This window comes from Coffea arabica, chromosome 4e (genome assembly GCF_036785885.1).
Source record: "Coffea arabica cultivar ET-39 chromosome 4e, Coffea Arabica ET-39 HiFi, whole genome shotgun sequence".
Taxonomy (NCBI): domain Eukaryota; kingdom Viridiplantae; phylum Streptophyta; class Magnoliopsida; order Gentianales; family Rubiaceae; genus Coffea; species Coffea arabica.
The window spans coordinates 46,457,926-46,524,340 of NC_092317.1; the positions used below are offsets into that span (position 1 = coordinate 46,457,926).

The 66,415-nt window shown below is 35.0% G+C and overlaps 5 protein-coding genes across 6 annotated transcripts; 2 read left to right on the forward strand and 3 right to left on the reverse strand.

Annotated features, from left to right (window-relative positions):
- Window positions 1-7,164: 7,164 nt before the first annotated feature.
- LOC113742063 (GDSL esterase/lipase At1g74460) lies at window positions 7,165-10,268 on the reverse strand. Its single transcript, XM_027269766.2, has 5 exons — window positions 9,680-10,268; window positions 9,370-9,500; window positions 8,940-9,182; window positions 8,385-8,634; window positions 7,165-7,511 (listed from the first exon to the last, which is right to left on the reverse strand). The coding sequence occupies exons 1-5, from the start codon at window positions 9,915-9,917 to the stop codon at window positions 7,285-7,287; spliced, it is 1,089 nt and encodes a 362-aa protein (XP_027125567.1). The 5' UTR covers window positions 9,918-10,268; the 3' UTR covers window positions 7,165-7,284.
- Window positions 10,269-16,790: 6,522 nt separating this feature from the next.
- On the forward strand, window positions 16,791-18,422 carry LOC140006133 (geranylgeranyl diphosphate reductase, chloroplastic-like). The gene has a single exon (XM_072047974.1). It carries the CDS (start codon window positions 16,871-16,873, stop codon window positions 18,275-18,277), a length of 1,407 nt encoding a protein of 468 aa, XP_071904075.1. The 5' UTR covers window positions 16,791-16,870; the 3' UTR covers window positions 18,278-18,422.
- Window positions 18,423-38,355: 19,933 nt separating this feature from the next.
- LOC140006134 (malate dehydrogenase, chloroplastic-like) lies at window positions 38,356-41,652 on the forward strand. Of its 2 annotated transcripts, none has more exons than XM_072047976.1 (2): window positions 38,356-38,609; window positions 40,135-41,652. In XM_072047976.1, the coding sequence occupies exon 2, from the start codon at window positions 40,143-40,145 to the stop codon at window positions 41,379-41,381; it is 1,239 nt and encodes a 412-aa protein (XP_071904077.1). In that variant the 5' UTR covers window positions 38,356-38,609; window positions 40,135-40,142; the 3' UTR covers window positions 41,382-41,652. The 2 variants fall into 2 exon arrangements, with proteins under 2 accessions (XP_071904077.1, XP_071904076.1); XM_072047975.1 differs by having other exon boundaries at window positions 38,357-38,568.
- Window positions 41,653-41,867: 215 nt separating this feature from the next.
- On the reverse strand, window positions 41,868-44,670 carry LOC113740303 (pentatricopeptide repeat-containing protein At3g47530-like). The gene has a single exon (XM_027267885.2). It carries the CDS (start codon window positions 44,578-44,580, stop codon window positions 42,679-42,681), a length of 1,902 nt encoding a protein of 633 aa, XP_027123686.2. The 5' UTR covers window positions 44,581-44,670; the 3' UTR covers window positions 41,868-42,678.
- A 3,743-nt stretch (window positions 44,671-48,413) lies between these two features.
- LOC113739301 (uncharacterized) lies at window positions 48,414-50,057 on the reverse strand. The gene is made up of 4 exons (XM_027266530.2): window positions 49,951-50,057; window positions 49,681-49,832; window positions 49,213-49,577; window positions 48,414-48,755 (listed from the first exon to the last, which is right to left on the reverse strand). Exons 1-4 carry the CDS (start codon window positions 50,055-50,057, stop codon window positions 48,414-48,416), a joined length of 966 nt encoding a protein of 321 aa, XP_027122331.2.
- Between the last annotated feature and the right edge of the window lie 16,358 nt (window positions 50,058-66,415).

Below are 66,415 nucleotides of genomic sequence, written 5' to 3' on the forward strand. Positions count from 1 at the left end.
TGTGGATTTCTTGATGCTTCCAAGGGGGATCAAAGTTGCCATGAGTTGACGCTTTGCCTTTCTTTCAAACCTATACATTGAGAACTCTCCCTTTCTTATTCTTAATTTTCCAAAATATTTCCTTCATGTACCTAGCTAGGGAAAAAGCAAAACACCAATTATTCCTCAAAAAATTTTAAAAACAACACTAAAAAGTTGCTCAATAAGAAGCATCTCAATCATCTTTTTATGTAGATTTAAGTTTAAGATTTTTTTTTCCAATCATCTTGAGGGTAATACATGTATCCAAAGCACAGAAAATTCACTACTACCTGTCGAATCTAAAAGCAATCTGTGATTATCTCAAAATTTAGAATACTTTAGTGACAACAAAGCATTATATACTTCTCCAGAAGACTAGAGAAAATTAGAGATCTCCAAGGTTGCTTTCTTTTTATTAACTCAATCTCCTACAGATGTCCCAAGCGTTCAATCTCCCAAAATTATTTTTCCACCATTCGGTAGCTCCCCTTGGAATAATAATTTTGAAATGCTAAAATTTGTGTGAATAAAACACTTTTCGCTTTTACCATTCCTTGAAAATGCATGATTCTTCAATCGCTTAACACTAGGAACATAAATTTGTGGGATAAGAAGAATTACTTGGTAGTTGTAATATTGGATCAAATATGGTTTTGTCCTCGAAATTAATTCAAGACTCTACTCTTTTTTTTTTTTTTTGTTTTGGATAATTTAGAACTGTAGCCTTACGAACCAAAAACATGCAGTAGAATATTTTATCTGTAAAATGAAGTAAATCTAATCAATATGATGACAAGAAGACCAAGAAAATGCAATATATAGTTGAATCTACGAATCAAACAACTCAGTAGACAAAGAATCCTGAAATTGCACTGAAATTAACCACCTGAAAACTACATTACAAGGTGCCACACTAGATAGACTATAATGAAGCATTTGAAAGTAGCTTTTGATGAGTTACCCTGCAATTGCAGTAGTCCAATTTCCACCATCGCACTAACTTCTGTTCAAGCTTTAATTGCTTTCTCAACCAACAACTTTTGGAATTTTAATTGTTGTTATAATTTGACAAAATAGTGCTTGATTTTTGGAAGTTGACTATAACGATTACACCATAAAGTTGTTTGCTCCACAATGGACATAATAATGACAATCAAAAGTTCTGTGGCCACATTTGGTACTTAGAGTACCTATCTTGTAATTGACCACACAAAGGCAAGCCATTAACGTGGAAAAGGATTGTTCGCCCTCCGCAATGTCCTGGAAAAGAGGGGTCAAGTTCCTATGAAGCTAATGATTATGATCAGGGAAAATATGGACGCTTAGATTGTTTCAGCAGCGGAAGAGCCACATGACTCAACTCTTGTGGCTTCGCATATTATTATATGTGACTCCTCTAATAATTTAAAATATCTACGTAATATTTCTGTGATTTTATGTAAAGTAGATATTCAACGAAAAATAGCCTTTATAAAGTGCTAAATAGATCAAAGTTCTAATCAGTTTGTATAAATACAAAATAACAAGGAGGTTAAATGGTTATTTATACAAAATTACAGGGAATTACGAGGATATTATAATTTCATCACACTCATTTTTGGAGCGCATTCAAGTCAATCGCTGTAACCGGAGGTACTTTCTGTGCGTTTTGTCCTTTATATAAAATTATGATAAAGTTATGTGGATATTTTAAAATTTTAGAATGATCATGTGGTAATAAACAAAACTACCGGGGGTGCTTATAGTAATTTATCCTAAAATCGAAGGTAGTACTTTAACATAGGTAGTATCAAACGAAAAAATAATTTAACTAAAGACTAAGAAGTTTAAACATGACATAAAAATAAGAAAGTTTAAACAAGACATTTCAGAGGTTTCTTGGTTGCCCGTTCCTATTGCATACCATAGAATACTATATTTATTGAGATTGCGAAACTAATTGGAGTACTAATTCTGGAAAACTCTCGCACTTTTGCTGTAACTCCTTTCCAAACCCCACTTGTTTTGACTGTAATTTACTTATCTGCCTTTACTTAGGAACTGTAATCCACTTGTGTTGCCTTATACTTTTGTTTAACGTTGACTTGAGTTGAACAGCCGACCACAAAGTAAAAACCACATCCACATCAGAAACAACACTACGTACCACTACAATGTCTAGAGACTTCCGTTCGTTTCACTTTATAGATCATTAAAATTGTCGGAACATTTGCCATTATATGCCGTTGATTAAGCGGAGTTAAAAACTCAGGTGTACAATATTAGGTATACCATGAATGCCACGTGACGATGCATTAGTATCAATAATAAGTCACCAAATATTATGGGGGATTATTCTTTGTCTGATTTCTACTAAACTAAAAATAACTCGCTATTATTATTTGACGATGCGTAATTGATACTAGCACGTCACATGACATGTGATGTAGTCTACGTGGCATACTCAATACATTCTCAATTCAGACTACGAAAATCACGTTAAATTTCGGTCTGAATCGATATCAAGAATCGAAAGGTCTATGAGAAAATCAACTTTCATACCAAGATTTATTTAATTTTAGAAGCATCTAAATGTGATTGCAAATGGAGCGCTCGAAAAGTAAATAATTAATCAAAGTGGCAAAAATATTTGTAATTTATTACGTACTAACAAATTTGCATTGTAAATTGTAAATCTTGCACAAAAACTAAACACAGAAATGAGCAGAAGCAGCCGTTTAATAAATAAAACAATGCGCTCTTTAGGATTCTGTGTGCCCCTGTTTCAACAAATTTCCCACATCGTTGATGTAACTACATGGTCCTTCTTCTCAGGATCCATCTAGATTGCATCCAGAAGAAGTTTAAGAAAAATAATACTATAACACTTTCCTAGTAAGTGCAGTCGCTTGGAAATCTTTGTGAAGAAACTTTAAATCATACCAAACCATAACAACCCTAGATTCTTTGGTCTTTTGGTTGGTAGATTTTTGTCCTTTTTAATTCGAAATGAACTGAACGTTTACGTACCAAACTGAGAATGGACCATCATAGAATTTTAGTCCGGTTACATCTCTATATGGTAGGATGGTTTTTGGATTCATGAAGCGTCGTATCCACCATTACAATATGAGAGAATGGCAAAAAGAGTTATTAAGCTATGCACAATTTGGTGATTTGATCACTAAACTTTTTATTTAACCATAATTGCCATTCAACTAATCAAATAGTGCATTTTTTTGGTCACTTAACTAATAAAAACTTATACTTTTAATCACTTGACTAAATAAAAATATACATTCTTTTATCACGAGAAGTATGTTTTAATTAATTGAATGATCATTTTAGCTAAATAAAAAGTTTAGTAGCTAAAACAGAACTATAAATAGTATAGTGAAAATTTGTGTCATTTGCTCTTACAATATTAAACCCAACATTCAATTGCGTCACAATTTGAACACTACATTGCCGTGTAATTTCTGTATTGAATATATTCATGAACCCTCGTGAACGATAAGTTCCACTAGGCCTTGTGAAAATTTGGTGCCAATTCTTCTGTGGATGAGAATTTCATCATTCTTTTGTCACCCTCCACTTGCACAGTGTGCTCAGCAGCACATCAACAAGCCATTTTTGTTACCCATTTTGACTTAATATAATTGTCATCATGCCCTCCACTTAAAGTCAAAAAGCCCAATTTCCCTCACACAACAGTTGTTCAAATCTTCACATGCAAAAAGGAAAAGGAAAAGATATGTGAAGATCATCAAAACCGCGTTGTGCAAATATAAGCCCTCCACAAGATTTTTGTGTTTGTTGCTATTACACCTTTTTGACTTGTGTTGATTTGATTGCCTCAACCAAACATCACCATACAAAACACCCACACCACCATCGTATATATTGCTCATTTGTCCACAATCAGAATGTATAAAATGAAGCACCACTAAGCTTTATTATTACCCCAACCAAGAAAACATACAGAACAATTGGGATAAAGGAAAGAGTTTTGTCTGGAAATGGCAGGCAGTTTTCTTCTTCGCTTACTAGTGCTTCTTCTTTGTGTTTCTCAGCTCATCTGCTTCATGAATGCTGTACCAGTTACTAGTAAGTAATCGTACTTGTTTTTCTTAACTTGTTTCTGGCTTTAAAATCATTCAGTTTTGCTCTTTCTCCTCATTATACAGCTAAAACTCAGCTACACAAAATTGTTGATTTCAGGAATAACGAGTTTGCAGCATAAATTTCAAGGTTTTGATCAAGTCTCAGAATATAACAACATGGTAACTTTATTTTCATGCTTTTTCAATCTGTTGATAATTTGTAAGAAAAGTATGATCGTATGTGCAAAAGCATCTACTATCTTATTGGACTCCCTGTCTTAGAGTCCACCTTTTTCCTATACCATACGAGCCAAAACCTAAATAAAATACCTGAACTAAATACAGTGAAGTTTACTTGTGTTGCATACTTGGGTTCTTTTCTTTTTCTGCTTTTTTTTTTTTTTTATATCATATACTCGGCATTTATGAAGCCTAGAGAAAAAGATTTGGGAAGTTTATTTGCATTCATTCTTTTGTTTTTTGTTTTTTGTTTTTTTTTTTTGGATGTTCTAGATAGTACTCTGGGATTGACACAGTTTTTCTCTTGAATTACTCAGGAAATTGTAGAAAAGAACAGTTTGAATTTGGAGACGATCGGCAGGAGTAGAATGGATCTTGAGCTGAATGATTATCCTGGATCTGGGGCCAATAATCGCCATACACCGAGGCCACAAAATTAGGGAGATGCTCCAAGATTTCTATTAGAAAAAGTTGGCATCATTGAAGAGTCCGTGGGCAATCCCTTTCTAGGCAACCAGAACCAGTGAAAGCAGAGTGAACAGCTCTGATTGCTAGATATATATTCTCGTTATCATTAGTGTTTAGCAAAGTTGTGACCTGTAGTATGATTTTCTCCCCAGCTATGGTAACAGCACATAATCGTAGGCAGATTAGGATATGTTCTTTTTACTCAAAACTAGGAAATGAGGGGTGATGTTAGAATTTAGAAGTGTGAATTTTGAGTGTATCAAGGTGGGAATAAAAAGCAGGAGAATAATGGGAGTCAAATTTAGATATATGTCTTATGTTTAGTCTAATGATATTAATACTTGACAACTTTACTTCTTGACTCTTTCTCATGTTTCATAGTGTACATACCATACTTTTGGGCTTTTATATTTCCTTTTGGCCAGGCAGAATGGAGGAGTCAGTGTTTGATTAATCCATCCCCACTGCATAGGCCTTAAAACAGAGTTGAAGTTGCATTTTGTTCATCTAATGTAACATAATTTCGTTTGAATTCTGGAGTTTCTCATTATTAAAGTATTCTTATTCTAGAATTTTCAAACACTTTTTACAATTGCCTTTTTATCTCATAAGAATATTTATATTAAAAAAAAAAAGTGCTGCAATATATTTTTTTAAAAGCACCCCAAGAACAACTGGCCAAATAAAACTATTTAAAAAAAAAGTGGAAATAGATATGGTATACTCCACTTTAATAGTTTTGGATCTTTAATTTTGATTTTGCTAATGGCATGGGCCGCCAAACACTTGATTAATAGATGTACACTTGTTCATCTTCCATATGCATTAACCCTTTTTTCACCATCCAAGAAGTACAAGCATCACTAGCAGCCTTTTTGGTGAAATTTTTAATTGAGGAGTTGGTGTTAGACAGCCAAAAAGTTGTTAATCTATATGGTTGTTTAAGGTATGCATATAAAGTTAGGTAAACCACTGCTTTAAGTAGAAGGTCTAGTAGAAGTAAATATCTAGATCAAACTGGAGATTAGTTTATCTTCAGTGGAGACAGTGGAGTTTGAAGAAGTAGACATCCACTTATTTCTATGGCTTTCATTTGTTAGATGCATTCTTGTATGGTCCAAGAAAATGGAAGGAATAGAATTTATCAGCTAAGGACTCGTGAGACCACACAATATGCCCTTGGATGTTGTAAAACAAGATACCATGTCAAGCCATTAATCATTTTTTAAAAATCCTGCAATTATATGCATAAAATATCTAAAATTCAATTTTGTCCCTTGTGTGGACTGGAGGTTAGGCCTTGATATAAACTAGTTGCAATATGTTATAAGAAAATTTTATGCTATTAGGATGTTTCATGCTCTTGAGTATACATTTTTAATGCCAATTTCTCTTTGCACCCTCACAAAGTACATGCAACAATCAATGCTTTGCGATCAGACAAAATACTACATCCTAATTCATTAGCAAACCTAGTAACATTGAGCAAGATTAACTTCGTGATTTTTCCTAACAAAGTTGTGGTATCAAGAATTAGCTTTTTTGCTGGTCAGGAATAAAGAACTTGATGATTATGGTCCAGAATATGGTGTCTATATCTTGTAATTTGCATAATATCTGATTAAGACTTTAATTAATAAATAACATCTTCAAGGTTTCATGACCATACAATTATATTATTGCATGTACATGTAATGATTAGAATGTCGTGCATATGTTGTGGACAATTTCATACATCTCGATAAACCTATGAACAGCTACCACACATTGGGGTTAAAAGTACCATGTTGTGCTCTGAGAAAATGCTTTACAAGAGATAGTTAGAAAATGCACCCAAAAATCTTGCACGCATCTTTTTGACATAAAGCTATGGATTAATTGCAAATTTTGTAACCTATATTGTGTTCCCACAAATTTTCTTCGAGTCCAAAATCTGCTATGAGAAAATTAAAGTTGTTTAATGATCAACGGTCTCTACTGCTCATTTTTGTATCCTCATTTAGATTCTAAAAGTTCTTATTGTCCTTTTGCCTTAATAAAAATTGAATTTACCTACAAAAACAACTGTAAAATCATGAGATATGTTTAAACGATAGATACAAAAATATGGATTTCTAAAATTAAGGAGGCGCGTTATTATTTAATTCGTATTTGCTGTATAAGTTGTAAACCGTTTAGAATAGAATTTTTTGTAAAAATTAACACGAAGCAAATGCGTCCTTGTTCGTGCAGGTATTCATTTTTTTTCTTCTTATAACATGTACGAAAAAGTTAAAAGGAACCTATTCACAAGCTCCTTTAGTGCTTACTAAGTTTCAAAAAAAAAATGTTGAACAATCATTATTTACACTGAACTTCTTAGTCACACGTAAAATTTTCAACAATTATGTATAGAGTCATGTAAATGTTCGCAGTACTAGATTTAACAAAAAAAAAAAAAAAATTAGAGGAGAAGAAGTGCAAAAATGTATTCCTAGCGTGATGAGGATGGTGGCATGGCTGGTGATGAAGCTTGAGTCAAGAATGGGAGCTTTTTGAGGAGCTCATTGGCGATCAGCTCATTAGCGGCGTCTGAGGGGTGGTACTCATCCCAGAACACGTACTTGCTCCGGTCCTTGCACAATGATGATACCGGAATACATGTTAGAGCTGGTCGGATTTTCCCAAATGAGCAGCATGGCGAGTCAGCGTTCGAAAACCCTGCAAATTGATTGAATATTAGCACTACTAATTGAGTTTAAGTCATTTTAAAGTAAAAGGGATGAGTTGTTTTTGAATCACATTACACTATGATGACCTTGTTTACAATATACCTCATGCTTAGGGACAGACAAGATCATGATGGAGTATTACTACTACTTTTATTACATTATCATTCAAGAATTGTGTGTGTGTGTGTGTGTTTTTCTTTTAATATTGCTCAATGCAAATGATGCATTTGGCTTTCACTGCATAGGTGTAAAGTGGTTACTTCTAGATTAGCTCGAATTGAAGTTTGAATTAGTGTAGGAATCATCAATTGTAAGCATAACTGTTTACATCTTGCAATCTAGGATATGGAGTTCATTCATTTTGGCTTTTGATTTCATGAATGTATATATAGGAGTATTTGTTTTTGACAACACTGGTTGATATGCTAAATTCTTTTCATATTATAAGACACGAATTATTGGAAGACACACACAAGCTATATTGATTTTGTTGGCTTATTTCCTACACATCATTTGAGTGTAAGTAAGAAGAATTTCCTACATATACATGCTAGTAATAAATTTGTAGAAATCAAACTACACCATTTGTTGCTGTGCACAAAAATTGAAGAGCTAAACCGAATCAACGCTCAAAAGTTTCATATTAAATTTACCGTCAAAAAGATAATGTGCTACGCATGTAGACCCGTAGTTATATATATTGACAGTGTAAGAAAAATTAATCCTTATTCTTATTTAAAAAAGAAAAAGACCAGATTTTAACATAAGAACAAAAGCATAAACATGATGTGATCATGTGATATTCCCTTTTTACCTGTTCAATATTTCCCAAACATAAGCTAAATTTAACAAGTTAACTTACCATTTTTAGATGGATTACTTATGACTTCGTTGACAACATCATAAGCATCTCCAAAATGATAGGTCGCATTTGGAAGGCTGTTGGACAAATCTGCAACAAGCTTGCCTGCTTGTTGGTTGAAGCTTTGGGCCAATTTGTTTGTCCTGTCCTGGCATTCACCAGACGAACTCAAAACCCTTTGGAGTGGGATGCAACCCATTGGTCCCAGTCCAAACACCATCACTTTCCTTGCCCCTAAGCCGTGCAGAAGCTACAATTTGACAAAAGGAAAAATACATTAAAAAAAAAAAGATCAACAAAATTGTACAACTGCTTGAATGATCAATAATGGAGCTGCTGGAACTTGGAGCTATATATGCAATTTATGCTTGTGTAACATATACATATGAAGTATGGTATATGTATTAGCTATTTTTATTGATTAAACGCTTTAAAAACGTAAACCTCTCTTTGAACTAAAACAGATCTGAATGCATACCACATATATAAAAGAATAATTTAGTAGGAATACTATCGTGTTAACTTCTTATAATTGAGGAGTTATCGATGAATTACCGTAAGTTGATCTCGAAATGTACGCATCAAATACTGAACAAAAGTTTTGTCATTGTAAGTAGAAGCATCGTTGTAAATTATTGGCATCAAGTAGTTGTTGATGAAGTCATTGCTTCCCAAAGCTACCACATAAACAGCATCCTGGAAAAACTTTTCAGCTGCAGTGTCGCCAAGTTTGGCCCTTATCAGTTCTTGTGTTCCTTGAAACAACTCGATTTGTTTGTAGAAGCAAATTCTCTGGATCTGAATTTTGTGATTGTCCAATATATTTTAGTTTAGTAGGTACTACTTACAAGATACAAAGAGACAAACAAAAATGACCGAGAAAGCAATACCAAGAAAAAAAAAAGGAGGTGGATTATTTTTATTAGATAGAGTTGTGTGTCAGAAAAAAAAAAAGTATCATTTTACTCAATTTTTTTGAACTTACAAACAAAGAACCCGTCTCATTCAGAATCCCACCACCTCCAGAGGCATAATTCACTCCACTGTCTAAGATAACATCTTCAGTTAATGATTGATCCATGAATGCAGGAGGCCTTGGAAGTCCCATCTTATCGCCTGAAATTCACAAAACCATCCTCAAGACTCCAAACCAAATCATAGTAAACATCCAAAACAAAAGCACAAAATTGTTCATTCCAGCTCAGGACAAGGGCTAAAACGGCTGATTATCGCTAATCTTACCACAATAACGTTAAAACATTGAATAAAAAGGAGTTAGAACTTCGAAGTTTTACCTACTATATCTGCAACCGTTCTGCCATTAGAGAACCTCCCATTAGGCAGCCCGCTGTCCATATCAATACCATACCAGGGAAGGTTTGCCTTAGCAAGGCTCTTGGATAGAAAGTTGTTGTTGCCCACATCCGAAAGGGAGTCCCCAAAGATGAATTGCACAGCTTTGCAGTCATATCCTTTGAAAAAGACAACTTGAAGAAGAATTAGAGATGCCAGAAATGCTACGTACAACTTCATATTGTTGCATGAACTTTTTGGTTTTTTAAGGCCGAGCAAGAGAAATGCTGCGTACAACTTCGCAATTAAAAGTAGTGGAAATTATAGTCAACAAAAAAGAGGGTTCAACTGGGAAAGTGGTGAGGATCAATATTTGGTGGAAAGGGAATGTTTAGAGGGCAAGAATGGGAGATGGGTAGAGATAGTTTGCTGAACCAACACAAGAGGTTAAAGATTCCAACCTAAATTCATCTACCTGCCTTCTGTTACAACGGCGGGAATCTAACGGGCCTGAATTTCAACAGTTGCAGTACTAGAATTCCTGGGCCGTTAGATTATATATGCAGTTGCAACTCCCAAGTATTAGTAGTTAATTGCTATTTTGAAGATAAGAGTTTTTGAAGGCCGTTGCGTAAGTTCACCTAATATTAGATTGTCATTTTCGATACATTGTGGACTCTTCTATCCTCTTCTTCGAAGTTTGGACTTTGGACTGTTCTTATAAGCAAAAAACTTAAGAAAAAAAATAGTCATTTTCAATCAGTTCGGGTATGAAAATGTTGAATATAGGCCAACTAGATTTTAACGCAGTAAACGGAAGGCAGATTTAGAAATTAAATTAATCTAGCTTTGCTGAATTTTAGATCTAAAAGGAAATCTAATGCAACTACGAAGTTTGTCACTCTTGGCAACAAATTTTTCCTTTATAAATTAGTCTTACCCTTGCTCACATTTTGAAACGAAAGAGAGGCACAAGTTTTTGTGGGATAGATTTGTTATTCGAGTTAGCTACTTCATGTGTATCCCAACAAGAAAACTGTATCAAATTTGGCCAAGCATAGGCACATTTTCTTTTTCAACTTCGTACGGTATTTGAATTGATTAATGTTTTTTACACTGATAGTACAAATAATTCTTACACAAGCAGGTCTAAATGTATTTCAGTGTGTGAAAAGGAGATTATAGATGTAACCAAAATATATGTGTAACAAATTTAAACCTATGTATGTTTAAAAAAATCTATACTATATATAAAATGGAAGAGTGTCCATTTGGTATAAACAGTTCATGTCGCTTAATGTTTTACCAAAAATGTCCTTTAAAATTAATTTTCAAATTACTCAGATTTCCTATTTTTCTCTACCATGATGTTAAGTAACGTCTACTCATATCACTTCTTTTTCTCTACCATGATTTTAAATACAACAACTTCCTAATAAACAAAAAAAAAAAATAGTACTCTAATGTTATATTAAAAAAATGCCTTTTAAAAAAGCACATATATCATCTAACATGATTCTATATATAATAGTTGATTATAAAAAAATAATTAATTATATAATTTTGAAATAAGCACACACACTTAGGAATGACACTAATATGATGTAGGAAGAATCAGAACTTTGTACATGTTAAAAATTTGTGGGTCACGACTCTAAACTTTTTATGTTAAAGGATTCTTTCACCAACCGTGCAGAAATCTATAGCAAATTGGGTCAAGTCTTTGGGCCTCCCACAGATATACTAACTGACGAAGAGAAAAACAGCGATCAAAACTATTGTTGGATCTCTTGGGCCAGTGCACAATTATTTGACTTCTGCTAAATCTGTGGCCCTTGGATTTGGTATGCACTTAAAGAGTTCCAATTTCTGGTTACTTTTGTTTCTAATGAGTCCAAAGAACTGTCAATTTACGATCATGAGAGCCCAAATGCATTTGCATGGCGATCAATTCTACTAGGGTGGGGTAATTCCTAATTTTAATCCTTCATCTCTACGGAATTCTTACTTTGGCCTCTAAACCTCAAAGTATGACATTTTAGTTCTTAAAGTTTAAAATTTGTTCCACTTAAATAAAATCTAAAATTTTATTGATAGATTTTATTTAAGTGGGACAAGTTTGATACTTTAAAAACTTAAATGTCCAATTTTAAACTATAAGGACCAAAGTGAGAAGGGTATAATTGAAAAGTGCAAAGTAGAACTAACCAGTTTCTTTTGTAAACCAAAAAATATTAGGTTATTATTTCAGGGATGGATTAATTTCACTTTGTACCTCCATACTTATATCACTTTCCTAATTTGTAACCCAAACTCTTAATTTTGGACACTTTGCACCCTAATTCTCAAGTTTATCAAATTTAAATCCAATCAATGACTACATTCACAAATTAATGAGATAAAAAGCGGTGAAATCAATGACAATGTACCGTTTTGTTCTAATTGCAATCCTTAACTTTTGGACCACTTTTAGTACATTTTTATTGATTTATAAGGTTTCAATTACTAATATTATTAGTAAAGTTAACGAGATAAAAAGATGGTGCAAATTAATGATAATGCATGATTTCAATTTTGTTTGATATCTTGGCATCTTTTGATTACTTTTGACACATTATCATTGATTTACAGAATCCTCTATGTCATTAATTTTGCTAAAATTATCATTGATTGGATTTAAATAGGACAAATTTAAGAGTTTGAAATACAAAATATCCAAAATTAAGAATTTAGGGTATAAAATCTCCGAAGTTGAAGTTAAAAGTATAAAGTGAAAAGGTGATATAAGTTAGAGGTTGCAAAGTGGAGTTTGTCCTTTCAGGGATATAATTTGATCAGGCACTGTCATCAATGTCAAAGGAGATTTGAGCTTTGGCATGAACTCCATTTTTCCAACAGCTATCCATACATGAAGGAACAACTTCATTCATTAAAAAAAAAAAATTAATTCTACCAATTGCATGCCATGTCAACCATATTCATGAAGTAGTAGTTGAAATCCAGAAGGTCCTTCTGGTTTGGTGCTTTCCTTAAATCACTCGGGCATTGATCTTGTTAAAGAAGTAACAAATGAGCATGTACATTTTTATCTAATTTGGAAAATTAAAGAACTATCTGCACTTTGAGTCACTAATCGCGACATAGACACTAAACTAGATTTCATTTGCAGCTAAATATTACTTCTACCGTTATTAGGCGGAAGTTGTAATACTCCCTCCGTCCCACTTTGATAGTCCGGTTTCTTTTTTCATACAGTTTAAGAAAAAGTAGTTAACTTTGTTGGAAAAGTAAATTTAGATTGCTATTTTCCTAAAATACCCTCACATTAAATAGAGTACAACTTTATGGGAACTTGAATTGATGGTAAAAAAAGAATCAACTCTCATTAAATGGGGTAGGTTTATAGTAACAATAACTTACATTGAATAAGGGCATTTTAGGAAAATTAAAATACAACTACATTCTTCAATTGAAAAGTAGACTATAATTTGGGACAGACGAAAAAGGAAAACATGACTATCAAAGTGGAACGGAGGGAGTATCATTTTTGACCATGGGAGTTACTCTTAATAAAGAGTCTAGCAATGTAATTGACCTGAGAAAGTCTCCTTTCTAACCAGACAAAGTGATAATTGAATGATAATTATTTTAAGCCCTCTTTCTCTTTCATGAATTAATTAGGTTAGACATGATAAATGACGTCAATTCCCTAAAATGAGTTAAATGGAGGAAAAAAATATGTAATATTCCCTGCAAATTTTTTTTTGGTAGATATGTCGCATTTCCTCGTTTCAACAAAACTCATTGGGTTATCATTGTGAATTGAGAAAGGTAGATTTTTATGATTGTTCTACAATCGTAAATTACTTTATTGGAATACTGATTTTTTTTTTATCCATCCCTCTCTACACTCTTTTCACTTCCAATTTTGAGGCACAGAATTCGAATTCAAATTCTAAATCTGATAAATGCGTAGAGAGCTAAGAGTTTTTCTATGACCACTGGACCAACCCCAGTAATTATTGGAATACTAGTTGTCACAGGCTCACAGCGAATATGTTCTCGCTTTAAATGACTTGAAAGTTTTAGGAGAAGGTCCAACCTCCTGACTTTACACCACTGTGCTGCAAAACAAAAAAAAAGGAATAAAAACTTTACATCACTATGGTTTCTTGTCATCGTCCTGTTCAGTAGTGACAAAAAGTAAGCCAAGTTATTAGCTAAATTTAGGCTTTCTGAATTTGTTCATCAACTATTAAAATTTAATGTCAACAAGATATATGGTAACATGTGTACCACATCACATTCCCTAAAAGTTGAAGGAAAAAAGAAGATTTTAATATAAACTTTTCCTTCTAATCGAAGTGTGTTTGCATAAGTGATTATTTAAAATATTATTTGAAATAATGATAATAATTTTTTTTTAAATATAATGTATGTGAAATTAAAATGAACTAAAAAAATAAAAAATTAATTAAGAACTATATTTATGATACAAGTAGATATTCTTTAGAATAATTTGTCTATCCAAATTGTGGATGCTTGCGTAGGAGGCTATTACAATTTTTGGTTCAACTCGAATAATAGTCACAAAGTAGTAGAGTTTAAAGATGAACCAAATTAATTAATACTCGAATCGAGTTCGATTTAATAAAAACTCGTTCGAGTTTGATTCGCCAATTAATCAAATTAAACTTAAACAGGGTAGGTTGTCCCCTTCGCGCTTTAAGTGTTACGAGGCCTTATTTTCGATAACATTCAAAGTTAATAAAAAAAACTTATTCAAACTCGATTCAACAAATAAATAAACCAAATTCGAACAAAATCTCAAATTTATTAAAATAATCAAACAAATTTAAACATTAGATGATCGATTTGATTTGACTCGTTTACACTCCTATATATTAGTGGAATGTAGTATTTTCAAATTCTTAATTAAAGAGATCAAGCTGTTCTCCGGTCTTAACTTGCATCCTGGTGCTCAACTAATAATTTAGAAAAAAAAAAAAAAAACCAAATTTGTGAAGCAAAGTTAAAGACTTGAAGTACCATGCAAGCTCCCTACGTGGAAATAGATTGAAGATTGTGGTACCACACCACACATGGCAATATCCTATTTGCAGGTGCCAACATTTGGACCCCAAAACTCAACCATAATAAAGTACTCCGAAAACCGAGCACTCGGCCATTAATAGAGCTTTATAGCACGATTTGGACGTAGGCTAATATCTAGGGCTTTTTTGAAAAATCGGCAGTAATTCGTTGGATTCCTTTTGATCTCTTTATGTTCCCATCCCTCTGATGTAAAGTAAGAGTAAATATAGAATAAAATCCATCGTACCAAGCAAAAAAAAAAAAAGTACTCGGCTTTGAAATTGCGTGGCACAATTGAAGCCACTTCGTCTGCCATTTTCTGGTCCTATATATTAACGTTCATTTTTATGTAAGTAGCACAGAAATAGACAGTTACCAAAATATTGACTTTGGATTCCGTTAATAATTGAGTTATTTTCATAGTTAAGAGATGAAGCTAATATACGTAGCACAGAAATAGACTATAACCAAAATAGTGACTTTGATTCCTTAATAATTAAAAGTTAGAAATTCAGTTATTCTCATAATTAAAAGATGGAGCTAATGTACATTGTTCCTAATTTCTTAATTGTCACCTGCTTATTTTTAGGGGTGTCAATTGAGTTTTTTTAGCCGAGTTTAGTAAGTCCAAACTAGTCTCATAAATTATTTGTATTTTTTAATTTCAGGTTTTCGGGCTTCCAGCTCATATTAAAAAACTTAAACTCAACTCACACGATTATATAAGTTTCGGCCTCAAATTGGGTTTGAACAAAATTCATAATTATATATAATATATATTTTATAATTGACCTTAAAAAGTCTCCTTCCTCACCAAACAAAATGATAATTGAATAATAATTATTTTAAGCTCTCTTTCTTTTTATGAATGAATTAGGTTAGACGTGACAAATGAAGTCTGTTCCCCAAAATGAGTTAAATGGAGAAAAAAATATGTAGGAAAATATATACAATACGACTACGACTAAGGGTGGGTTTGAAAAAATTAAAATCTAAAAATTGAAATATGAAATCTGAAGTTTGAATCCAATAAGTTATTGAATTGATAAATATTAAATCAGATATATTTGAGTGTGTATCACATTCAGTGATAAGTGAATAACTCAAAAAATACATCTCAAATATTTTAAAAAATAAAAAAAAATTTCCCTCTTTTTTCTTCCACGTGCTATGTACCATCACCACACCACCCATTACATTCCACTAACACCGTCACCACCCCCACACCCACAACCCCTTCCTCTCTCTCTCTCCACCTCCCAATCCCCCCTCCCCCCTCCCCCTCTACTAACCACAATCTTCCTGATCGTGGCCAGATTTGATCGCAACTAGAAAGGTCTCGACCAAGGAGGTCGCGACTAGAGTGGTGACCGGAATCGTAGCCATTACCTACGAGTGGGAGAAGTGTTTGGGGCTGGGGGAGAGGAGGAGAGGAGGGAGGAGGGAGAGGAAAGAGGGAGGGGTAGGAAAGAGCGGGGAGGAGAGGGAGAGAGAGGGGGGTGTGGTAGCAGTAGGTAGTGGTAACGGATGATGTAACATTTTTTAAAAAATTCAAAAAAGTGATAAATTGTAAAAAATCTCAAAATATATTTTAGAAACCCCTAAAAATACTCTTAAAAACACTTTCAAAAACATCTATAATAAAAATTTTTTATATATACATTTCTAGTAAAATAAAAGCTAATCTAAATGGTTATGGTATAATCAAATAAATTTATACAAATAATAAATCTGAAACTGCGTGGCACAATTGAAGCCACTTCTTCTGCCACATGCAAAACCAGTACAATCACTCCCCTTCTGGCCAGAAAAGAAAAGTTCACTCGTACTCCATACTCCTATTAGAAAATGCCCCCAAAAAAAATCCTAAAAAGAAAGAAAGAAAGAAAGAAAACAAATCCAAAATCTATCCTCATTATCCTCAATAAATCCTACCCCTCCATCCCCACCCATCCAACGGTCCCTATCCCAAACCATATCCATAAAAATCATCGAAAAATTCCACAAATCTTTTTTATCTTTCTAAGTTGCTGCTGGACTTCTCTTGCTCTTGGCTGGTTCTCACTTCTTTCTCAGTAAGTAAACTAACCAAAAGAAATATGGCTTCAATTGCCCTGAACCTGAAGACCTTCGTTGGACTCCGGCAAGCGTCGCCGGAGAACAACCCCATAACCGCCCTCGCAAAACCCAGCTCCACCACCACTGCCGCCCGCAAACAGCTCCGCATAAATGCCGCCAAAACCAGCCCAAAAGTCACTGGCCGCAACCTCAGGGTCGCAGTGGTAGGTGGAGGCCCTGCTGGTGGCTCCGCCGCTGAGACTCTCGCAAAAGGTGGCATCGAAACCTTCCTCATCGAGCGCAAGCTCGACAACTGCAAGCCCTGCGGCGGCGCCATCCCGCTGTGCATGGTGGGCGAATTCGACCTCCCGCTAGACATCATAGACCGCCGGGTCACCAAGATGAAGATGATTTCCCCCTCCAACGTCGCCGTAGACATCGGCCAAACCCTCAAGCCCCACGAGTACATCGGAATGGTCCGCCGTGAGGTCCTCGACGCCTTCCTCCGCGACCGCGCCGCCACCGCCGGAGCTACCCTGATAAACGGACTATTCCTGAAAATGGAAATGCCTAGCTCCAAAACAGCCCCTTACCGCCTCCACTACACCGATTACAACGCGAAAACCGGCGTCTCCGGCGGGAAAAAGACTCTGGAAGTCGACGCCGTAATCGGAGCCGACGGTGCCAACTCCCGGATCGCAAAGTCCATCAATGCCGGAGACTACGAATACGCCATAGCCTTCCAAGAACGCGTAAAAATCCCAGACGAAAAGATGAAATACTACGAGGATCTCGCCGAAATGTACGTCGGAGACGACGTCTCACCGGACTTTTACGGGTGGGTTTTCCCCAAATGTGACCACGTGGCGGTCGGCACCGGCACTGTCACCCACAAACCCGACATCAAGAAATTCCAGCTCGCCACAAGGCTAAGAGCCAGAGACAAGATTGCAGGGGGGAAGATCATAAGAGTGGAGGCTCATCCCATCCCGGAGCATCCCCGGCCGAGGAGACTGCTGGACAGAGCCGCATTGGTGGGGGACGCGGCCGGATACGTGACGAAATGCTCCGGCGAGGGGATTTATTTCGCGGCGAAAAGCGGGAGAATGTGTGCAGAGGCAATAGTTGAGGGATCAGAGAATGGGAAGAGAATGGTGGAAGAAGGGGATTTGAGGAAGTATTTGGAGAAGTGGGACAAGACATATTGGCCGACTTACAAGGTTCTTGATGTTCTGCAGAAGCTGTTTTACAGGTCGAATCCGGCAAGGGAAGCATTTGTGGAAATGTGTGCTGATGAATACGTGCAGAAGATGACTTTTGATAGCTATCTGTACAAGAAGGTTGCTCCTGGGAATCCCATCGAGGATTTGAAGCTGGCTGTGAATACAATTGGGAGTTTGGTGAGGGCTAATGCTTTGAGGAGGGAGATGGATAAGCTCAGTGTATGACGGATTGATTAATTGTTAGTATTTGATACATTTTGTGTAATTTTTTTTTTGAATGTGGATTGAGGAATAGTACAGTGATTCTAATTTGTGCATCCATAGTTCAATTTCATATATGATAAATCTTTATGAGGAAGGTTGTATGCCAGCTTGTAATACTGTAGTAGTAATTTGTGCTTTTCCGATCTCAAAGTGTGCCAAGCTTGAAGGATCTCAAAGTTTTGTGTCCAACAATCACTTTGGCCTCTATGGGATAAAAGATGTGGATTCCTTTTTTTTTTTCTTTTGGGACAATGACGTTCACATTAATGTATTGATGTACTTATTCTTTTTTTTTTTTGGTTAAAAATTGATGTACTTATTCGAGCGAGCAAATCTTATATAATTTAACAGTGTATATATACTATTTACGTAAGATGATTATATATTATTAGTGTTAGATAAATTAGCGTAAGATAATTATATATTATTAGCGTTAGATGAATGATAATCGTGCGAAATTTGAACTTCATAACTATGCAAAAGTTAAATTTTTGTATAAATTTTTTATTTGTATAAAAAATGTGGATTCAGTTTTTAAAAGTTAAAAAAAAAAATTTGTTTAATGGGGAAAGATATGTAAGATTTCCAACAGGGCCAATGCCTGTTTTGTGCCAATCAAATTCAAATGGACTATGAAACGTTGAAGTCTTTAAATGCTCAATTTTAGTATTGGAGGCCCAAGCTTTCAAGACGGATACTCTTCAACAGAAATCTACACTTTTTTTTCCCTTCAAAGAAAAAAAGAAATCTACACTTTCCGTACATTTATCATTTGTACCTTTTTTCAACTCCAGTAAATGACTTTTTGTTGAAATAATTAAACCTAATCTCAGATTAACCTCCAAAAGCCGGCAACTCTTGAAGGCAACCTAGGGATTTAACTACCCAACCCAAACCCCCCAAGAACCGATGTGGGACTACTAAACTAGACTGTAGAGCACCTGCTGCTAAGTGTGTACTAAATTGTACGGTTAAGTGCATATAAATTGGAGAGAATGGAATTAACACTTTACCTTCTCAACTGTTTTCTGCCATGATATGCGAATTATGCATACATGTCCAACTAAGTTCTTTTAATCTGATATAAGAGACTGATTACTGATGCCTACTAGTTCAGACATCAATGTGTTTTTTTATTTCTGGACGAGCAAATCTTTGGAATATATCATTGTAAATGCAAGAAGAATAATTGGAAGCAAATTTGGTTTGTTTAGTTAAATTGGTTTAATTTGCAAAATATGGCAAACTTGGTATAGAAAGGTGGCATACTCAAAATTTACCACAAATTGCAAAGCTTTATGGTCGATTGTGTCTAAAATGATCTTCTATCTCACTTCTTATATTATTTTTTGTCTCAATATTTATTAGATCGTTGTATCCTTCAAAAACATCTCATCTTAATTCGTTTCATGTCCCTTTAGGTTCCAACAATTATTTATAGGGTAGAATACAAAAAATAAAAAACTAAATAACAATACATAACAGAAAACGAAAAATCAGAAAATTTATTAAAAACCCATTTTTAGTTCAATTTTATCTTTCAAGTATGTGATCTTTTATATTCTGCTCTATTATTAGTATTAGAATTTAAAGGGATAAAAAAAGAATTAAAATAGGATGATCATGAAAGATATATGGCAATTTAATAAATGTTGAGGTAGAAAATAGTAAAAAAAGTAGGGCAGAAAATGTTTTGCGCAATTGTATATGGCCGATTGTATGGCCAAGAGGAAGAACGCGTTATGAAAACTTCTTCTCCTTACTAAACTACTAATTTTCTTCAAATTTGGTTCTACGTCGCTTAATTGCATTGCCTACAAGAGAGATTCAAAATCCATGTCTAGTCTTATAGCTAAGTTTTATTGAATTGCACGAACAGTTAAGAGGCCATCTTACATATTATTGTTCATTTTCATGCAAGTAGCACAGAAATAGACTATTACCAAAATGTTGACTTTGGATTCCCTTAATAATTAAAAGTTGGAAATTGAGTTATTTTCATACTCCCTCCATCCCATTGAAAGTATCATATTTTTTTATTTTAAGGTTCCACAAAATATTTGTTACGTTAAGAAAATCAAAACCCTTTTTAGTTTCTTCTTCCAATATAGTCCCTCTGTTTAATCATATGTATGTTACAATTCAAATTCAAATTTTAAACTTGTGGGGGTAAGATTGAAAATGAAAGTATAAACATCACAATCAAACCACTATTGTTAAAAAGTTGGATTCTTGAAACACGATAAAATAATTGGAACAGAGGGAATAATTAAAGGATGGAGCTAATATACGTAGCACAGAAATAGACTATGGCCAAAATATTGACTTTGGATTCCTTAATAATTAAAAGTTGGAAATTGAGTTATTTTCATAGTTAAAAGATGGAGCTAATATAAATCTTTCTTAATTTCCTAATTGTCACCTACTCATTTTCAGTCTGGCTAATGGATGTATATGACGGCCTTATGGACGTACAATAAATTAATGCCTAAAGTGTAGATTTGGGCACATAGTTTGCTCCCTGGCCTTTTGATTTCTGTTCATAGCTAACCAATTAATTAAGAGGCTTATTCTAGATTGAATAAAAACGAAATAATTCATTCTCCTGAAATTTTTACACTTGCCGCAAGGAAGACTAACAAAACAAAACCTTGAGGCATAGTTTAGGAGTTTAGGATACAAAAGCAAGGAGGAAAAGCCTTGGTCATTATATTTATAATTTTTTGGAGAGAAAATTTCACCAAGTAAAAAGTCTTTTAAAAAATAACCCCAAAATTTCTTTACTTCTACAGTTCTTTCATTACAGACCATCCAAACTAGTTGTCACTCCACATTATCTTTGGACTTCCAAAAAAAAAAAGGAAAAGTATTTGTTACTTTTGGTACAAAGGGTGCTAAATTTACTTTGGCTTTTCTAAATTTACACTTTAAATATATAGATTTTTTTTTTTAAAGTAGGACATCTTGACTTTAAATATATAGATGACTATTGACTTGTACGGTAAATATTACCATTTTTTTAAAGTATGCATTAAAAATAAATGACTGAATTTAGCATTTCCCTTATATAATCCACGAGTTATGTTTCTTAATGAGTTTTTGGGCTGAATACGTTCTCGTCTAAAGTTGGCTTATCGACGAACATGAAACTTTGAGAATGAACTTGATCATGAAGTAAAAATCTGAAGAGAACCATCTGTTTTCGAGTACAAATGCTATTTGTTTGGCAAACGATATTGACAGAGCAATTATTTTCTTGCCAAAGCAAAATTTTGCAAATATCAAGATTACCCTCAATCAATCAACTTTATATACGCTCATTGATTTTTCTATACACTAATCACTGCTCTTTTTTCTCTCTAATTAAGTATTTTATGTTATGGTCTCTCACTCTCCCCTCGGCCCCCCTATTATTCTTCTCTCTCTCTCTTGCACTCACATTGATTGATCAATTATTTTTTATAATTATATAACTTAGTTTTGTGATAATCTTTATAGAAATTTTTTTTGCTTCAACAAGCTCTTGTTATTCAAATCTAACACTTTTATTCAACTTTTTTAAAACATGATTCAACACCAACAAATTTCGGTTTAAAATGATTTCTATTATGATGCCATTGTAACTCAATGCTTTAGTATATTTTAAAAAAAATTTTGACATGCAACATGTATTTTTCCTTTAAATTTTGCTTGTTTATCGTACCTTTGAACAACTAATACTATTAAATTTTTACTACATTTTCCACTTTTATACTAGACATGTAAATCTTGGCTTCTATTAAGTACTCATATTTGTCATGTAAGCTTCGGTTTCTATCAAGTAGTCATATTCTCTTATAATTAGATAAAAGTAAGTTTACATTACATTACGTCGTATATTCCACCCCTCCTCACTTCTTAAATCCCAATATTTCCTTGCTAAAAAAATCCTTTTATATTCCTTAAAGATTGAAGGAAAAGTAAAGCTATTTATTTTTGGGTTATTTTCATTTTTAGACTATTGTTTGAGTTAAATATATAGATGACTATTGACTTGTATTGTAAATATTAACATTTTTATAAAGTATGGATAAAGAACAGATGACCGGATTTAGCATTTCCCTCATATAATCCAGGAGTTATGTTTCTCAATGAGTTTTTGGGCTGAATACATTCTTTGTTGCAAAAATGAAACTTTAAGAATGGACTTGATTTTGACATAAAAATTTAAAGAGAACTGTCTGTTTTTTGAAGTAAAAATGCCATCTGTTTTGATACCCATTTTGTTGCAAAAATTTTTCACTCGCACAGTAAACACGTCTTCAATCATCTTTTCATTTTTTAAATTATATTTTTGTCTCACATATATCGTGTCACAAAAAAATAAAATATTATAGTATTATTCTAAAAAGTTTTTCCAAATAATCTTCGATTCAAGTCATGGAAAACTTTTGAGATAGCAACATGCGCAAAAACAGATTTACCAGAAAATATTGCAAGATTATAAGATTGAGAACAAAAAAAAAAAACCTTTATGAGAACTTCTCCTACGCAATTTTTTTTTTTTTTTTTGTCAAAGGTCAACTTCTCCTACGCAATTGATTTACCTGATTTCCTTCATTTCTTTTTGGGCCCACTAGGGTATAGGTGACAATCCATTTAATTAAATTTATCCATACCCGTCCATGAATAGATAGGTATGGATATTTTAAATTTTTATACACGGGTATAAATGGGTTACTGTCAGGGACACCAGATAATTCGACTATCTAGTGTGGAGATTAGAGGGAAGAATTAGAGAAGAGAGGCAGAAGATAGAAGATTGAGAAAGAATGGAAATTGTTATTTTTTTTAAAAATGTCGTTATTACAATTAATGGTGGTCCCACCTTTATGACAACTTGATTCTGGTAGTTAATCCTAACCGACTCAATACTCACCACTAAACTACATCGTTTTGATTGCAATTAATCCAAGCCTGACCGTTGCGGTTACCCATCGTTGAAGAGGAGGAATTTTGGATTCCTTAGTGCTATTGTGCACTGGTTCTATAGTGTTTATCGAGTCTTTGCTTGATTTTATAAAGTTTAAGTTAATCTATAAAATCACTTATCGTTTCGGAAAAAAAATATATAAATTGGTTACCTAATAATACCCATTTAATAAATGGGTATTATTAGGTAACCCATCAAACTTAATTAACCCATTTAGAATTATCTTCCCCCAAATTTCTTCTCTTCCCCCACCCTTTTTTTTTTCAGATTTTTCATTTTGTTATGATGTTAACTACTTTTGTTTCATTATTATTATTATTTGTTGGTTTTATCTTGTCATTTTATTTTCTTTTAGTTTGTTAACCTGCTGATTTTTCAGCATTACCAATTTATGATAAGTTTTAGCCACTTTTCCTACCTTTCCAAAATGAAATTTTAAATTTACACATAAAAAAATGTTAGGGGTTCAAAATTTTTGGATTAAGTTTTTATGTTAACTTTTATAGTACGTAGTTCAAATTTTTATATTCTTATTATTCAATTATTAAATAGTATGTAATTTTGCGACATAGAGTAGGGATAGGAAAAAAATTGGTAATTTGGCATATTGAATATTATAAGTAAATATTTAAAACTAATGATGGGTGCAAAGGTGGTATAAATTGATAATTTAGTTTACAAAAATGAATTTAAATGAGTTTACAAAAAGTTAAAATAAATGGGTTATAAATGGGTAATTGGGTTACCCAATTCATTTTTTGACTTATCCATTTATACCCATCTAATTAAATGGATATAAATGGGTTGACTCACTTATACCCATTACCCATTTTATCCAACCCACACCATTTTATCCAACTGTCACGAACTAAGGACTAATTCTGGAATGGTAGAATTTAGATTGAAGGTTTGGTGAGGATCAGTGGAATTGGGGAAGAACAAGAGTGAAGCGGAAGAGAAGAATTAGAGAGAGAAAGAATCAGAAGTAGGAAATGAATTCAACATGCATTTTCTGTTACATTCATCCAATGGGACCCACCCTTTTAACCAACTCTAACAATCTGACAACTAACTAACTAACTACCTGAAATACAAATTGGAACGACACCGTTTTTGTTAATTCTGATGAACTAACTGACTAATGCCCAAAATGGGCCTTTATTCGTTTGAAGGCCTGATTAGCAGCCTGACAATCCCTTCCCCTTAAGAACAGACTTGTCCTCAAGTCTGAAATGCAGGAAACTGGCTCTCGATGAAGGATTTATCTTCCCAAGAAGCTTCTTCAGGTTCCAGTTGCTCCCACTTAATCAAGAATTGAATGACAGTTTGTCCATTACGTAAAATGACTCTTCTGCTCAAAACTGCTTCTGGCTGTAAGGGACATTGATCCTGTGCGTCCAATTCTGGTAGCTTGGTGGAGCTTCCTTGCATTGGCCTGACCTTCTTCTTAAGTAACGAAACATGAAACACAGGGTGTACTTTGGAGCCTGCTGGCAACTTCAGTCTATAAGCTACTGAACCAACTTTTTCCTCCACCTGGAAAGGACCAAAATATTTGACAGATAGTTTGAGGCATTTTCTTACTGCCACTGTTTGTTGTCTATAAGGTTGAAGTTTCAGAAATACCCAATCTCCAACGGCAAATTCTCTCTCAGACCTGTGCTGATCAGCAAAGTACTTCATCCTTTGTTGAGCCTTGATCAAGTTATCCCTTATGCAGATAGAAATCCTGTTTCTCTCCTGGAGTATATTAGTTGTTGCCGGCACTACAGAGTCTAGATAAGGCCCTAATGGCAATGGTACTGGTTTATAACCAAACAGTGCTTCAAATGGTGTCATGTTGAGGCTGGAGTGATAGGTAGAATTGTACCACCACTCAGCCATTGGCAACCATCTGCTCCACTGGGAGGGCATTTCTCCTGTCATGCACCTCAAGTAGCTTTCCACACACTGGTTGAGCCTTTCACTTTGCCCATCAGATTGAGGATGGTAAGAGGAGGTGTAGTGTAGTTCTGTTCCCATTACCCGAAATAGTTCCTTCCAAAAGCCACTGGTGAAGGTCTTATCTCTGTCAGTGATGATGGACTCAGGTAATCCATGCATCCTGTATATATTGTCCAAGAAAACTTGTGCAACCACCTTGGCAGTGAAGGGGTGCATGAGCCTAATAAAATGTCCAAACTTAGTGAACCTATCAATTACCATCAGGATAGTATCAAAACCTTGTGACTTAGGCAGTTTTTCTATGAAATCCATGGAAATGTGAGTCCAAGCCTATGTAGGAATTGGAATTGGTTGTAGCAGACCAGGATAAGGCACATTCTCAGATTTGTTCCTTTGACAAGTGTCACAGTTCCTTACAAAGGTGATCACCTCCTGTTTCATCCCTGGCCAGTAGAACAGTGATCTGGCCTTCTGCCAACAGCCATGCTGTCCTGAATGCCCTCCTATCGCTGAGGCATGAAGCACTTGAAGAATCTGATTTCTGATGTTACCTGCACTTCCCACATAAATTTTCCCTTGGTACCTCAGCACTCCATCTACCAGTGTGTAGTCAGGATGAGTAGTGGAATCCAAAAGTAATTGGGCGATGAGGTTTTGACACTGTTCATCTGCTTCATAACTCTTCTGCAGTTCTTCTATCCATCCTGGTCTCACAGCAGTAATAGCTAGGCAGGAGTTGAGTGGAAGGTCTGAAACAGCCATATATCTTCTAGACAAGGCATCTGCAACTTGATTCTCAGCTCCTTTTTTGTATTGAATCTCATAATCCAGTCCCATGAGCTTTGTCATCCATTTATGCTGGAGAGCAGTGTTCAGTTTTTGATCCAGCAAATATTTTAAGGATTGGTGATCAGTTCGAATAACAAAGTGGTTCCCCACCAGATAATGTCTCCATTTTGTGACTGCCATTACCAAGGCAAGGAGTTCCTTCTCATAAACTGACAGGCCTAAGTTCCTGGAAGACAGTGCCTTACTCAGGAAAGCAATGGGGTGTCCTTCCTGCATCAAAATTGCCCCAATTCCTCCTCCACTGGCGTCTGTTTCAACAACAAATTCCTTCTTAAAGTCTGGTAATCCCAGAACTGGAGCTGAACACATCAACTTCTTCAAGTGCTCAAAAGATCCTTGTGCTTTTGTGTTCCATCCAAAGCTATCCTTTCTGAGCAATTCAGTCAGAGGCTTGCACACCTGTCCATAGTACTTAACAAACCTCCTGTAGTAGCCAGTTAACCCCAGAAATCCCCTCAACTCTTTGACAGTTTGTGGCACAGGCCATTGCAAGATACTACTCACCTTGGATTCATCCATGGTAACTCCCTTGTCAGTAATGGTATGCCCCAAGTAGTCTACTCTCTTCTGAGCAAAGGTACATTTGGATTTCTTCACATAGAGTTGGTTATCCCTCAATATATTCATCACAATTCGTAAATGTTGGATGTGTTCCTCCAGTGTGGGGCTATACACTAAGATGTCATCAAAGAAAACTAGAACAAATTTCCTCAGGTAAGGTCGGAATACCTGGTTCATCAATGACTGGAAGGTTGCAGGAGCATTGGTGAGGTCAAAGGGCATTACCAGAAATTCAAAGTGACCACAGTGGGTTTGGAAGGCTGTTTTGTAAGTGTCCTGTGGCTTGACCTTGATCGGATGGTAACCTGCAGTCAAATCCAGTTTAGTTTTGAACACAGATCCTGCTAATTCATCCAGCAACTCATCTACATTGGGTATTGGTAATCTGTCCTTGACAGTGAGTTCGTTCAGCTTTCTGTAGTCCACACAGAATCTCCAGGTGCCTTCCTTTTTCTTGACCAGCAACACAGGAGAAGCAAATGGACTGTTGTTGTGCTTGACAATGCCCTTCTGTAGCATATCAGTCACCTGCCTCTCTATTTCTTCCTTGTGACAATGAGGATATCTGTAAGGTTTGAGTTTGAATGGTTGAGCATCTGGTTTAAGAGGTATCTCATGATCCACATTTCTGCTTGGAGGTAATGAGTGGGGTGTCTGAAATATATCTTCATAATCCTGCAACAGTTCTTGTACTGCCAGTGGTATAGACTCTGTTCTGTTCTCTTCACTCTGTTGAGAGCTCATGGCCATGCACATCTGTCTTTTGTATTCAATGAAGGTTCTCAAGTCCTTGCCCCTGATCAGGTCCAAATCACAGTTATCTGCCTGTCCATGTAGATGAATTTCCCCTCCCTCATGGTGCAAGGAGATCCTAAGCTGTTGGAAGTCAAATGTGATGGGACTGAAGTGTGTCATCTAATCCACACCTAGTATGATATCCCATCCTCCCAATTCCATTGCCTTCAGATCGAACCTGAATTGGTGTTGGTTGATACCCCACTTCACCCCAGGACACACAGCATTGCTGGTGACACTGGTTCCATTTCCCATGATAACAGAGAAAGGTTGATCCACCCACTGGTATTTGATATCCATCCCAATAACCAACTCACTGCTAATAAAACTGTCAGAACTCCCAGTATCAACTAGGATAAGTACCTCTTCTCCATTCAGAACCCCTGTGAGTGTTATGGTTTTCCTCTTTAAGGCCTCAGATAAGGCATGTAAGGACATATCCATGGTCTGACCAGGATTTCCAGTATGTTCATCCTGTTCTCCCACAGCATCTTCAAATGTGGATTCGTCCTCTTCTTCTAGTATCATGCAGTTCGCATGGCCAGTCTTACACTGGTGTCCTACCCCATATTTTTCTCCACATTTGAAACACAATCCATTATTTCTCCTAAACTGCAGTTCCTGTGCAGAAAGTCTCCTAGTATCCCTAGTACCTTCCTGCAAATTCCCTGTCCTGGGAGATTTGTGGCTGTTGTAGAATGATACCTTATAGGCAGCAGTTCCTTGAGTGTTTGCAGTGCTCCTTGTCAGTCCTAGCCTGTTTTCTCCCAGAGGCTTGACATTGTCCTTATAGCTCTTGTGCTGCAATTTCAATGAGTACTCCTGCCACTGAGACAATTCAAATGCTTCAGTCAGGGTGACAAGTTTTAACATCTTGATCATAGGCTTGATTTCCTCCTTCAGACCACTAATGAAGCTAGAAATGAAGTAATTCTCATCCAAGTTTCGATTCTTTATCAGCATCAAGGCCTTCAACTCTTCGAACTTCTCCTGATAATCTTCCATATTCCCTAACTGCTGCAACTTATTAAATTCTTCCACTATATCCTTACAAGACCTGTCATTAAACCTGCAACAGAGTAGTTCCTCAAATTCTTCCCAACTAAGCTTAATTTTTTTCATTTTGACTCCTTGAAACCATCTGTCAGCCCTGCCTTCTAAGTACATCTCAATTACGTCTACCTTGTGTTCATCAGGAACTTGGTAATTGAGAAAGTATTTGTTACATTTTCTTAACCATTCCCTAGGATTTTCTCCAGTAAACATTTGCAAATCAATCTTAGGAGGATTTGGAATCTGAAACTTACTCCAATCCTTCCTGAAGATCCTCTGAGACTCATGATCTACTGGCAGCCTCTGATGAGCTGGTGGAGTTGGAAGAAGTGGTATCTGATCTACCATCCGGCTACCTCCTTCAGTTGCCTTCTCCTTCCCAGAGTTCATCATAAGTAGCAGCTCACTGAATTTCTGCTCCAGGACCTGGTTGAGATTCTGCTCCATTCCTGCGAACAGATTTTCCATCCGCCTGTTGCTTTCTTCAAGCTCCATCTTCAATTCTTTCTTGATTTGCTGTTGCTCAGAATTAGATTCCTGCAATGATTCCATGAGTTCCTGGAGCTTAGCTTCTTGTTTCCTCACATGTTCTTCGATGGTGCGGAACCTGGTACTTTCGGCCATTGAGCGTGGTATAGATTCCAAGGACCAACTGCTCTGATGCCAATTGTCACGAACTAAGGACTGATTCTGGAATGGTAGAATTTAGATTGAAGGTTTGGTGAGGATCAGTGGAATTGGGGAAGAACAAGAGTGAAGCGAAAGAGAAGAATTAGAGAGAGAAAGAATCAGAAGTAGGAAATGAATTCAACATGCGTTTTCTGTTACATTCATCCAATGGGACCCACCCTTTTAACCAACTCTAACAATCTGACAACTAACTAACTAACTACCTGAAATACAAATTGGAATGACACCGTTTTTGTTAATTTTGATGAACTAACTGACTAATGCCCAAAATGGGCCTTTATTCGTTTGAAGGCCTGATTAGCAGCCTGACATTCATTATTATTATTATTTGTTGGTTTTATCTTGTCATTTTATTTTCTTTTAGTTTGTTAACCTGCTGATTTTTCAGCATTACCAATTTATGATAAGTTTTAGCCACTTTTCCTACCTTTCCAAAATGAAATTTTAAATTTACACATAAAAAAATGTTAGGGGTTCAAAATTTTTGGATTAAGTTTTTATGTTAACTTTTATAGTACGTAGTTCAAATTTTTATATTCTTATTATTCAATTATTAAATAGTATGTAATTTTGCGACATAGAGTAGGGATAGGAAAAAAATTGGTAATTTGGCTTATTGAATATTATAAGTAAATATTTAAAACTAATGATGGGTGCAAAGGTGGTATAAATTGATAATTTAGTTTGCAAAAATGAATTTAAATGAGTTTACAAAAAGTTAAAATAAATGGGTTATAAATGGGTAATTGGGTTACCCAATTCATTTTTTGACTATCCATTTATACCCATCTAATTAAATGGATATAAATGGGTTGACTCACTTATACCCATTACCCATTTTATCCAACCCACACCTATTTTATCCAACCCACACCCATTTTGACACCTCTGCGCTAGGGAAGGGGGGCATGGCGAGTAAACAATATTTTGCACTAGTTGTTGTGGTACTAACTCGCTTTTCAAGTTCAAGATAGTGTTTATTTGCAAGAAAAAATATCGAAAAGCAAAAGAAAGTTAGTTATTTTTTTCTTTCATGCATGTTTTGGTTAGCGAAAAAAAGACGAAAAATTTTCTTGCACTTTCTTTCACCTTCCCGCATTTTGTGTACTGCAAAATTTGTAGGATTTTGAAGGAAAAATTTTTAACGGCTATCACTAACTATCATCAACTTCCCATTTTTCCTCAAATTTTTTCTTGGTAACCAAACATAAACTGGAGAATAACTTTCATTTTTCCTTACCTCACTTCGTTGCACTTTACTTTCTCACGCAATTTTCGTTCTAATCAAACGGAGTGCAGGCGGTTTTAATTTTCCTTTGAGTCCAGTGGAGGCCTGTTTAAAGTTCAAAGGGCTTTGGTACTTTTGTTAGTGACCCAATCGAGTATGGCTTCCCTTCATTTTGCCCAATATTCTCCACGTCGTAGCCCACAAGGGCTTGTTTGGATATCTAGAATTTCAAAAAAAAATTTCAAATTTTGTTTTGCTTACATCATACACACAATTTCCAACCACCTTTTTATCTCACATATATCACGTCACAAAAAGTGTTACAATAATTATTTCAAATAACCTCCCATCCAAACAACACTAGATATAAACCAAAATATTTTTAGACCCAGACTGGTTCTTGATTTTTTTGATTCAACCAATTTAACCGGTCGGTTCACCAGTTCCTTGTTTTTATTAATATTTTAAAAATTAAAAAATGCTAATAATAATAAATTATATAAAATAAGTACAAAAAACCTAAAATGTAGAATTTCCTCCACGAAATGCATGCACCATGCTATTTCAAAAGCAAAATCAATCAAAAAATTAATCATAATTTCTTTGAAAATGTAAAAAAAATTAAAGAAAATTTAGAAAAAAATTCAATTCCATCTCTAACTTATCTAGTTTTGCAATGGCTTTGTCAAATCTCCACCACCGTATCATCTCATCTTTTTTTTTTCCTTAGGCATCATCCCATCTTCAATTGAAGATAATCACTTATCCAAAAATTTTCTCACATACTATACATGTTTCAAAGGTTTCAGATTTACATCAATCTCATCATCATCTTCATGATATACAAAGTAAATCAATTTTTCACATCTAAGTTTTCTAAAATCTTTTCATTATCCTAAGTGTGTAAAGATAAAATATGAAATAATACCAAAAAAAAAAAAACAGAAGTAGCAATAACAGTAGCCCTGCTACGGTAGTGGTGGGGATGGTAGTAGCAACGTGAGTGGTGAGAGATGGCATCAGGTGCTTGTTGGCAGTATGGGTGTAAAGAATAAAAATAGCATGGTCACCAGAGAATAAGGTAGGGTTGGTGTTTCTTTTAGTTGATATAGATTTTTTTTTCCTATAAAAACCCTCAAGAAAGTTAATATAAACACATTTGAAAAGAAAATGAGATTTGGAGAAGAGAAAAGGAGGGGAAGAAATGGAGAAAAAAAAGTTAGAGGAACAATTGAAAGGAGGAGTTGACAGCTGGTGACTTTAGTTTTTGGGTTTATGTGATTTTATTACTTATTTTACTTTTTAATAAGTTAAAAGTTAAAAAAACTGTAGTTTTAACAGTTCACCGATTTGATATCGATTTAATAGTTTTGATCGGTCTTGACCATTTTTTCACATTGTTCGGCTTTTGTGCTCAACTAGACAGGGAACATGGTCAGTTTGTGGTTCAATCAATCAAACCAACTGGTCTGATCCGATTTTAAAAACATTGATATAAACATAATGCAGTCCAACTACTCTTTCATCTTGTAATATCTATACATGTTAATTTTTTAAAATAAACAAACCACAAATTTATAATTTAATCATGTGGTCAGATTTTTTTTTCTAAAACTGGCGTGTACACTCAATCAAGTTCAGATTCATCCCATTTGAGTCGATATGCTTCAAATTTGAGGACAAATCATGAATTAGCAAGCATATGACAGGAGTGAATAGAGTTGGAATAGTGCGTTACTCGAGTTTCACTTCGATTTTATTTTAGTTTATTTGAGTTTGAGTTCAAGCAAGATTGGATCTTAACTAAATGGAGCTCAATTAACTTAATTGAGCTCAATCAAGCTCAAGTGGTACAGCTTGATGAGTTTTCAAACCTCACGTATAAGGCTCAAGTTCAAATTCATCAAATATTCGACCTCCTTGAACTCGACTCAAGCTTAGTCAACACGAGTATGAACTCGAGGTTTGACAATACAATCACAATTCACAGGAATAGCTAAATTAATCTCCGCTAGTTTGCACTCCTATTTTATACATTTTCAAGGGGAAGATCAAAAGGTTAAATATCACTGTTTCACAATCTTAAGATTTTGCTCCTATATTGCTTGTATGCATTAAAAATCGATTCAAAGTTTAAAGTGATTATTTTAGTAACAATTTAGGGTTAATTCTAATAAACCCCTCTTGGACTTGCCTCTTTTTTCACCTTGTCCCACTGAAGGTTCAATTGAACCAATGCACCCCTTATTCTATCACAATATTTCCTATCAAATGCAATTGGGTCGAATAACCCATTTTGTGTTTGATTGAGTGTTTATGTGAATTGAGTCACATGATTAAGTGAATTGACCGAATTATTCTGAAAAAAGTCTTTACCATTTTGTATGCCAAAAATATTCTTTGGTTGAACAGAAGCATGCATAAGAACTAGATGATGTGGAGTTATCATCTTCCTCATGTTAACTTCTTAAATTTTTAATTGACAAATTTAAAGATCCTAAAAAACTTAGAAATCCAACTGCCTATTACCAAGAGTAACCAAAATCAAAGCCAACTATTATCTACCATTAATTGGTGTTTGGCTAGTCTTGGTTACGGGCAATTGGATTTCTAGAATTTTTAGTCACTTAATAAAAAAGATGAGGTAAGGGGAGTGTGAATAAGAAAATAGGAAATGCCATTTAACATTTCCCCTTCTATTCTATAACTTTTATACAACCTAAATTATGAAAATAATAATTTTTTTTTGAAACTTATATGTGTACCTCAATGTGGTTTAAATTCATCCCATTTGGTGGTTGTGCTTCAAATTTGTGGACAAAAGAGACATAATATCTGTTAGGGGAAAACATCTCGAGAGAGTCCACCAAATAGCCTAATATGTAAGTCAAGAATCCAACTTTGACCCAAAAGTTTAAACTATTAGGTATTGGGCCCTTATTTACATATTAACCGTTTTTTCTCCATCTCTCGGGCCAATGTGGGACACAATTTTTTACTCATGAATCTAACAAATCTCTCACTTCATGAGTAACCCCTACATTAAATCCAAATTTACAAACCTTTTTTCGAGTTCACTTTAATACTCAATGCAAGTTCACATTTATCACCAAGGTCACATTTTCTCTCAAATATGGATCCACTCATTTTCAATATCCAAACTGCATTCTAGATCCCTGCCAACCCTTGATTCCTTGATCTAATATCAACCCTTGATTCCTTGATCTAATATCAACCAGACCCTTTGCCAAACCCATAGCACACTTGGTTCCTTGATTTCTTGGCACTTCGGTCCACCATCAAGAAGAGAATTTTCATCGGTCCAACTCCGAGAAGAATCCACTTGCCCATGAGTAGCCAGTCTCACAACCTAAAACTCTGATACCAATTTGTTAGGATCCAAGAGCGAAATAAACAACTATTGAGATATCAAATGCACAACAATTTAATGACAACCAAGCCACAAGTATGGAAGATAAACGACATACAATATTTAACGTGGTTCGACTCTACCATTGAGCCTACGTCCACGTAGAGAAACTCGTTCTTTATTATGAAAGGAAAATCGTATACAAGAATACAACTTGAAACCAAACCCAACGCTTGTATACTATCTCTCATCTCCAATAATCCTCTCTCACCCCTATGTATAAGGCTACATATTGCCCTTTTATTTGCCCCTTGTGTGTTTGTTTGTAGTATGCCAACCCACCTATTTATATAGAACATTATTTGGTCAAAATTCAAATAACAATAGGAAACCAATTTTAATTCCTAAATTTGTATAGAATAAGAAATAAGTTCTAATTCTAAACTAAATAGAATATTCTTTGGCTACTATTTCAAGTAACTAAAACCAATTAGGAAACTAGTTACTTTCACACAAAATAATAATTATATCTAAAAGAAATTAAGCCAATTTCCTAACAAATTTCCACTTTGGCGAAAATTTCTTTTAGCAACCATTTGCCTTCAACTACCAAATAATATGGTACTGAACTACACATTCGAATCAATACAGTTTTGACACCAAATTGATTCAATCAGCAAATGACTATATATAGTTACCCCGAATCCAACCTCCAGTTGACTCGTGAGAAGATGTCTCAATTCACCATCTCCCTTTGCAGGATTTTTTCTCACCACCACTTGTAATCCGGAATATCTTTTTGTGAGTTTTAACCCTAATCATTGAGACAACCAAGTGGTAAAATTGCCATATTTCTTCCCATCTTCAGGACTGTCTCGCCACGTGTAGTTTCCAAGACTCCACCTAAAACGAAAAACTCGTAACTCTCAAAGTCTTCTGGCATATGGAAATTAGATCTCCTTGTTTCTTTGGGACATATGCCACTAAGGTTGTATTCGAGTCGAGTCGAGTTTGAGTAGTGTAGGTAAAAATAACTAAGCTCGATGAGCTCGAGCTTTTAGAATTCGAGCTTGAGCTCGAGAGATCAATTTATGTTACTTGAGCTCGAGTTTAATTAAGTGTAATCAATTCAAATCAAGCTCAATCGAACTCAATCAAGCCTATTCAGTTCACATAATAAAATTTAATATTTTATATATAATTTTAAATAAAGGATATTATTGACATTTCACAATAATAAAAATAAAAATTATATTATAAAAAACTCGATTAGACTCGTCGAACTTTCGAGTGCAAAATATTAAAACTCGAGCTCGACTCGAGACTTCTATCAAGCAGCTCGACTGAGCTCGAGCTCGAGCCAAGCTGCTGACCGAGTAGCTTGTGAGCTCGAGTCAAGCTACTCGGTTCAGCAGCAACCCTATGTGCCACCCCACCCAAAAAATATAATCGAAATCTAAAAGCCACCGGGATGAAATATCAACTGTTGGAGATGTGAGAAAATCTCCACCGATTCACGTCCAAAATCAACATTGGACTCCATCTTTTTCTTAACCCTTGAATCACCTGCCTAGATTCACTGTCAAGTATCTCCATACTTTTCAACTTTTCATCCTTCACCATCAATGCTTTTTGCCAAACCGTTGAAACAAAGATACCACCCATTAAATTGTTCAACTGATAATAACCACCAATCCACTTGATTTCAATAGTTAATCAGGATCCAACCACGAACCTTGCTCTATTGTCCGTGAGCAGTCCAGTCCCACAACCAAACTCTGATACCACTTGTTATGATGAAACACCTCGAGAGAGTCCATCAAAGAGCCCAATATGTAAGTTAGGAATCCAACTCGGATCCAAAAACTTAAGTTATTAGGTCTTCAGCCCTTATTTACATATTAACCGTTTTTTCTCCATCTCTCGAACCAATGTAGGACACAACCCTTTATTCATGAATCTAACAATATCCTATTCTTGCTACAAAATAACAAGCATTTGGTATATTGAGATCTCAGAAATTAGAGGTTTAAGTTCAAATTTCTCTTCCCTCTCCCCACTTTTTAAATGTCACCCCTCTATTGCTATTTTTTTTAAGAAAAGAAAAAAATATGATATAATATACATTTTCAATGATAGATCAAAGGGAAAATCATATAAATAATCTCTCACATATTAGTTTTGTAACTTTTACATCCCTCACATATAAAATGATGATTTTTCGTCCTTGACATATTAGTTTTGCATTTTTTACATCCCTCACATATGAAATGATGATTTTTCATCTATCACAAATGAAAAACACACATTTTTAGTCCCTTGAGTCATTTTTACAAATATTATTTTCTGAAATAAAACACATACATCTCATGCCTTACCAACTTTAAGAGTAAAATTAGAATCACAGGAAAACAAAAAAGGAAAAAGTCCCTCACATTGCTTTCTTCTTTGTCTAACCAAGAATGTGGCACCAGTCATGGCTTCTCTGTCCCCTTGCCTACGGTGTTGCCATCAGTCGTCACCATTTTTGGTCACAAGTTTTTACTAAAATTCAACTCTCAACTCAGTTTTATGTGTAAAATCTCATTTTGATATTAGCTTTGTAAAAAACGAACGAATGCGGGTGAAAAATAGAAATAAACACTAGTAGGTAGAATCTGATTTCGATATGTTTTTTTTTTTAAAAAAATCATATAGTTAATAAAAAACACTGACATGTTTTTTTGATATTAGCTGTGTTAGATTCTATTTGCCACTAATTTTTTTAAAAAAATTTTATCCATTTTTTGGAAGAAACTAATATCAAAATTAGAATCTACGCAAAAAAAAAAAAAAAATCGAGTGAAGAGTTGAATTTTGGTCCAAATTTGCGACAGAAAGTGGTTGTAGTTGATAGCGACCCTCCTAGTGTGGCTGCTGAAGGCAACCATGGCTGGTGTCACATTCTTGGCTACGAAAATAAGACAAAGAAGAAAGAAATATGAGCAACGTTTTTTTCCCTTTTCTTTTCTTGTAATTTTCAATTCTATCCCTTAAGCTTATAAGATATGAGACCCATGTGAATTATTTCCAACAAGAATATTAGTAGAAATGAACTAAGGGACCAAAAATGTGCGTTTTTCACTTGTGAGTGATGAAAAATCGTTACTATTTCATATGTGAAACTAGTAAAAGTTATAAATTAATATGTAAAGAATGAAAAATCATCATTTTACGTATGATGTACATGAAAGCTATAAAGCTAATCGGTGAGCCACTATTTGTGTGCTTTTTCCTATATGAAAAGCTACAAAGCTAAATATCACTCGTTTGCACGCTTAAGATCCTGCTCCTAAGTGCCTTTTGAGCCTGATTAAGTAATTTACATGCTTTTCTCTTTTATGCTTTTTGGCTTTTTCTCCCATGAGCTGAATCGGCCTCCAACAGGGGAAATAGGACAAACAGGAAGAAATGGACAATAGGGCAGGTGAGGTTTCAAAGGGTCTGATCGGGGAATATTCGTATGGGATTCTCGGACCGTCGTGGATGTGAGATGGCTGATGACTCCCTTAATGAGGCCAACAAACACGAGTGGCTTTTCAAAAATCACGAGGCCAAATCTATTTAAAATCAAAGCTAGCCACCAAGACCAACGGCCAAGAATCTTTCCAAGTAAAGAAATACAAAGTGAAAAATGCTTATTCTAGTTTGCACCCCCTTAATCTTTCGTCATTACTATCTTGGCCCAATTGATAGCGATGTTAATAAAGTCAACAAAAGTTTACAATTTTGATTGTCTCAAAGTTAAAGAAATAAGAGTGAAAAGGGTTTATTCTAGTATGCATTCCCTAAAGTCTTTTTCATTTCGATATCGGCCAAATTGTTAGCAACGACGTTAACAACAAGAAGGAAAGGTCCATAAGTTCTACCATTAGAATATTTGGTACGCATACACATTTTGTTCAATTTTAGCAGGGGTAATGAGCATTTGCGTGGATTCGAGTTAGATTTCTTTTTCTTTCCTCTATAACATCTTTAATGTGTCATGATATCTATTGATTTGAAATTGGTCATACTGTAAACCATAAGAAAAATCATGTCAAATTTCCACAACTAGAATGCTAATTGCAAGTGAGAGTTTGTAATAGAGAATTTTATTACATGGTTGTGTACAAATAAGAAAGTTGAAAAAAAACAATTGTAAACCAGTAAATAATAGTAAATAACGTTAGATAAAGTCCTATAAATACGTCAATAAAGACAAATCACGTGATTTTATACTAGCCAAATTAATGTGTCAAGTGAAAACTACTCTTTATTATGTGATGTTTGCTCCATCATTTTGCATTTTTCTCGTGCTAATTGGCATGTTTATTAACTCTAGGATCTTTTGTTGATTCTGAAATATAAGTTTGGACCTGCATATCCAAAAACGATCGAAACTTCAAGGGTGCAAAGTGAAATATCAAGTCTGTATAATTATGTCAAACCCAATCAAGGCCGTTAAAATTAGTCATCCGGGAAAACCAACAGCCAAGATCATTCCTAAACTAAAGAAGATTAAAGTAACAATCACCTTAAAAGCGTGAACGATGTAGCTACTCACACCGACCCCATAAAACAAGACGCAAAAGCAGTCTGGACTCTGTCGTAGATTTTCTCGAGGCCGCGGAGAAATTTAGAGACACCAAAATCCCCGAAACACACACTTGACTGTGTTTGTGCGTGAAAAAGTCCCTTTTTAAATCCTCACCACTTATATCACCTCAAATATAGGCTTCTTGTATCAGTAGCAGTTTCCGCGGAAGGAGGTACTAAGTAGTTGCTTGAAGAAAGAACCATTTCTTCTCCTGTCTGTTTTTCTCTTTCTTTAATTTTCTTTTTTTTATCCCAGCTGTTTATTCATTTCCTATCTTTAATTGCATTTTAGCAATTGCCCTTTATTATATTCTAGGTAATTTTGGTACTGGTTGCTGTTTTTGGGAAACAGATTGAATTTTGATACATGCGGTTTCATGTTTTGCCTTGGTATAGGTAGATCTGAGGCCATGTGTGAATTTCTGGATTGATATTCTGTGAATTTTTGTGGGTTTTGATTATTAGTTATAATTTATGCACTGCAGTTACGAGTTTTGTAGTTGTAGATGGTCCAGTTGCAGGTGGTAGATCTGATTCTGTAATAGCTGATTGAACTGTGCTGTTATCTTCTTTTGGTTACTAGTTCAGTTGGAACTTTTGTTGGAAGGGAATTGTAATAGTGTCATATTTGAAGAAGAATGATGATGCCGTAAAATCCTGTTTCATTTTTGTAAGTTGTTGCTTGAAAGATAAGATAGTGCCAATAAATTTTTGTATATGTTTGTAATTTCCCTGCTCCAGAGTTGCACAGCTAATTGGTAAATCTTTTATTACTTCATTTTGGTTCGAAATTAGCAGGACTATGAAGAAACTGAAAGGTAGAAAGTCATAGTTTTGTACAATTAGGTGACTTAGAAAAGATAGTGCTTGTAGGCTTATCTCTGTTCTCCTTTTAGGATTGTGCTTGATTAGTTCTTTGATTCCTTTAGCTTTGTGGTCAATCTAATTAGTTTTGTAGTTTTGGGAAGTTGAGGTTTGTCTCCGAAGGAAAATAGTGAAAAATATTGTTACGAATTTTGTGTAAATTTTAACTCCTATTGTCAAATGATTGATTGAGTTCCTTTATGCTATTGAGGCTATAGATATTGACGGACTGATTAGTATCCAGGCTATCTGATTTACCTTTAATTGACAGCAAGAATTTGTAGAAGCTACAGATTTTTTTGGTCGGTGCATCTCATGGTGCATCTTTTGCCTGCAAAGAACTAGTTTCTGAATCTTTCTTTAGCAACTAGGTGATGTGTTGTTCTTCTTATGAGATGTTTGATTGTCTGTTACTCATATTTTTGGCATCAGACATGGCCTCTGTATTATTTTTTTCAGTGATGCTTTAAGATTGGGATGTCACTTTAATTAAATTCAGTTTTTTCTGGTAAAGAAGATTATTCTGTTGGCCAAGCTGTTTATATTTCTCTAATTTGATTTTTTCCATTTCCAATTTTGGACTGAGATTCCGCTGAGTAGCACTTGGAATGGGAGTTAGTTCTCTGAGTTAGTCTTTTGCTTTAGATGATGAATGAATACTGACTAATTTTGTTTTAATACTCTCGGTGCAAAAGTTAAAAGATTAAAGTAGTGCCTTTGCATATGTTAGACTTTGTGCTGATTATGTAAACTTTCTATTCTTTTCATTGTTGAGCAAAAAGAATTCGAGCTTGATCAAGTTGTACAGTCATATGCTTTGCAAACCTACTTCCCTATTCTTTTCATGTTTTCATGTCCCCTTTTTTCTTTTCCAGTGCATGAAATGGCAGCAACATCAGCAGCTACCCTCTCAATTGGATCAACTGCCTGTGTTGGCGCAAAAGCCAACTCGGCTTATAATTCAAAGACGTCTGGTCTAAGTTTCAACTCTCGAAACTGTCTTAGGAGTTTTACTGGCCTCAAGGCAGCCTCTTCTGTGAGCTGTGACTCAGACTCCTCATTTGTAGGAAAGGAAAGTTGTGCAGCAATTCAACACTCTTTTGTCTCAAGAGCACAAAAGCCGAGCCAAAGATCATATAATTATGTTCAACCTCAGGCTTCTTATAAAGTGGCAATTCTTGGGGCTGCTGGTGGTATAGGCCAGCCTTTAGCACTTCTGATTAAAATGTCACCTTTGGTCTCTGCTTTGAAACTTTATGATGTTGCAAATGTTAAGGGAGTTGCTGCTGATCTCAGTCACTGCAACACTCCCTCCCAGGTTTTTGATTTCACAGGAGACAAGGAGCTTGCCAGTTGCTTGAAAGATGTAAATGTTGTTGTCATACCTGCTGGTGTTCCAAGAAAGCCTGGTATGACCCGGGATGACCTTTTTAACATAAATGCCAGCATAGTGAAGGACTTAATTGAGGCTGTTGCTGATAATTGCCCTGATGCCTTTATCCACATTATCAGCAATCCAGTCAACTCCACAGTGCCAATTGCTGCTGAAGTTTTGAAGCAGAAAGGTGTATACGACCCAAAGAAGCTCTTTGGTGTCACCACTCTTGATGTCGTGAGGGCAAATACATTTGTGGCTCAGAAGAAAAACTTGAGGCTTATAGATGTTGATGTTCCAGTTGTTGGTGGCCATGCAGGCATTACTATTTTGCCCCTGCTGTCGAAGACAAAACCCTCTGTCGCATTCGCAGATGAAGAAGTGCAAGAACTTACTGTCAAAATTCAGAATGCTGGGACAGAGGTCGTTGAGGCAAAGGCTGGTGCAGGGTCTGCCACACTTTCCATGTCATATGCTGCAGCAAGATTTGTTGAGTCCTCCCTTCGTGCTCTTGATGGTGATAGTGATGTGTACGAGTGCTCTTATGTCCAGTCTAATTTGACTGAGCTTCCATTTTTCGCATCAAGGATTAAGCTGGGAAGGAATGGGGTTGAGGCTCTGATCAAATCTGAACTTGAAGGTTTGACCGAGTACGAACAGAAGGCTTTGGAAGCCCTCAAGCCAGAGCTCAAGGCCAGCATTGAGAAGGGGATAAATTTTGTGCACAAGCAACCGGTGGCTGCATAGAAGCTTACTAAAGTCGAAGCATTTAGAAGATGAATAAAATAGTTCGAAATTTACAGATTTATTGATTGCGGCGGCATTTTCAGTTTTGTCGGTGACCTGCAGCAAAGGGCTTCCTGCTTCTTTTCTGTTGAAGTGCTTTTGTACCAGAGAAATGAGTATACTAATGTTGTAGAATTTTGTTCTCATATCCGGCCCGTAGGGAACCTTTTGACGTTAGTGGGGCGAAAGATTTGCAGCCCTTATTTTGCAAAATTGGTTATCACTTTTTGCTTGTCTTTGGATGCCATGATCTGGATTTTGATGGATTAGGCTGCATATTTGTTCTACATGATGCAAATTTTACCATCAAAATTACTCGCGAAGCCACCTTCCCTAATAACCTTACATCAATCTGGGGGGAACCAAATTGTCCATTGCTTGCAACTTAGGTAGAAGTTCCATTTACCATGCCCACCTATGAAATATTGCAAGGAGTACAATCAAGTGTGACTCTTAACTGTTAATGCTGATGCCTCTTCATTATCCGTTTACACAGTTTCAAAGGTTGGAGAAGATTTGGTTAAATAGGAATCACTAGGACATTGCTAAAACTACATGCAGGCATCATGTCCATAGCATAATACATCCTAGACGATACAGGTTCTCCAACATGCGTATTTGCAAATAACATATTAACGGCAGCTATTGAAAAAAAGGAATTAACAGAATTTCTATGCCAGACATACTAACAGAACGGAAGCCAACACAATGGCTTGGAAATTGAACGGCGGTAAAAAATAGCCACCACCAATTTTATTTCCTCTGTCTGTGTAAGCAATCACTGGCCTAGATTAAATGTTCAGAAGCTTTGAACAGAAACCTGGCATAATGATCTTCGCATTGTTGTAAGTCTTGATCAAGCACGCATGTTGCAATCATGTTTTAAACCATGAATCCCCCGCTTGGACAGAATCCAATTAACAATGGTGTCGTTGTCCTGCGCACCTGCCCTTTTGCATCTGCCTGCTCTCTCTTGAAGGGGAACATTCCTAGCAGCCCTGGTAGGTAATACTCCATTTCGTTTGACAGCCAAGCCTACATAATACAAGTGGAAACAAGGAGCGCCTTGTACATTTCATTTAACAATACCTAGCTGATGCATACAAGCTTTATGTTCAACGGAAGTCAGGCCAGATGCAGCAATGTGCAGGACTCTGCTTGGGGCATGTAGAAATTATAAACATTCTATTCTTGGAAAGAGAGTAGTTGAGCATTTGATTCAACTGAAAGCTGAAGAAGCAGGCGATCATTATCACCGCTACCAGTAATCATTACAGGAGCAATGCCCTTCCCTGAAATGATGAAACCGATTACGATCTCTAATAACTACTTCTCGATTATAAACAGTTGATACCATTTTAGCAAAATTGTGGCAGTCAAGACATATTCTTAGGTCCTTTGCAATGCGTATCTTTGTACCAGGTGGAGTGGCAAGAATTGCAAATGCAATTGCCAGTTTCTCACTGTGATAAGACATTCTGGTTCGCTTTTCTTCAGCACCAGTATTATGCAATTCTGCTATAGTTTCAGCAACATAACCAGCAATTTTCAGTTGCTTATTAATCTCGTCCAACATATCATATATCTCCTTCTTTCTTGGATGTGAAACATCATCGGCCATAAACTCATGTATTTTGCCTTTCAGTTCAATGGTACAAGAAGCTGGGGTTGTCCGGATTCCTTTCTCCTTCATCAATTTCCGTATTTCGGTAACCTTCTCCCAATCATTGATTGACGAATAAATATTTAACAACAGAACGTAATCCCCTGCTTCTTCTGCTTTGAGTTCAATCAAATGCTCAACTACTCTCTCTCCAAGAATAGAATGTTTATAATTTCTACATGCCCCAAGCAGAGTCCTCCAAATTGCTGCATCTGGCCTGACCTCCATTGAGCATATAAGCTTGTAAGCCTCATCAAGCAAACCAGCACGACCCATCATATCAACCATGCACCCATAGTGGTAAAGATTAGGCACAATACCCAGCTCTTTCCTCATGATATCAAAGAACATGCGACCCTGATCAACCAACCCTGAGTGACTACAGCCTGAAAGAACTGCAGTACAAGTCTGATCATCAGGAACAACACCGACCCTCTGCATCTTTCTGAATGCCCTAATTGCCTGTTCACCGTGTCCATTACTTGCCAAGCCTGCAATCATGGCACTCCATGTCACCACATCCTTGTTAGCCAAGCTCTCAAAGACCTCATACGCCTTCTCAACACACCCACACCTTGAGTACATTGCTATAAGTGAATTAGAAATCTTCATAGAGCTATCAAATCCACCCTCCTTTACATACTTATGAACCTTCTCACCAAATTCTAATGCATTCAACTTCCCACAAGCCTCGAGCACAAGCAAACAAGTGACGTCATCCGGTTGACGCCAATTTGACTTTTCCATGATATCAAACACGCTTAAAGCATCCCTTGTCCGCTTATTACGTATATAGCAAGAAATCAACACATTCCAAGCAGCAGTGTCCCTGTGAGACATCTCATCGAACACTTTACAAGCATCATCGCATTTCCCACTTAAAGAATAAAAATCCATCAAAGTAGTGGACAAAAAGCTATCACATTTATAACCATCTCTCAAAATCCTACTATGTACCTGTACACCATTCAATAAAGATTCCATCTTTACACAACATTTGATTGCAAACGACGAACAAAAGCCGTCTGAAGAAAAGCCCAAATCAAGCATTTCTTTGTATAGTTCAAATCCTAGTGATGCCGCTGAATTATTATGGCTTAAAGAATGAGCTCTAATCATGGTACCGTACAAAGAAACATTGGGTTTCGGATAATGTTGGAAGATTCGACGGCCATAAGACAAATCCTGCAATGGACCAGGGAGGGAAATGCGGGAAAGGAAGTGGAGGAAAATTGTGGGGTTAAGAAGATAGGACGTATGAATGAGATGGGTGTGGATTTGAGGCAGATGGGATTTCTTAGGGCAGGATTTTATGAGTTTAATTAAGTCCTTTCCTGCTTCTTTCTCGGCAGCTTTTGGTCCGAGGTTTAGAAGAGGTGATGGTGGGGAAGGGCGGTGGTAGTGGTGGTTTTGGAGTGAAGCTGCTTCTGCTGTACTGAAGAAACGAGCGGGGAGACGAGAATGGTGTGCGGGAAAGCGAGATGCGAACGCTCTCATGGGTGTTTGAAGCTCTCTTTTTGGGAGAAAAATGGTGGCAAACGATGACACAAGTTCAAGTTCTGTTGGAGAAATTCAAAACCCCCTGTTTGGACTTTGGACTGTTGGCATATATATATATATATATATATATATATATATATATATATGCAACAGGCTCCCCTCATGCTCTGAAAATTAGACATACCTACCCTATTTTCATTGTTTAAGTAATATTCTAGGCCCAAAAGTTTAAACCTTTTCTCAAAATCTTATAATGCCCTTGGGTTATAGTTGACAGCAAAAATAAAAAGAAAAAAAATGTTCATAGTCTTTATTTTATTTATCCTTACTTGCTATAACTATTGTCTAACTATCGACTTCCAAATCACCGCTAATTAAACACTTACTTTTGCTATAATGTCCCTCTTTTACTTAAAAATTTTCATTGCAGACCATCATATCAATTACAAACGCCGCATCAGATACCAAAAAGTTATCTACAATCTTATATCCATATCAGATTTTATTAATATATAGCAATATTCATCAATATGCTTAAATTTCAATTCCATGACTGTCATCTTTCTAATACAAAACAATCTAAACTATCACTACTAATATCAACATCTAATATACTCCATTTGCACAGAATTCAAAATCAATCAAATCCTCTCTTAGGAATAACATTACTAACAATTGCAAATAAAAAATAGAACTACAATGCAGCTATAAATATACTAGGACCACTTTTTTTTCATAACAACCATAACAACATAATCTTTATTTACTCCCTATTCCACATCCTATGCATAATTGTTATTTTTTTTATCACTGCCACTATCTTCATCTTCATCTAATTTGATAATGAAATCATCACTCAACTTGTCATTTGACAATTTCAATTTGCTAATGCCTATCAAAAATGGGAAACAAAAAAGGGTGTAAAGAAACTATTTAATAATAATGAAAAAGAGAGAATTGGGAATAGACACCAAGATAAGTAAGCATTTGTGGTTGATATGTATGGTGGTTTTATTAGTGACAACAACATACATTTGATTGATAAAAATTAAATAAATGAGTGTGGAAGAAAACAGATGTAGGAAGAAGAGGATAAAGAGCTAAACGGGAAAGACAGTAGTTTGAGTTATTGGTAGATAGTAGACGAGAGATCTTTAATTTTTGATTGAGTTTTTCGATGAGTTGACAATTAATGAAGGGTATTGTTATCTTTTTATCACACCAAGGGAGATTCTCGTAATTATGTAAAAATCAAGGGAGCCGAGTGAAATTATCAAAAATTTTAGGGGAGGTTTCTGAAATTATCTCTTTTTAATTGGTTGAAAAAAGTTAAAGTGGGTTCGCAACATGCTTACAGAGATTTGTACAGGGCTAGCCTCCAAAACTGTAGATTGCTTACAGAGGTTTGTACAGATCGTCCACCAACACAGGCACAGCCTTCAAATTGGCAGTGAGATTTGAATACATGATCTTTTGTAAGGAAGTAACCCATTTTTGCCAACTGAACCAACTTATAGCATTGGCACTATTATATGACCACTTGCCACTTTCTACCTTTTCCCTTTCCGTTTTTCAAGTTTTGTTTAGGTTAATTTTCATCTTGGTCCTCTAAAGAAGTTTAAAATCTCAATTTGGTCTTTCGAATTACAAAAAGGGTCTAAATTTCATCTTACAAAATAGTAGACCTAAATTTGGTTCATTAAATTGAAAAAACTTCTAGTTTGATCCTATTTAACATTAATAGTTGAGTACCAGTAAACAAAGATCAAATAGAAAGTTAATCTAACTTTAGGGGATGAAAATTGAAATTCTATTTTTTAATGGATCAAATTGGAATTTTGTGTTAAGACTCTTTTTGGTTTGAGGGACATTTTGAAATACCAAAATGAAAAGAGTTATGTCTAAAAGGTGCAAAATAGTCACTTGTTGATGGATCTAAATTACTTCAAATTTATCACCTAAACACATATTTTTGCTCGTTGTACTTTAACATTTAAACAAGTACTTTATCTAACTTCAATTTTCTTTTCCCAAAAAAGTATCAATTGAAACCTATCTTATATATATATATATATATATAGAAATCACAATTTCATTCACTTATCTTGAAAAGTGCTCATTGGGCACCTTTAATTTTAAAAAAATATATACGCTTTTTGCACAAAACAAGTATGATTTATGAATTGATACAGGACACTACCAAAGAGAAGTGGATTTTTCTGATGAGTACTTAATAAACATTTTTTTACAAAGTTTCCAGGATTATTTTTTTTTTTTTACAAAAGTGAAATTGATTTGAACATGTATTTAAATGTAAGAAATGAAACAACTTGGTAGCCAACCCTAACAATAATATCAACCGTAGAGAAAAGTCTTTTCAGTTTTCATAGATTGAGGGATGTTGAATCAAAGCATCGAATCTAGGTTGGAATTTTGAATAGAGGTGTAAACGATTTTAAAGAAGTCGAATACTCATATGTTCAAATTTGTTTGATTATTTTGAATTTTATTTAAAATTATCTTATTTACTTCTCAAGCAGTGGTCGAACAAGATTTTATCGAGTTGAAATTGAATAACTTAATTTTTTTTTTTCACATGTAAATTTTACTTTTACGCTATTTGAATTGGAGTTAAACTGAACTTAAAAATTTATTAAACACAAAATGTTACTCAAACTTGATTTGAGTAGATAGCAAACCAAATCGAAACATTGAGCTGTTTGATTTGCCTTTTGACTTTAATTTTGGGTTGAGATTCAGTTAAAAGTACGTGCGCCGTCGAATCAATTCTTGGGACTGCGCTACTCTTTGCCCAAAACAGCAAAAAGTACTTTCCAGACGGCTAAGCACGAACCGTCGGAGTCTTCCAATTGTGAGCATTAAATGCTATGATCCGCCCAATCTTTACTCGGACTGAATCCGAATCCAGACTGCCGTTACTCGATTTTGTTTTGGGGTTTACGTGTATGCATGTGGACTGTAAATAGTAGCAAATTTTGAAGGTTTAGTACTCAAAAAATTCGTGTCAATATATCCCAATTGCAGGATACATAGGTTGATTGAATTTGTTAATATTGGGTTCATGCTACCAAGAAAGTCTAGTATTCTTTTTGGCAAGGGTAGGCTGTAAATTGCAATGTATTTAATTATTATTGAACGTCTCATAAATACATTTTTTAATCACTTATTTATTTCATGTATATAAGCAAAAAATTTTCAGATTGTTTGGTACTGCATTTTCCATTAAAGGGTTACTACCTAAACATTGGAATTCCTCTATTAGTACAAAATCCATTGAAAGGTCAACAACAGTTCTTAAATTTGATTACAAAGCCCTCAAACTGCAACCTAGGTCTAGCCATCTAAGTGTTGCTTGATCGTTCGTATTCTCTCCCCTCCATTTCATGCAATACTTAGAAACCCTTTTCAATAGCCATTATGACATTACATTAACTTTTTCTAATGACTTATTTATCTCATCAACGTCACAGCATCAGCCCAAGAGGAATTTTATGCCTTGTTTACTGTTTGAATTAAAGGGAAAGAAGAGGTCACAAAATACTAAATATGATCAGGCAATCATCTCAGTGTCAACAATCGTAGACTTAACCATAAAATGCACAAGTCCTAAATGATATTAACTAGTTATTATTAAACTAATTATGTCTAGAACAAACAACAAAAAGGTAAAAGAGAGAGTATCATCAACTTCCACAGTTAACATCACATATATATGTATACACATTCTGCTTGGGACATCAGATGGTGCTAGGTCAAGAAAAAAAAAAAGGAAAAGATGACTAAAAGTTTTATTACCACTTGAGAAAGATTCAACCAGAAATCATTGTGTTGGGGGAGGGAAAGCAGTCAGAAAACAGTATCTTAAGCTCCTCCTCTTGTTGATCATCATCTACCCTAGAGCCAAAATCGGGAGTAGCAAGAGCATTAACTTCACGAGGGTTAACTCCAGAGTGAGATGGAGATTCTTTCACCATCCCCATGAGCTTTCTCTTCTTGTAATTAGCCTTGAAGCATGCTTGTCTCAATCTCTTGGTGTTATCTTCAAGTTGCAAATGAGGTATTTCTTCCAACATTTTCTTTTCATGCTCCAATATGTCTATGGCTTCTCTAAACTTCCTTTCCGCTCCCTCGCCTTCCTCCTTTGCCAATTCCTGCAAAAGACATCCATCCTCACAACTATGCCTCATACATATTGACCCAAAAAAAAGAAGACAAATAATGGGATACTATTCACATGCTAATATATTTATACAATTTTCTGTACTTTGATGTCTAATGCACTTATAATTAAGAAAAGAGATAGTTAAGAATGCACTAATGAATGCAACAACCTACAAAAGACAATATTGGTCTGAGGTCTTCTCTCTTTAGGTGACTAAGGTCTTATAAGGGTGTAAATTTGAAGAAATGGTAGTACAACATTAGCGAAGATTATAGTTAAGAATTCCAAGTCCTAACAACCCTATACGAACAATAGATGCTTCATTGCCATCAGTAAATTGAAATTCTCTAACAATATACATGTAACATGCTTGGTCCTTGGAGCGGCTGTAGACCAGATATATCGAGAATTAATTAACTTGATTAGGAATTGAAACGTGAAAATACCTGGACATTCTTGATTAGGGTTTGAAGGCTCATCAACTTTCTATGAGGCCATCTTCGAATTCCCAACTCTCTACACCTTTTCTTGAGTAGTGTCAATCCAACATTAAGCTCCTTGGCTGCTTGAGTAATTGGCATGTAAAAATAATTGGAGATGGTTTTTCGAGATAAATTCTTAGAGCTAATAGTCCCACCCTTCTCCTCTCTGGCCTTTTTCATTCCCTTCTCTTCCACCACAACTTCTTCTTGACTAGTTAATAGTTCATTGCTGCCAGCCAATAAAAGCTGCTGATTTTGTATATCAAACTCGGGACTCTTTTCATTCCCATGTCTAAAGCCACTGCCATGAAAACCTTGCCATGAATCTGCTGCAAGAAAATATTTTCAAAATCCCATTGTATAATTAGTTGTGATTAGTAAATCATGTAGATATAAAGAGATGAAGTTGAGTGTTACATAATTATTCATCACCTTGGAACATGTAGTGGCTCGGATCAATATCCAATGATGCGTACGAAGGATCATTCAAACAGCTCCCCATTATAGGAAAAGCATCAAAATCAGGGTCTCGAAAGGGAAAATCAAGTTGTGAACCAGAACCAGCACATCCAGGATTATAGGTACTTAGATTACAACAACATGCACCACCAAGAAAATTTCAGTAAATCAATTCCTCTAGAATAACCAGATTAAAGTGAAAAACTTAAAAGCCATAACAACAAAAACATGATTAAATTTCACCTGAATTCAAGAGGAGATAGTTGAGTTGGAAAGGAGAATGGATAAACATCTTCTTCTTTGGTCATTACTTGAAATTTTGACCAGCTCTGAAATGGCTGAGTTCCCATGTTTGACAAAAGAAATCAGAAATGGTTTTTCTTCTTCTTTTGTGGGTTTTTGGAGTTAACTAATGAGTCGATGACTAAGTTACCAAATTTGCATGAGTGGTTCAGATAAAGAGAAAGTGGAGATAGAGAAACATATACGTGTATATAAGGGAGAAGAAGAGGAGTCATGGATCAATGAATTTGAATGTGAGTCCTTGAAGCAATAATAAGAATTTAGTACATGGGAGATTGTGAGCCGTCACATACATTAAACAAGCACATATTACTCCCACACCTATTTGCGTATTAATTAGGAAGGTTAATTTTAGCTTAGATATCCTCACATTTGAGAAATAACGGTTAAACCACTTTATTAATCTTTTGTTTATTTAAAAATTTATTTAATCAGATTACTGAATAGCCTTAGTGGAGCGAATACACTGATATTATTGTAATACAATAGAAATTTTAAAAATAAATTAAAATGTTTCTAGCATTAGAATTGAACCTAGTCTAGTGATCAAGTCCTAGAATGAAGATCTGACTTACGTGTTTTGTTTTGTATTTTTCAATTTGTTCTGTAGCGGTTTGATCACATGTATTGGTATTCAAGATTTTGTAATTTAAGTGACAGAAAAAAATATGAGCTTTTCGATATGTCTCTGGTTCAATTGCTAGAATTGTTTTTGGAGAAATTCAACTTTTGTATGGAGACATAAGAGTATTATTTTGGAAGATGTAGTATTGAATGAATTTATATGTGTAAATTTCAAGCTAAAACACTATCAACTTGTTAAATGTGCATAAGAATTTAGCTAAGTTATTTTTTTAAATGATAAAATTGGAAAGCAACTACTGGTTTGTGTTGGCTTTAAAATAGTAAATCTTGTTGTAGAACATAAAAAAAGTGAAAGTACAATATTAAAAATAAGATAGATTGATTGTGTTTTTAGGTGGAAATTACCCTAAATGCAACTTTTGGAGTTTGGTGGAGAAAAATATAGTTCCTTGAAAATTTCCCTCATTACATCTGCATTCATCTTGGAAAGTTTATCATGCTTGCTACATAGTTATAACTCATGAGTAGGGGTAAGGAAAAAAAAATTCATGAGTAGGGGTAAGAATTGGTTGGTACTGGTTATTTGGTGTTGTGAAATCTGTAATATCAGTGTATTGGGCTCTAAAATTAACGGAATCCATTCGAATTGATCAATACTAAATTGACCTCTATATCAAATTGAAGTGATATGGAACTCATAACAAAATCCTAACGATCAATTTTAATTAAAAGGTTATATTCTTGAGTAGAAACAATTAAATAAAATGTTATAAATTTGTAAATAATGTTATAAAATGTTATATTCTTGTGTAAATAATTTTAAATAAAATGTTATAAAATTTCAACCAAAAATAAATATTTTATGTCTATATATTTAGGGTTAATCTCATATAAACTGATAGTGCATATGCCATGGGTATAGATACAAGCCAACTAATTATAATTCATAATTTGAATTTAAACTTTAATTCTTGTATATGTGACATACATTTATACTGCTAGTGCATGCACAATCAGTATATATAAGAATAATCTATATGTCTACTTGATTGGTTGTAGTTTTATATGACTATAAATTTATATGTACCTTTTTAGTGCATTTATATATTTAAATACAAAGAGTGGAAGAATAAATATATTCAATTATCCTTGCACTCATTTTGAATAATTATTATCTATATAATTAAGTTTTATTGCATTTATACATACATACATACATATGTATAATCTGTAATTGGGCACATATTAAAAATGCTCACCCCACTTTAAGTGAGGAAGTGGATCATAAATCCTGGATTATGCGTTATGAAAGTACTGCCAGCAGTAATCATATTGGAACTTGCAAATGAATTAGCACTTTATGAAAGTAAAGCAGCACTGTATATCTTGTATTTAATATGGAATAATAGCTAAGTTTACAGTATTAAGACCTTCATCGGAAGTTAAAAAATACATATTAAAACTTATCAAATGATCAGAAACTAAATTCAACGAAACAAACTTGCATTCGTCTTTTGCAAAACATATATATCAACTTTCGTGCTTGACCTCTTGTCAATCACTTTGACTAGTTGGATGTTTAGAAATATTATCCTTTTTTCCCCTTTTTTGGGGTTTTAATTAATATTATCAACTAGTGATGCTGTTGAATCGAGTCGAGCTCGAGGTCGAAGGTTATGAGTACTGCTTGAACTCGAGCTCGAGATCGAACAAGCCTCAAACTTCAGATTCGAACTCGACTCGACGTAGTTAAAAACAACTCGAGCTTGAACTCGTATAATATTTGAACTCGAGAACTCGAGCTAGGCTTGTAAAATGAGCTCGAAAACCTTTGTTTTCTAGACTAGAATTCAGCAAAAATTGAGTGCAAAAAACTGTGCTTTCCTTCAAAAAAATAGCAATTCATATTAAAACATGCATTTTGCTTCATTTCAATGCAAATGCCAACCATGTGATTCGAGCACTCTAAAATCAAAAGTATCAAACTAGTTAATATGACAGATAATGTGACAGTTTCTTAATAGCCAAAATAGCCATGTAAGCAAAAGAAATAAAGAACTTGATATTAATAGAATTTAGTCACAATACACTGAACGTACAGATTTGAGATCAAGTTCTCTATACAACATTCTATTAAGATCCATTGCCAAGATTCTATACAGCAACTCATGTACAGATTTTAATCAAAAGTCAAAACACAACCTGGCAGCAACATTCACTCGAGTCAAAAAAAAAATCACTAGATTCACTACAGCTATACAGATTTGAGTCCAAAGTCAAAAATCAAAACACAACTTGGCAATCATAGCTTGTCAACATTCACTTGAGTCAAAAAATCACCAGATTCACCATAGCTGTATAGATTTGAGTCAAAAGTCAAAAATCAAAACACAATTTGGCAACCACAGCTTGTCAACATTCACTTGAGTCAAAAAGTCACTAGATTCACTACGGCTGTACAGATTTGAGAGTTGAGACAAGTCATTTGAGATGTTAACTGCATAGAGTTCAGATTCCAAAATTCCAAGTTTCTAACACCTATTGCCAACAAAAAAAATATAAGTCCTGTCAAATATCACCAAAGACAAAAAATGAATCAAATTAAGGTACAAAGTTATTGAGAACTCTAAATAACCACAATGCCAAACCTGATTCAAAATGAGCCCTTTGCAATATAGCTTCAAATCTTGGGCAATTCAATTTCTTTGATTATTTTAGCTTGCTGCATTTACAATAAAAACCACCCAAGGCAAATAATTTAGAAAGAAAAGAAGTCATAACTTGTTGAAATTGGCCACAAAAGTTGAATGATAAAACAATAAAACTTACTTTCACTTTCTTTGAGATCCCGTGAAGCTTTCTACACCAGTCCCCTACACAACAATACTTGAACCATATCTGGATGAAGGGAAGCATGATAGCTAACAATAAGGTTCAAGATATGCGCACAGCATCGAACACGAAATAACTTGCTGCCACCTAATAGCTTCTTCGATCTACTAAAATCATCCCGCAAAACTCTAATAGCCACATCATTGGCCGAAGCATTGTCAACTGAAATTGTATGTATTTTCTGCTCAATACCCCCAATCCTTCACACACTTGAAGAGTGATGCAGCAATCTCAATCCCTCGTCTAGGAGGTGGTATGTGAACAAAGTTGAGCACTCTCTTTTGTAGCTTCCAATCCGAGTCAATCCAATGGCCAGTGATAACCATATATTCGATCTTTTTGATTTTTGGATTTCCAAAGATCGGTTGTGAGGCTCACCTTTTTCACATTTCTCAACTTGTTCTTCAGCTTCTTTTTCTCAAGTTCATAGACTGCCATACAATCATTTTTTGCTACTCCTCTAGTGATCTTCTGCCACTCGGACATGCTACGCTTTAGGAACATATTCAAACCTTCTTCTTCAAGAATGGTGAAGGGATGTTCGTACATCACAATCCAATGTGCAGCTGCTTCTCTCATTTTCTCCATGTCAAATTTTCCAGTATGCAAAGGTGGTACAGTAGGAAATGCATCATCAGCCGGCTGAAAGTTCAGTTTCGTTTGTTGTGCAGCTTGTCTTAAACTTGCTTTTCTAGATGGACATGACTTCCGGTGCCGCCACATGCTAGATGTTTGCTTTGATTTACCCCTTGATAGCTTTTTATTGCAATAACGGCAAATGGCATAGTAATTGCCATTTTCTTCAAATTCGTTGAAGTCCTCCCAAGCTTCAGAAGTTTTATTTCGTTTTGGAATATGGAATTCATCATCTTCATCTAATTTATCCTTTTCTCCTTCTGTATTGTTATCGTCGGCAACCACAGCTTGTTGTCCTTCTTGTATATTACCCAAAGCAGTACTTTGTGTAATCGGATTAGTCATCGTGTTTCCTGGATTCATCGTTGACTCATTGGAGACATATATTGGGTTGTCCAACTCCAATATCAATGGAGTACATGAATTAGCATTGGAAACTAGTGGGATACAAGAAATCTCGGGTTGACTGACCTTGTCTTGAGTTGACATCAGTCCATAAACACATGCAGTCCAAGCTAAAGAAAGATAACGAATTTTCAAATCAGGGCAAGGGAATTGGTTATAAAAGAGAATAGCTAATCTTTTTTGACTTAATAATTAATGAAGGGGTTGCTGTGCTAGTTCCAATTTCATCATTATTAGTTTAATTGAGCATGAAAGTAGCTCTTCCACTGAAGCATCTATCTATTGCTTAACCTTGATGTATTTGTAGCCTCGAATATAAGAAAGAATAAGGAACTTTCTTGTAGACACTCATAAGTTCTCTAATATGTTCTTAAATTGTGATATTCTTTTTCCCTTTTTTGCAATTTTCATGTGCAAAATGGACCAAAAGCTGCTGACTTTATAACGGTTTCTAGTGATAATCTAGAATGTGATAATCTAGTGCCTTTACTAATCACTAGTCCTTTGTCTTTTAGGATGCTGTAGCTAAATGGCCTCCTCTGCAACCCATTGCATTTAATTTTGAAAATATTTCTACAACAGAGAAAGTTGAATGAGGTGGAGTTCTACTTTTTACTGTCTAATTCATTGTCTTTGGCAAGGGAATGGCCGAATGGGTAATGAGAGTTGAAAGAGAATCGCTAAAAGAAACATGCATATATATACCATTAACCCAAAAAAAAATTAGAAAACTAAAGGGGAAACAAAGGCAAAGAAATTAGTACCCTTTCACCCTTGACAGCTTCCCACGAGCTCAAGTTAAGGTGGTGCTGAAAACCTCCAATTTCAGGGAGACAGATGAGGTAAGGGGTAATAAGCCAGCAGCGGTCTTTGAAGTTTACCCTCACCAGCGAGGAAGAGACGTGACTTGAGAGTTGAAAAGAGGAAGAAAGGCTTGATGGGGACTGGCTGGTTCATGATAGGTATGGTGGAAAACCTCTATTAGCTAAAGTAGACTTGGCCCACTTGGGATTCCTTTTGATTGCGTAAAGTAGGATGTCCTAATACCTAAAAGGAGAATGCAACTTGTGGACCATTCTTTTTAATTTAATTATCACGATTCATTGCACCAGACAACAATTTATTACCTAAATTGAGAGGCATCCCTCAGAATTATGAGCCAGTGCCTGTGGGGAGGTCTCTCTCTACTAAAAGAACTTGAGAACTTTTCGTTTTTAATGTTTTCAAATTAAGTTCTCTAAAAACAAAAAATAAGAATTATGATTTATGAAATCCCTACTTTGTCCACACAAATAAATAAAGGTGGTAGAATGGTTCATTGTAAATTTCATAAGTTATTTACCTATATTAGTAATTATATATATTGTTTTATTTTTTATGCGATACTCGATAGAGCTCGTCGAGCTCACAAGTATCAAATGTCTAATATCGAGATCGACTCGCTAGCTCTAACGAGCCGCTCGAGCTCGATCGAGTTCGATCAAGCAATCTCGAGCTCGGCCTTCTAACTGAGTAGCTCGCGAGCTCGAGTCGAGCTACTCGGTTCAGCTCCACCCCTATTATCAACCCTGACAACAAAATTGTTTAGTTGGGAACTAGATTGCAATGCAGATATTATTCAACTCGTTGAGAGTTGATATTTTGACTATGAGTTGAAGTGACTAATCTGAGGCTTTGTGACTTGTAATCAAATATTTGTGCGCATTCTTGAGCTGCTTTTGCTTTAATTACTTGAGTCACGTTATTAACAATAGACCAGATATCGTTCTTCAGAACACCATTTACGATGAAAACATCATTATAGAGGCAGCATTATTAACCATGAACAGATTGCCAATGCAAAATGAAAATATATAATCCCTTCGTCCAACTTTGATAGACTTATTTTTCTTTTTTATCCATCCCAAATTATAGTCCACTTTTTAAATAAAAAATATAGTTAATTTGTAACTTCTCTAAAATGTTTTTATTTAATGTAAGTTGTTATTGAGTATAACCTAATTTATTTATTGTAAAGCTAATTAGTCATCCTCCGTTTAATGTAAGGATATTTTAGAAAGATAGTGAACTAAATTTATTCTTCCAACAAAATTAATTAACTTTTCTTGCACCATGTGGAAAAAAAATCAAATCTATCAAAAGAAAAAAACAAAACGATCCTCATGTTATAAATTATGGCTTAATGACTAGATTGCACGCTTGTGGCAGGATTGCCAAGTATAACGCACCAATCATTTGTTTGGCGAAAATGAAAAGGAAAAAAAAAGTCATTAATATTTTCAGATCATTGGATAGAAGATAGATTTTGGTAAGTTACATTTACACACATTTCAGATGAGATTTATAGGTAACGTAAGTGGTGGGCTAGCGCAGTATATCACATTATTAGCCATTAATACAAGAAAAGGTTACAGTGAAGAAATTTATATGTAACTGCACTTCTTTATCATTAAAAAAAGAGAATGTTAATTGTGACATTTATGATCAACTCATTTAATTACTTGAGTTTAAACTGATGAGTATGTTTTGATCACTTCATCAAGAAAAATATCTTTCCATCAAGGTTCACTTTAACCATCTTTCCTCAGGAAAAAAAAGGAGTTAAAACGAAACATAAAGAAAGAAGGGAGAAATCTGAAAGTTGAATATTGTGTGAAAAAGAATTTTTAACCTTTTTTTTCACATGTTCATGCATCTTTTTGTGAATATTGAGATGCCGCTTATTGTTGGTAATAGTTTGTAATGAGTATGTTGAAATCCATTGTCCCACATTGAAAGAGGATAAAGTGCATGTTGCCTATATATGAGTCATTGTCCTATTCCTTTACAAACTTGTTCCAAGATAATAGTTTGGAGGGAAAGTTTGGTGGGAAACTTATTTCAAGATATATAAAATCTTGACAAGGGCACTTGGGCACTTGGGGCACCTTGGGGCTTTCTGAAAGGGTGTCAATCAGAGGTAGTTAATGGCGGTTGGCGGTTACATTTTGCAGACATATCTGTTAATTGGCTAACTACCCAAACGCCTATTCAATAAAGATTGCATCCTCTGATAGTGCCTTGAATAGGTGCTTCAATCCTTTTAAATAGTAGGATTTCGACAGAATTAAATTACTTTTACTTTTCATTTGATAGTTCTTAGACTTTGTTGTATCCTAGAGGTAATTTGTCTAATAGAGGCAAATAACACCTTAAGGAAAGTGATTTCACGCCTCAAAGTCTCTGTATTTGTCTAGTATAGTTTTGTTCTTTACTACAGTTTAATAACAATCTTAAGGTGTTATTATCAACAATGGAGTCAAGTTCTGAATCTGCGTTCAAAGTGATGAATCAGGACTTCGTGAAGTTGGACAGATTCGACGGCACTAACTTCTCCCGTTGGAAGGATAAGATGATGTTTTTCCTGACGGCTTTGAAGATTGCTTACGTTTTGGATCCTTCTCTTCCTGAAATTCCAGAACCTAAAGATGGTGATTCTGATGAAGTCAAGGCACAACACAGGAAACGCGCAGAGGACGAGTTGCTGTGCAGAGGACACATCATGAACACTCTTTCTGACCGCTTGTATGATCTATATACTGCAGTCAAGTCGCCAAAGGAAATCTGGAATGCGCTGGAATACAAGTATAATACGATGAAACAAGGTGCGGATAAATTTCTGATTATGCAATATTTTGATTTTCGTATCATTGAGAATTCTTCTCTTATGGATCAGATTCATGATCTCCAAGTGATTGTGTCTAAGTTACATGATCTGAAAGTGGAGATATCTGAATCCTTGCAAGTTGGAGCAATTATAGCCAAACTTCCAACTAGTTGGAATGACTATAAGAAAAAGTTGCTCCATACTACTGAATCATTCACTACAGATCAGATTTTAAAACATTTGCGTATTGAAGAAGATACCAGAAATCTTCAAAAGAAGCAAATAGAATCTGATGTCAAAGTGAATGCTTTAAGTGAGAAGAATTCACAGAATTTTTCTGGTTCCAAAAGAAAGACTCCAGATGCAAGTACATCTAAGGACAAGAAGAAGAATAGAATCTGCTATAAGTGCGGCAAGAAGGGACATTACAAGCGTGAGTGCAAAGCAGATAGCAACAAAAAGCAAAAGAAAGACAATGCCAAAAATGCAAATCTGGTTGAACAAGATGTTGCTGAAATTGTTGCAATGATTTCGCATTGGAACATTGGCATGATTTCTGAGTTGCATGTGGCTGCTGCAACCAAATCGTGTGACTGGTGGTATGATTCTGGTGCCACCGTGCATGTTTGTAATGATAAGTCCCAATTCAAGACTTATGAAGAAGTTCCTGATGGTCATAAAGTATTGATGGGAAACCATGATACAGCAAAGGTCATTGGCATAGGAAGTGTAGACTTGCAGTTTACTTCCGGAAAGAAACTTATACTGGCCAATGTACTTCATGTTCCAGAAATTAGGAAAAATCTTGTGTCGGCTGATGCCTTAAACAAAAAGGGGCTAAAGGCTGTAATAGAGTCTAATAAGCTTATCTTCTCTTTGAATGGTGTATTTGTAGGCAAGGGATACTCTTGTGATGGAATGTTCAAGTTATGTATCAATAAAAATAATGTTTCTGTGTATATTGTTGATGCTTCATATTCTCTTTGGCATGGTAGATTAGCGCATACTAATCATAAAACTTTGCAGTTTATGTCTAAACATGGGCTAATTTCGTTCAAAGATAATGTTGAAAAAAGGTGTGAAACATGCATACAAGCAAAAATGACCAGATTACCTTTTCCTAAAGCAGAAAGAAACAATGAATTGTTGGATCTTGTTCATTCTGACGTTTGTGAATTTAATGGGTTTCTAACAAGAGGAGGAAATAAGTATTTCATCACATTCATTGATGATTATTCAAGATATGTGTATGTTTACTTGATGAAAACGAAAGATGAGTCATTTCATATGTTTAAGTGTTACAAAAATCTGGTGGAAAATCAACTAGGAAAGAAGGTTAAAATTTTGAGGAGTGATAGAGGTGGGGAATATCTCCCTGCTGATTTTTCTCAATTTTGTGAAGAAAATGGAATTATACACCAAACTAGTGCACCTTATACTCCGCAACAAAATGGTTTGGCAGAAAGGAAAAATAGAACTTTAGGAAATATGGTAAATGCCATGATTATAAGTTCTGGACTGCCTAAAAATTTGTGGGGAGAGGCCTTACTGGCTGCTTGTCACATACATAATCGAGTAACTTCGCTTAAATCGAAGGTATCACCATATGAATTATGGAAAGGTAGAAAACCAAACTTGAAGTATTTTCGAGTTTGGGGTTGTATAGCCTTTTATAGAGTCCCTGATCATAAAAGGACAAAATTGGGACCTCGAGCACTTAAAAGTGTGTTTGTAGGCTATGCTGAAAATTCAAAAGCATATCGGTTGCTAGATTTAGATTCTAACGTCATTGTGGAATCTAGAGATGTCGAATTTTTAGAAGATAAATTTCTTTATAATTCGACAATGAGTACAGATCCAAGCCAAGAGCCACCGCCTGTTTCCAATGCTAGACCCTCCAATAATAATAAAAGGAATGCAGGGGACATTCCAAGTGAGTTAAGGAGGAGTCAAAGGCAACGGAAAGAAAAACATTTATCCTCTGATTTTATAGATTCACAAGCTATTGTTTTCCTAGTTGAAGGCGATAGACAGTTTCTACTTGACAAGATTCCTATCTTGTTAACTGTAGAAGATGACCCTAAAACTTTTAGTGAAGCTATGAAATCGAGAGATGCATCGTTTTGGAGAGAGGCAATTAATGATGAAATGGATTCATTATTAAGTAATAATACTTGGATCCTAGTTGATTTGCCTCCGGGTTCTAAACCAATTGGCTGTAAGTGGGTATTTCGAAAGAAATATGCTACTGATGGATCTGTACAAACTTTCAAGGCAAGATTAGTAGCAAAAGGATTTAGGCAAAAGGAGGGAATCGATTATTTTGATACTTATGCACCAGTGGCTAGAATTACATCTATAAGAGTACTATTAGCATTGGCTTCAATGTTTGATTTGTGTGTACATCAGATGGATGTGAAAACGGCCTTTTTAAATGGTGACTTAAATGAAGAGGTGTATATGGATCAACCAGAAGGTTTTGTTCTACCAGGGAATGAAAAGAAAGTTTGCAAACTAACAAGGTCTTTGTATGGTCTAAAACAAGCGCCTAAACAGTGGCATCAAAAGTTTGAATCTGCTATACTCTCTAATGGTTTTAAATATAATAATGCTGATAAGTGTATTTATTCCAAGTTTACTAGAGAGTATGGTGTGATAATCTGTCTATATGTAGATGACATGCTAATTATTGGTACTAATTACAAAGGCGTTGAAGAAACTAAGAAGTATTTGTCTTCTATATTCAAGATGAAAGATCTTGGAGAAGTAGATACTATCTTAGGAATTAAAGTTAAGAGACATAGTGGGGGCTATTCTTTAAGTCAATCTCATTATGTTGAGAAAGTTTTGAACAAGTATCAACATTTGAAGATAAAAGAAGTAAGCACTCCTTATGATCCTAACTTTAAGTTGTTTGAAAATTCTGGAAAGCCAATTGCTCAATTAGAGTATGCTAGTGCAATTGGTAGCCTAATGTATGCTACACATTGTACTAGGCCAGATATTTCATATGCAGTTTGTAGACTCGCTAGATACACTAAGAATCCTGGTATAGAGCATTGGAAAGCTATAGGTAGAGTGCTTGGATATCTTAAAAGGACAAAAGATTTAGAGCTTTCCTATAACAAATTTCCGGTTGTACTTGAAGGTTATTCCGATGCAAGTTGGGTAACCAGTGTATGTGACAAAGTGTCTACTTCTGGATGGATTTTTATGTTGGGTGGAGGAGCTGTTTCTTGGGCATCAAAGAAACAAACAGTCATAACTCATTCCACCATGGAGGCTGAGTTTGTAGCCTTAGCAGCTGCATGCAAAGAGGCCGAATGGCTAAGAAACTTACTGTTAGACATCGAGTTGTGGCCAAACCCGATGCCAGCCATTTCTTTGCATTGTGATAGCGAAGCCACTATGTCTAGAGCGTTAAATAGAATATATAACGGCAAATCTAGACATATAAGTCTAAGACATGAATATGTCAGACAATTATTGAACGATGGCATAGTCACAGTAGTGTATGTTAGATCATTCAACAATTTGGCGGATCCATTCACTAAAGCTCTCTCAAGAGATGTAGTGAAAGCAACGTCATTGGGAATGGGGTTAAAACCCATTGTCTAAAACCACTAGTAATGGTAACCCAACCTCTCTTCTAGCACTAACACTAGGTGAAAGGTTTAAAGGGTAATAACAAGTTACTAATAAGTGGTTGTGAGCACTAGAAATTGTATCATACCATTCCAAGGTACTAGTGCAGTTTGATACATAAGAGGCTGAGTATCATACTCTTAATGAAGTTAAATATGGTTTCATAGTGCCTTGGTAATAAAGGCTAGAAATGTACTTCACCTATATGATCATGGGAGTGGTGCCGCTCCCAGCAAAAGTGGGGGTTTTCTTTTGTAAATGATCATGAATCTAGGATGGAGCACACGGCCAGTAAAAGTGCTAAAATCATTTCGTGAACTATTCTCCGAAAAGGTATAATCTTGTGTGTGCTATTTCTGTTTTAACTTTAAAGTTATGGTTTAAGCAATGTAGCCACCATAACTTGTTAGAACAAGTGAAATATTTACACTAAGAGAAGGGTTTAAGTTCACAAACACCTTTCTCTATGCAAGATAATATGAGTGCTGATTTGATTTCATTACAAACTAAGTGGGGGATTGTTGGTAATAGTTTGTAATGAGTATGTTGAAATCCATTGTCCCACATTGAAAGAGGATAAAGTGCATGTTGCCTATATATGAGTCATTGTCCTATTCCTTTACAAACTTGTTCCAAGATAATAGTTTGGAGGGAAAGTTTGGTGGGAAACTTATTTCAAGATATATAAAATCTTGACAAGGGCACTTGGGCACTTGGGGCACCTTGGGGCTTTCTGAAAGGGTGTCAATCAGAGGTAGTTAATGGCGGTTGGCGGTTACATTTTGCAGACATATCTGTTAATTGGCTAACTACCCAAACGCCTATTCAATAAAGATTGCATCCTCTGATAGTGCCTTGAATAGGTGCTTCAATCCTTTTAAATAGTAGGATTTCGACAGAATTAAATTACTTTTACTTTTCATTTGATAGTTCTTAGACTTTGTTGTATCCTAGAGGTAATTTGTCTAATAGAGGCAAATAACACCTTAAGGAAAGTGCTTTCACGCCTCAAAGTCTCTGTATTTGTCTAGTATAGTTTTGTTCTTTACTACAGTTTAATAACACTTATAACATCTTTTGATAATTTGAACACAAGGATTAGGAGGTTTTAGTCCTTAATCAACTAACTTATTTTTGTTATCTATTTCTGAACTTCCAACAGTAAGATGTCGTGACTGATCAGGTCTAGTGTTGTGGTAATTGTTTTATTGATCTAATTTTATCCTAATAAAATGCCTTAACTTGATACTTTTTTACTTTTTGGTGATAATACTTGCTTATGGTGGGATTGAAAACAGTTGAAGAAAGGCTTTCCGTTTTTTTGACCAAACTAATCTTCTTGGCTCTTTGTTTATTGATCCGTTTGATGTGTAAGTGTGAATTATGGGTTGGATAGCTTAGGGAGAAGTTGTACAGCTTGTTAGCTGCTTGAACAGTTCAACAATTAACATTTGCTTATTTCGGGTCGTAGGAAGTAGGAACTGACTGTTTTGGGAGTTGGTACTAGGTAGCAACAGTTAATATGGTGTTTTTGTAGTGTTGCTGTTCTTATTATATGTTTAATGACACTTGAACTTGACTCAAGTCTTGACTCTTGACAATTGACTTCACTATTTCACCTATGATGTTGTTATCTTGTATTTATATATGGCTCTGGGGCTTTTGGTATTGGAATTCTATGTGAATTACAGTTAATTCTATTTGTTAGTATTCATTTCTGAGCCTTTTATGCAAATTTATATAGCAATGCAAGTTTTAGCTCAGTTTGATGTTATATTTAATGTCTTGTATACAAATGAGTTAGTTTTCAATAGGGTTGGAATTAATTCTACCGCTAAAATTTCGTGTTTCTACCATCGAACTCGAGCCAAATACTCGAGCTCATTAAGGCTTGTAGACTGCATGATTTTTTCGAGTCAAACTCAAGTTATCGAACATGACATCGAGCTCCAGTTCGAATTAGAAAATTTCTACTCGTTTGAGTTAAAGTAGTACTTTTTTGTTTTCAAGTCGAGCACGAGTATGATGCAACTCAAGTTTGACTCAACTCGACTACACCTTATTTCATGGACGTAAAGTGCATATTTTTAAGGTTGAGGGTAATAAAGCGTGACTACCCCCAAAGCTTACGTGACTACCCCCAAAGCTTAAGGGGCAAGTGTAATTAACCCTAAATAGAATGATGAATTTCTCATCACCAAATTTTGCTGGGCTTGCTCTAATGGAAAACCTAGCTTGTTGGATCAAGATGATCGCATTAAACTAACAAATTTTGGTGATAAAGAATGAAACTGTCTTAACATTTTTGTTGCTGAGTAGAGACTAGTGCATAACTTGTAAACTTGGGAAAGATAGCGAATGTTGTACATTTATATGGTCTTTTCGGTTGCTTCCCCTTTTAATCTCTGTTTTGAAACTCGGACCGGACCGGCCGGTCGAACCGGGAACCGGCCAGATAGCCGGTCCGAGTCATATTAAAAAACCGGAAGTTTAAAACCCGGTCAAAGCCGGTCAAAAAACGGGTTTGACCGGGTTTGACCGGGTAAAAACCGGTTTTTCCGGTTCAACAGTGATTTTTAAAAAAAAAATTCAAACTTTTAAATATTATGTTTTGACCCCCTAAATTGTTAAAACTTATTGATATACCTCAAATATTTGATACTTTATAAATATTGTCCTAAAATTTGATGTTATTTTTCAATTAAATTCATAATTTTAATTCTAAACTTGTTAATATTTATTAAATAATATAAATTGCTACTTGATTGTTCTAATTTCTTTGTATTTTCTTGTTAAATATATTTGAAACATCAAATATATATGAATATACCTTTATTAATATCAATATATTATTATATATTATATATATAATATTTTAATTTTTAAATAATTTTTATTTATGACGTCATCCGGTTCGACCCCTATCGACCCCCGGTCGAACCCATTGACCCCTGACCCCTGACCTCGGCCGAGTCGCTATCCGGTCCGATTCTGAAAACATAGCTTTTAATTTCCTCAATTTGTTCCCTTTGTCTATACAAGGGAAGAAAACAAATAGTACTCGTATTTCATTTTAAGTACAATGGATGAAAGTGGCAATGAGGTGGATCCAAAATAAGCGAATAGTCCTTTTCTTCATTAAAGGATGGAATGTTAAAGTTAATTGCACTAAGTTGCCCCGTAAATTTGATGTGATTTAGATTTTTCCCCCTAAAGTTATTTTTATTGAACTTTATTCCTTCTGTTAACCCACATCAATTTGGATCCTTAAAATACGTTGAGGGGTTCTGATTGTGCCTGACCTTATTTCCAATTTTTTCCCATTCAACTTCTCGTTGGCAAGCTTCTCTTACCATTTTGTAGTTTTTTTTTTATTTTTTATGAGTAAATTTTATATACACTGTCAGTATATAAACTATCACGATTGGATAGATGACACATGAATAAATTTTGAATTTTAAATTCAAATTTTGCACATGTGTCATATATCTAATGGTGATAGTGTATACACTGACAATATATATAAGATTAATCCATTTTTTACAGGTCAAATTAAGATCTAAATTTTAAAAAAAAATTAAGATCTAAGTTCCAAAATATTCCCTTTTTTTTTTGGGGTTCAAACTAAAAGAACGTGTCACAAAATTTAGTAAATTATTACTACTATTCAAGGTACTCCTCCACAAATCTCAAATCATGACGGTCAATTGAAGGAATTGAATGCAAATATAACAACTGATATAATTGTGCCCATATGCATATCCTAAACATTTTTAAATTCCGAGGAAATATTTTTGGGTTACTGATCCTTCTACGTATTATGCTTGTTTGCCAACTATTCTATGATTTTTCCAAGGCAAGTTTTGTGATTTATTGCTGCACCCAAAAAAAGAAAAGGTAATTGGTCTCTACACACATTCAAATGCATGACGGTTTTTTAAGTGGTGGAATTCCATTTTTAAGTGCATTTTTCCAAAGCAAAAAGTTTGATCTGCCACTCATGGGTATGATTGCAATTAATTGCTAGTTGGTTTATGGGCATTAATATTTTCTCGATAAACGGTTAGCCTATGGTTTGTTAAGGGGAGGAAAGTACAAAAATAATACTAATAATAATAATAATAAATGTTAGGGAGGTGGAAGCAAATCATACCAAACTTAAAAGGGGGCTTGGTGCATTTAATCCAATATTAAGTTTTTAATTACAACTGTACATGGTAACACTAAACCTGATCCTAATCCAATATCCCTACAAAAAAAATCCTAATCCAATATTAAATTTTTAATTCTAATTTATGGTATGTTTCTTGCTAAGAGTAATTTCCTACTGGTTTTGAATCCATTAAACAACAATGCCACCAACAACTTGTGGTTGGCTACATTATTGGAAGACATCGAAAATTTGAAATTATTGTTTCAAATGTGTTTCTTTTATTTAGTTGGAGAAGATAAAAAAAATATATTTAGCAACAGAATCAGCAATTATGCTTTAGGCATATGTCAAGATGAGGAAGTGATTAATCCTCAATGTCATTGAACACCGTTGTATAATTTTGTTCGAGTGTTTGCTCGCCACCATAAAATTTCATTATAATC

What these genes read in the sequence shown, in the direction of transcription:
- LOC113742063 (XM_027269766.2), bottom strand. Translation starts at nt 9,917, where the DNA reads ATGAAGTTGTACGTAGCATTTCTGGCATCTCTAATTCTTCTTCAAGTT. An exon ending in CATTTCGAGATCAACTTACG is followed by an intron (nt 8,635 to 8,939) that starts GTAATTCATCGA and finishes GTCAAATTGTAG; the next exon opens with CTTCTGCACGGCTTAGGGGC. An exon ending in AAGTAATCCATCTAAAAATG is followed by an intron (nt 7,512 to 8,384) that starts GTAAGTTAACTT and finishes ATCAATTTGCAG; the next exon opens with GGTTTTCGAACGCTGACTCG.
- LOC140006133 (XM_072047974.1), top strand. Translation starts at nt 16,871, where the DNA reads ATGGCTTCAATTGCCCTGAACCTGAAGACCTTCGTTGGACTCCGGCAA.
- LOC140006134 (XM_072047976.1), top strand. Translation starts at nt 40,143, where the DNA reads ATGGCAGCAACATCAGCAGCTACCCTCTCAATTGGATCAACTGCCTGT.
- LOC113740303 (XM_027267885.2), bottom strand. Translation starts at nt 44,580, where the DNA reads ATGAGAGCGTTCGCATCTCGCTTTCCCGCACACCATTCTCGTCTCCCC.
- LOC113739301 (XM_027266530.2), bottom strand. Translation starts at nt 50,057, where the DNA reads ATGGGAACTCAGCCATTTCAGAGCTGGTCAAAATTTCAAGTAATGACC. An exon ending in CTATCTCCTCTTGAATTCAG is followed by an intron (nt 49,833 to 49,950) that starts GTGAAATTTAAT and finishes TTGTAATCTAAG; the next exon opens with TACCTATAATCCTGGATGTG. An exon ending in GAGCCACTACATGTTCCAAG is followed by an intron (nt 49,578 to 49,680) that starts GTGATGAATAAT and finishes ATTTTCTTGCAG; the next exon opens with CAGATTCATGGCAAGGTTTT.